Source organism: Budorcas taxicolor, chromosome 18 (assembly GCF_023091745.1).
Source record: "Budorcas taxicolor isolate Tak-1 chromosome 18, Takin1.1, whole genome shotgun sequence".
Lineage (NCBI taxonomy): Eukaryota > Metazoa > Chordata > Mammalia > Artiodactyla > Bovidae > Budorcas > Budorcas taxicolor.
The window spans coordinates 31,551,558-31,623,646 of NC_068927.1; positions in this window are offsets into that span (position 1 = coordinate 31,551,558).

The following is a 72,089-nucleotide window of genomic DNA, read 5'->3' on the forward strand; positions in this document are numbered from 1 at the left end:
GAAGGACTGATGCTGAAGCGGACACTCCAATACTTTGGCCACCTGATGTGAAGAGCTGACTGATTTGAAAAGTCCCTGATGCTGTGAAAGATTGAGGGCAGTAGGAGAAGGGGATGACAGAGGATAAGATGGTTCGATGGCTTCACCGACTCTATGGACATGAGTCTGAGTAAGCTCTGGAAGTTGCTGATGAACAGGGAGGTCTCATTTGCTGCAGTCCATGGGTTCACAAAAAGTCAGACATGACTGAGTGACTGAACTGACACTTATAAATTTTAGTAACTTATTAATACTCTGAATGGAACTAGCCAAGGACCCTTGATTATGAATATTCTATGATGATGTGAATTTAGATCAGTGCTACCTTTCTAGTTATTTCTTCTTCAACAAGTAGTAGTCAATCAGAAAAAATAACCCTCTGAAGTGATGGAATTAATTCAATAAGTGACCCAAAGAAATAAGTATGATTCTGTTTCACTGCTGGGTTGATAACAGTGCAACAACATAAGATCAATATATTTTCATTGCAAATACCCCATTATTTAAAAGATTCCTGTACCTCTAGAATGGTACTTCTCAATCTCAGCAATATTTACATTAGTGCTGGAAAATTCTTTGTCATAGTGGGTACTGCTATTCACCACAGGATATTTAGCAGCCTCCCTGGCTTCTGCTCACAAGATGCCTGCAGTGAGACAACCAAAAATCTCCCCCCACCCCAAATTGCCAGGTGTCCCCAGTGGAGCAAACCTTCTTTCACTTGAGAGTTGCTATGCCAGTTTCAAGAATTTTGTGAGAAAAAAGTGAGACAAAGGATTTGGAGACACTTTGTGAGCAAAGTTTTTTTTTCAAACTCTAGAATTAGTTGTGATTTCAATTTTTATTCAGAGATAAACTGTGAATCTCATTAACCAAATAAGAGTTTTTCTTCTATTTGGAGATTTTTATTTTGTGCTCACAAATAGATTAATGAAATAGGCCTATTTTACTCCTATGTCCTGGAAGAAATATCTGAGGTTTTGAGATGTCAAATAACTTGTCTAATGCCACGTACTTATAAGTGCCTATCTGGAATATTAATCCAGGTTGCAAGGACTCTGAACACAATGTAATATGCAGCTACACTATCTTCTGCAGTCTATATTTCAGGAATGACTTTATGCTCTTTACTTATCAATTTCCTTAAATCTTGTATTTATTTATTTGTTGTTTTTATTGCATGAAAGATGCTTTAAAGTCTATAGTGCTTTACAATTTTCAGAAGTTTTTCACACGTGATTTCATGTAATCCCATAATAACCTTTTCCCCCTACCCATTTCTATTGTCTCTCCTCACTTAAATTTCATATTTAAATAAGTTTGTGCTTCTTGTCTTCGTGTGTCTAATGAATACTAAGGCTTAATTGTGATTTTCCTGCTCACTAAGAAAGTAGATATTGGGCATCGTGACTTGTGTGTGCATTCTATATATTTTTTCCCTTCCCTTTTCCAATATGGATCAATCACGGGACTAGAGTACTTTCATAACTCTTATTTCTCATCTTCATTCTTTTTTATTTTTTTATTTTTATTTATTTTTGATTTTCAAATGCTGCATTTTAGTTTATTTTTATTTTTTTTAAATTTTTATTTTTACTTTATTTTACTTTACAATACTGTATTGGTTTTGGCATACATTGACATGAATCCGCCACGGGTGTACATGAGCTCCCAAACATGAACCCCCCTCTTACCTCCCACCCCACATAATCCCTCCAGATCATCCCCGTGCACCAGCCCCAAGCATCCTGCATCCTGAATCAAACATAGACTGGCGATTCGTTTCTTACATGATAGTATACATGTTTCAATGCCATTCTCCCAAATCATCCCACCCTCTCCCTCTCCCTCAGAGTCCAAAAGTCCTCTATACACATCTGTGTCTCTTTTGCTGTCTTGCATACAGGGTCACCATTACCATCTTTCTAAATTCCATATATATGTGTTAGTATACTGTATTGGTGTTTTTCTTTTTGGCTTACTTCACTCTGTATAATCGGCTCCAGTTTCCATCTCATTAGAACTGATTCAAATGTATTCTTTTTAATAGCTGAGTAATACTCCATTGTGTATATGTACCACAGATTTCTTATCCATTCATCTGCTGATGGACATCTAGGTCGTTTCCATGTCCTGGCTATTAGAAACAGTGCTGCGATGAACATTGGGGTACATGTATCACTTTCTATTCTGGTTTCCTCGGTGTGTATACCCAGCAGCGGGATTGCTGGGTCAAAAGGCAGATCTATTTGCAATTTTTAAAGGAATCTCCACACTGTTCTCCATAGTGGCTGTACTAGTTTGCATTCCCACCAACAGTGTAAGAGGGTTCCCTTTTCTCCACACCCTCTCCAGCATTTATTGCTTGCAGACTTTTGGATCACAGCCATTCTGACTGGTGTGAAGTGGTACCTCATTGTGGTCTTGATTTGCATTTCTCTAATAATGAGTGACGTTGAGCATCTTTTCATGTGTTTGTTAGCCATCTGTATGTCTTCTTTGGAGAAATGTCTATTTAGTTCTTTGGCCCATTTTTTGATTGGGTCGTTTATTTTTCTGGACTTGAGCTGCATAAGTTGCTTGTATATTTTTGAGATGAGTTGTTTGTCAGTTGCTTCATTTGCTATTATTTTCTCCCATTCAGAAGGCTATCTTTCCACCTTGCTTATATTTTCCTTTATTTTGCAGAAGCTTTTAATTTTAATTAGATCCAATTTGTTTATTTTTGCTTTTATTTCCAGTATTCTGGGAGGTGGATCATAGAGGATCCTGCTGTGATTTATGTTGGAGAGTGTTTTGCCTATGTTCTCCTCTAGGAGTTTTATAGTTTCTGGTCTTACGTTTAGATCTTTAATCCATTTTGAGTTTATTTTTGTGTGTGGTGTTAGAAAATGATCTAGTTCCATTCTTTTACAAGTGGTTGACCAGTTTTCCCAGCACCACTTGTTAAAGAGATTGTCTTTATTCCATTGTATATTCTTGCTTCCTTTGTCAAAGATAAGGTGTTCATATATGTGTGGATTTATCTCTGGGCTTTCTATTTTGTTCCATTGATCTATATTTCTATCTTTGTGCCAGTACCATACTGTCTTGAAGACTGTGGCTTTGTAGTAGAGCCTGAAGTCAGGAAAGATGATTCCTCCAGTTCCATTCTTCTTTCTCAAGATTGCTTTGGCTATTTGAGGTTTTTTTTGTAAAAATTAATATATTTACTTTAATTGGAGGCTGATTACTTTACAATATTGTGGTGGTTTCTTCCATACAATCACATGAATCAGCCATGGGTGTGCATGTGTGCCCCCAGCCTGAACACCCCTCCCACTCCATCTTCATTCTTTTAAGAAAAGCCAGGATTCATTATTAAAGTGGCTACAATTTATTGAGTACTTTCATTAAATATTCATTATCATAATCTCCAAACTACCTCATGAGGGCAGTACACTTAGCATCCCCAGTTCATTGCTGTACAATCTGAGATGCTGAGAGTGGAATAAAGTTTGCACATACAGTTCAGTTCAGTTGATCAGTCGTGTCCGACTCTTTGCAACCCCATGAATCGCAGCACGTCAGGCCTCCCTGTCCATCACCATATCCCGGACTTAACTCAGACTCACGTCCACTGAGTCGGTGATGCCATCCAGCCATCTCATCTTCTGTCGTCCCCTTCTCCTCCTGCCCCCAATCCCTCCCAGCATCAGAGTCTTTTCCAATGAGTCAACTTTTCACATGAGGTGGCCAAAGTACTGGAGTTTCAGCTTTAGCATCAGTCCTTCCAAAGAAATCCCAGGGCTGATCTCCTTCAGAATGGACTGGTTGGATCTCCTTGTAGTCCAAGGGACTCTCAAGAGTCTTCTCCAACACCACAGTTCAGAAACATCAATTCTTCGGCGCTCAGCCTTCTGCACAGTCCGACTCTCGCATCCATACATGACCACTGGAAAAACCATAGCCTTGACTAGACGGACCTTAGTCGGCAAAGTAATGTCTCTGCTTTTGAATATGCTATCTAGGTTGGTCATAACTTTTCTTCCAAGGAGTAAGCGTCTTTTAATTTCATGGCTGCAATCATACAAGCTGGATGCAAACTTAGATCTCTTTGATGGCAAAACGTGTATATGAATATATGTACATGTACGACTGATTCACTTTACTGCACACCTGAAACTAAAATGACGTTTGTAAATCAACTGTACTCCAATAAAATACGCACAATGGAATATTACTCAGCTATAAAAAGGAATGCATATGAGTCAGTTCTAATGAGGTGGATTGACTTAGAGCCTATTATACAGAGTGAAGTAAGTCAGAAAGTGAAAGACAAATATCGTATATGAATGTGTATACATGGAATCTAGAAAGATATTATGGATGATTCTACTTGCAGGGCAGCAAAGGAGACACAGACATTTAGACATAGTTAGGGAAGGAGAGAGTGGGATGATATGAGAGAATAATATTGAAACATATACATTATCATATGTAAAACAGATAGCCAGTGGGTGTTCTAAGTATGTTGCAAGGGCCCCAATGCCAGTGCTCTGTGACACCCTAGAGGGTGGGTTCAAGAGGTAGGGGACATATGTATATCTAATGCTGACTTATGTTATGTATGGCAATAACCATCACAATACTGTAAAGTAATAATCCTCTTAATTAAAAATACAATAAATAATTAAGAACCCCAATCTTCAAATTGAGTCCCACAAAAAATAATAATAATAAAATAAGCTTATATAAGAAAACTATATCCTTAAACTCCTTTACTAATTTTTTATATAAAGGCAGTCTACAAAGATAGACCACTGGGGGAAATTCAAATTCTTAATAGCCATGCAAAACTGTGCTTCCGGATGCAAATAAGCAAGCAAAGACACAATAACTTTATTTTTAAAAGGGGGTTAAACAGATATGACATTGTCATCTATGTCTCTTTTTGCTTTAACATTTGATAATTGTTATTTATTTGTACCAGAGAATTCTTCTTTGGTCAAAGCCCCAGTGAATACTCCCTAAAGTGAGCAATTCTGATAAATAACTTTGCTGGGTACAAAAAGAAAAAAAAAAAAAAAAGAAGAAGAAAAAAAATGAAAGGAATAGGCTCAAGATGATTGCCTATAAATGTGATTTCATTTATGATCCATAAGAGCTGTGGGTCAGAGAACAGCTCCTAAGAAGAAGATATATAGGAGAGATTTTAATATTTTCACTTTTAGTTTAGTGAGTATTCAGACAGCATGTTGCTAGGAAGTAATAAAACATCACACACACACACACATACAAACACATGTTTTGGGGGAAAAAAATCACCTACTAAAAATAGAATGTGCTTGGTCACTCAGTCATGTCGACTCTTTGTGACCCCGTGGACTATAGCCCACCAGGCTCCTCTGTCCATGGGATTCTCCAGGCAAGAATACTGGAGTGGATTGACATGCCCTCCTCCAGGGGATCTTCCCAACCCAGGAATCGAACTTAGGTCAGGTTTCCCACATTTCAGGTAGATTCTTTAGTTACAAGAAATTCATTTATGGATAACCAACAAGGGCCTACTACACAGCACATGGAACTCTGCTCAGTGATATGTGGCAGCCTGGATGGGACGGGAGTTTGGGGAAGAATGGATACATGTGTATGTACGACTGAGTCCTTTTGCTGTTCATGTGAAACTATCAAAACATTGTTTGTTAATCTGCTGCTGCTGCTACATCATGTCAGTCATGTCGGACTCTGTGTGATCCCATAGACGGCAGCCCACCAGGCTCCTCTGTCCATGGGATTCTCCAGGCAAGAACACTGGAGTGGGTTGCCATTTCCTTCTCCAATGCATGAAAGTAAAAAGTGAAAGTGAAGTCGCTCAGCTGTGTCTGACTTAGCGACTCCATGGACTGCAGCCTACCAGGCTCCTCCATCCATGGGATTTTCCAGGCAAGAGTACTGGAGTGGGTTGCCACTGCTACACAACATAAAAAATTAAAAGTTAAAAAAATATTATTGAGTTATCTTCTAATTTATCCAACCAACTTGTTTGATCACCTCCTAAATATCAGAATCTGTTTTACAACCCAGGGATTTAAAATAAAGCAGAAGAGTAAGACATTCAAAAGGTTAAATTTTATTCTATTCTTTTATTTGTGTTTTAGATTTGAGGGAGGTATGGATATTACACACCATGTAAATTTTAGGGTAACTGGGGGAGGGTGAATTTGACTGTCAATTTATGAAGTCACTGTCTACTAATGACCTGTTAGTATATACTCTGTCATACCAAAACATTCCTTGTGTAATGACAGCATTTTAGCAAAGTGTTTGAACCAGCAATTTAGGGAACAGGGGGTAGCTGGGAAAGGAAAGCGTTAAGTCTTTTAACATAAAAGTGTGATTACTGAAATATGAAAACAAAATAATTTTCTCTTCTTTTCTCTTTAGGAACACAGCATGCAGAAAAAATAAATCATCATCATGAACCCTCCCTCCCTTGGTCAACATTTTATATTACTTTATCTTTATTTTCACTGTGGATGTGTCTCTTTCTTTTTATATATCATCAGCAGATTGTATATTTGATGAAGAAATCCAAATAAATATGAATGTCAAGTTCTCTGAAACAGGTTTTTTGGATTCAATTCTTGTTACCACAGTTGAAAACATTTGCCAAATTTGTGTCACAAATTAGACATCGAGAAGCAGGCAGCAAGTTTTTAAATTATTTGGATTAATTTAATGAACTTATTCTCATTAGGTTTTATGAGCCATGCTGTACACAGTATTGTGTGGAAGTCCACAACCAACACAGTGATGTCAGTAGGTAATTAAGGGCACTGATGAGAATTTTTGCAGAAAAACAAGGTGCAGGAAATGCTTTGTGTATAAGCACATTATGAGACAGAATTAAGGATTGCTAGTTACAAAGAATTAAATAGAGATCATTTTAATCGCAACAAATTAAGGGAGAAGTCAGTTTGGCTCCAAAAACAAATGTTGAATATACACATAAATCATAATGTTTTGCAGCCGACACTTCATCCTGGGTGTGATGAGCTATGTAATAGTGTTTTACTGCCACATGATCTGGAAGTAGGCACAGTTTGTCTACAGAAGTATTTTAAAAGTCTTGATCTTTTATAAAAAGAATCTCACTTTAGATGGCCTCATGATGGAAAACACATGAAACAGATATTCTTTTTTTTAGTCTATTGGCACTTTATTGTTATCACTTCTGATAGGAAGCGCCCCGAAGATTGACTATAAATAAACTGTAAAAATACATGTCAACATATATTCCATTCACCTCCACTTCTCCAAAAAGAGAGACCTGTGGAGGATTATAATGGGTCAGAGTTTGGCAAGAAATAAGAAAAAGAAACTATTTTTAAAAGTCAAACATGAGTTAATGATGACCTAGAAAAAAACAACTATGTCTACTATGAGATCAGATCTATACCTATCTCATTTCTAACCTATTAAAGCTATCTAAGTAAAACCTAGCATATTTTCCAGTGAATAAGAGCTTAGAAAACAGGAATTAAAGACAACTTTAAAAGGTCTGAATTGTTCTTAACATTATCCTGTGTATTAAATGTACCATATTAATTCAAGCAATGCCCATATAATTTTTCTGCCTCTCAACTTAAAAAATATATTTACAATATAGAAATCTAATATTATTGCCAAGAGAGGTCTTAAGTATTTAAGTTCTTTTAAACAAATGTGATATAAATCAATGAAGTCAGTGATAGTAATAGTGATAATGATGATGTTGATGATACTGTGGTTATTATTATTTATAATGAAACTCTAAACTGGATACACATTTTAAAAATGGGCCTTATTTTGCCACCATCCACAACCTTGACAATGACCCCTTGATACAGCTGACCTTGAACAACCTCAGGATTAGAAGTGCCAACCTTCCTTATAGTCAAAAATTTGTGTATAACTTATAGTTCATCCTCCATACCAGGTTGCTCATAGCCATGGTTTCTCATCTGAGGGTTTAACTGACCTAGTTTGTATAGTGTTTACTATTTAACAAAAATTATGTGTTAAGGGAACCATCACAGTTCAAACTTGTGTTGTTTAAGTGTTAACTATATTAGTAATTTAGTTTTGTTTCATGATATTTGTAAGACAAATAATGGGTCTACTCAACTTTAAGATTACTTTTCTCTTTCCAATGCTTGGATGAGAGAATCTGGCTTAATGCCAGAGCTGATTCCTACACAAGGAGAAGTCTTACAGGGTATATGAGAGGGGCACGTCAGTTTTGGTCACTGTGGGGATTCCAATATAGCCTGCAGAAGAATCTGTATGTATTTGCATAAATGTAGTCATACAGTGAAGTGCATCTTCCATGTGATTCAACTTTACAATTTAAAATAAATTTAAATATTAAAAGCCTGACTCTCTAATTAGATGTCTCCTGTCATGTGTCTTTTCCCCAGTTCCTCCACATTTGCTAACTTGCTGTTGGATTACATTATCTCTTGAGGGTGCTCATCTTTGTGTATGTGTATATTTTCTGTGTTTATATTTTTGTCTTCTATGTTTCACTGGGAGTGAGAATACTCAGAATGGGTTTCTTAATTAAACTTATAGATACTCATATCCTAAGTCTACAGAGATGTGTCAGCTAATAAGTTAGGTATAAATAAATAACAATAAAGAAGCATGATATTTAAATAGCAGGCTTATAGATTTCCTGTGAAATAGCTGCAGTGTACAGCTGAAAGTTTCAGTAGGATTAAGGAAATTTGATTAATGCTATTTTGAAATGGAATTTCTAGACCCATGGGACTTCTGTTAATGAAATCTTCTCAAAAATCTAGTTCATTCACAGGTAAAAAGGATGAGAAGACAAGAGAGTTCTTCATGATAATCTTAACGATTGCAAATCTCTGGGAATCAATTCCAATCAACACAGTCTTATTGCAAGGTGTTTTTGAATACTGAATGAGTAATAGGTATCTTTGACCTTACAAATACTGAATTATAGGTAAATGATTTAGAAAGTGTGTACTAGTCCATCAGTTCATAAAAGAGGTCACTCTAAATGCTCATGGTTGTGATTCATGTAGTGGAATGTGTATTTCTTACCAAGTATTCATTTAAATAATTTTTTTTACTGAATTTGTTTCATTTAACTCTGTTTTGTTATGTTTTGTTTTACTCTATTTTATTCTACTCTATTCAGTTTTATTTTAAACATACTTTGAAACTAGACCTCTATGAAACCTACTTTGACTAACTCTGATCTATTGAGTAGACAAGCATTCAGGCAATAAAATCATGGTAATTATAACAGATATGACCATCATAAATGGAACATGGAGAAAAAAGATTTGACACTCCCTGGGGACTAAAGGACAGTTTCAGAGAGGAGTTGTACACTGAGATAAATTTTGATGAAAGAGTAATTTCTTATGGTAGAAAATAAAGGTTATGTGGGGTGGGCCATTCTGGAGAGAAAAGTGAACAGAAAATGAGATCTAGAGTTGGGCTGTCTAGTGTTGAGTATCAGTCTCTGTACTAACTAGCTTTCCTACCTTGGGCAAGTTATTTACATTCTCTTATTCCTACTTACCTTATGTATAAAACAGAGATTATAATAGAGCTGTGATAATAATATGAGAAAATCCATACAAAATACTGACTCAGTATCTAATAGTAAATAATCAACGTGTGCTGCAATAATATATATTTTTCTCAATGATGGGTGTATTAATGGTATGTGTTTCATCTGATATTAGTGGCATGAGATATGTGAAAAAAATCATCTCACCAGAAGTGAGAGATGTGACTGGACAGATGGAGAGTAGACAGAGAAATGTGTTATATGGAATCTTTGCATTATCTTAAAAACAATGAAAAACCCATTGAAGTGTTTACAAATATTAATATAATCAAAATATGTTGTTCATATATGTGAAATCTAGAAAAGTGGTATAGATAATCCTATTTGCAAAGCAGAAATAGAGACACAGACGTAGAGAACAAATGTATGGATACCAAGGGAGAAAGAAGAGGATGGAAGGAATTGGGAGATTGGGATGGACACATATACATTATTGATACTATGTATAAAAAATAATTAATGAGAGCCTAATGTATAGCACAGGAAACTCTACTTAATTCACTGTGGTGATCTGAATGGAAAGGAAGTTCATAAGGGCAGGGTTATATGACTATGCACAGTTGACTCATTTCACTGTACATTAGAAACTAATACTTGCTACACATGCTAGCAAAATAATGCTCAAAATCATTTAAGCCAGGCTTCAACAGTATATGAACAAAGAGCTTACCGATATACAAGCTGGATTTGGAAAAGGCAGAGGAACCAGAGATCAAATTGCCAACATCTGTTGGATCATAGAAAAAGCAAGAGAATTCCAGAGAAACATCTACTTCTGCTCCATTGACTATGCTGAAGCCTTTGACTGTGTAGATCACAACAAAGTGTGGAAAATTCTCTAAGAGATGGGAATATCAGACCACCTTAGCTGCCTTTTGAAAAACCCATATGCCGGTCAAGAAGCAACAGTTAGAACTGGACATGAAACAACAGACTGGTTCCAAATAAATAGGAAAAGGAGGACGTCAAGGCTGTATATTGTCACCATGCTTATTTAACTTGTATGCAAAGCACAACATGTGAAATGCTGGCTGGATGAAGCTCAGCTGAAATCAAGATTGCAGGGAGATTTTGGGGCACTTTGCTGATGGTGACAATGAGCCCATTTTCTTCCTGAGTGAAACAACAAACAAAACAAAAATACAAACCCAATTATCAGCAGACAGGATTACCACCTCAATCAGCCTTGCCCATCAGAGGAAAAACAAAACAAAACAAAACAAAAACTGAGCACAAATCTCTGGTTACACAAACCACTGGACCAACCTTAGTGCAGAAACCAAAAGGAAGAAAGGATTCAAGCTTGAAGCCTGGGAAAAGGAGACCTCAAACACAGTAAGTTTAAAAAAAAATGAAAAGGCAGAAAAATACTACACAAATGAAGGAACAAACTAGAAACCCAGATGTCCAAATAAATGAAGAGGAAATAGGTAAACTACCTGAAAAAGAATTCAGAATAATGATAGTAAATATGATCAAAAACCTTGACAGCAAAATGGAGAAAATGAAATAATCAATTAACAAAGACTTAGAAGAACTAAAGAATAAACCTACAGAGACAATACGATTGCAGAAAATAAAAACAGTCTAGAAGAAATCAATAGCAGAATATCTGAAGCAGAGAATGAATCAGTGAGCTGGAAGATAAAATGGTGGAAATGACTTCTGAAGAGCAGAATAAAGTAAAAAGAATTAAAAGAACTGAGGATAGGCTCAGAGACATCTGGGCCAATATCAAATGGATCAACAGTTGAATTATAGGGCTCCCAGAAGAAGAGAAAAAGAAAGGGTGTGAGAAAATTTTTGAAGAGATTACAGCTGAAAATTTTCCCAAAACATGGGAAAAAAAATAGTCGATCAAGTCCAAGAGGCATGAAGAGTCCCATACAGGAGAAACCCAAGGAGAAACAAACCAAGACACATACTAATCAAACTAACAAAGACTAAACACAAAGAAAGAATATTAAAAGCAGCAAGGGAGAAGCAACAAGCAACATACAAGGGAAACCCCATATGCTTAACAACTGATCTTTCAGCAGAAACTGCAGGCCAGAAGGGAATGGCAGGATATATTTAAAGAACTGAAAGAGAAGAGCCTAGAACCAAGATTACTGTACTTAGCAAGGTTCTCATTCAAAGTTGATGGAGAAATAGAAAATTTTTCAGACAAGCAAAAGTTAAGAGAATTCAGTACCACCAAACCAGCTTTACAACAAATCTTAAAGGTACTTATATAGTCAAGAAATACAACAGAAGAAAAAAGATCTACAAAATCAACCCCAAACAATTAAGAAAATGGCAATAGGAACATATATATCAATAATTAATTTAAATGTAATGGATTAAATGCTCCAACCAAAAGACACAACCTGGCTGAATGGATACAAAAACAAGACCCATATACATGCTGTCTACAAGAAACCCACTTCAGACCTAAAGACACATATAGACTGAAAGTGAGAGGATGGAAAAATATTTTCCATGCAAATAGGAACCAAAGAAAGCTAGAGTAGTAATCCTCATATCAGACAAAATAGACCTTAAAATAAAGAAGATTACAAGAGATAAGGAAGGACACTACATAATGATCAAGGGATCAATCCAAAAGGAAGACATAACAATTTTAAGTATCTATGCACCCAACATAGGAGCATCTCAATACATAAGACAAACTTTTATTAACAGACATAAAAGGAGAAATTAACAGTAACACAATAATAGTAGGAGACTTTAACACCCCACTCACACCAATGGGAAGATCATCAAAACAGAAAATTAATAAGAAAACACAAGTCTTAAATGATACATCAGATGAGATGGATTTCATTGATATCTTTAGGACATTTCATCCAAATGTAGAAGAATACACCTTCTTGTCATGCACATGGAACATTCTCCAGGACAGAACACATCTTGGGTCACAAATCAAACCTCAGTAAATTTAAGAAAATTGAAATTATGTCAAGCATCTTCTCTGACCACATGCTATGAGACTAGATATTGATTACAAGAAAAATACTGTAAAAAACACAAACACTTGGAGATTAAACAATATGTTTCTAAATAACCAAAGGGTTACTGAAATCAAAAGTGAAATCAAAAATTTCTAGAAACAAATGACAATGAAAACATGACAACTCAAAACCTATGGGATGCAGCAAAAGCAGTTCTAAAAGGGAAGTTTATAGCAATACAATCCTACCTCAAGAAACAAGAAAAACATCAAATAGACAAACTAACTTTACACCTTAAACAACTGGAAAATGAAGAAGAAAAAAAAAATCAGTGAAGGAAAGAAATCATAAAGATCTGAGCAGAAATAAATGAAAAGCAAATGAAAGAAAAAATAGTAAAGGTTAATAAAACTAAAAGCTGGTTCTTTGAGAAGATAAACAAAATTGACAAGCCTTTAGCTGGACCCATCAAGAAAAAAAGGAGACAAGAGTCAAATCAACAAAATTAGAAATGAAGAAAGGAGAGCTTACAACAGACAATGCATAAATATAAAAGACTGTAAGAGACTATTATGAACAACTATATGGCAAAGAAATGGATAACCTGGAAGAAATGGACTGATTCTTAGAAAAGCTCAATCTTTCAAGACTGAACCAGAAAGAAATAGTAACTATGAACAAGCACAGAGATTGAAGCTATGATCAAAAATCTCCCAAAAAACAAAGGCCCAGGACCAGATGGATTCACAGGAGAATTTTATTCAACATTTAGAGAAGAGCTAATGCCTATCTTTCTAAAACTCTTTCAAAAAATTGCAGAGGAAGGAATACTTCCAAACTCATTCTACAAGGCTGCCATCACCCTTGATACCAAAACCAGACAAAGACAACACACAAAAAAGAAAACTACAGGCCAATATCACTGATGAATATAGATGCAAAATCCTCAACAAAATTTTGGCAAACAGAATTCAGCAACACAGCAAAAAAGCTCATCCACCATGATCAAGTTGGGTTTATTCCAGGAATGAAAGGATTTTTCAGTAATCACAAGTCAATCAATGTGATATACCATATTAACAAATTGAAAGATAAAAAGCATATGATCATCTCAACAGAGGCAGAAAAAAGCCTTTGACAAAATTCAGCACCCATTATTGATTAAAATTCTTCAAAAATAGGCCTACAAGGAACCTACCTCAACATAGTAAAGTCCATATATGATAAGCCTACAGCAAACATTATTCTCAATGGTGAAAAACTGAAAGCATTCGGCCTAAGATCAGGAACAAGACAAGGGTATTCACTTTCACCACTATTATTCAATGCAGTTCTGGAAGTCCTAGCTATAGCAACCAGAGAAGAAAAAGAAATAAAAGGAATCCAGATGAGAAAAGAAAAACAAAAAATCTCACTGTTTGCAGATGACATGATACTGTATGTAGAAAACCCTAAAGATAGTATCAGAAAATTACCAGAGCTAATCAGTGAATTTAGCAAAGTTATAGGATACAAAATCAATACACAGAAATCACTTGCATTTCTATATACTAACAAGGAAAAATCATAAAGAGAAATTAAGGAACCAATCCCATTCACCACTGCAACCAAATGAATTAAATATCTAAGAATAAACTTACCTAACGAGACAAAAGAACTTTACACAGAAAATTACAAGACATTAATGCAATATTGGCTGGGTTCAATTCCTGAGTCAGGAAGATCCCCTGGGGAAGGAAATGGAAACCCACTCCAGTATTCTTGCCTGGAGAATCCCATGGATAGAGGAGCCTGACAGGCTACAGTCCATGGGGTCACAAGAGTTGGACATGACTTCGCGACTAAAGACAGAAAGAGAAAATGAAAGAAATCAAAGATGACATAAAAAGATGGAGAGATATTCCACGTTCCTGGGTAAGAAAATCAGTATTGTGAAAATGACTATACTACCAAATGCAATCTACAGATTCAATGTGATCCCTATCAAATTACCAATGGCATTTTTTACAGAACTAGAACAAAAAATTTCACAGTTCATATGGAAACACAAAAGATCCTGAAGAGCAAAAGCAGTGTTGAGAAAGAAAAATGGAACTGGAGGAAGCAACCTTCCTGACTTTAGATTATACTGCAAAACTATAGTCATCAAGACAATATGGTACTGGCACAAAAACAAAAGTATAGAACAATGGAATAGGATAGAAAGCCCAGAAATAAACCCATGCACCCAGGGGACCTTATTTTTGACAAAGGAGGCAAGAATATACAATGGGGCAAAGACAGTCTCTTCAATAAACAGTGTTGGGAAAATTGGACACCTACATGTAAAAGAATGATATTAGAACACTTCCTAACACCATACACAAAGATAAACTCAAAATGCATTAAAGATCTAAATGTAAGACCAGAAACTATAAAACTCTTAGAGGAAAACATATGCAGAGCACTCGATGACATAAATCAAAGCAAGATCCTCTATGACCCACCTCCTAGAGTAATGGAAATAAAAACAAAAGTAAACAAGTGGGGCTTGATTAAATTTAAAAGCTTTTGCACAGCAAAGGAAACTATAAGCAAGGTGAAAAGACAAGCCTCAGAATTGGAAAAAATAATAGCAAATGAAATAACTGACAAAGGATTAATTTCCAACACATACAAGCAGCTCATCCAACTCAATACCAGAAAAACAAACAAGCCAATCAAAAAGTGGGAAAAAGACCTAAACAGATACTTCTCCAAAGAAGACATATTGGATAACAAACTCATGAAAAGATGCTCAAGATCACTCAATATTAGAGAAATGCAAATCAAAACTACAATGAGATATTACCTCAAACTGGTCAGAATGGAGATCATTAAAAAGTCTACAAACAAAAAAAGCTGCAGAGGGTGAGGAGAAAAGGGAATGCTCTTGCACTGTTGGTGGGAATGTAAAATGATACAGCCACTATGGAAGATGGATTCCTTAAAAAAGGAATCACTATGGAGATTCCTTTAATAATCTAGGAATAAAACCACCATATAACCCATCAGGAGAAGGCAATGGCAACCCACTCTAGTACTCTTGCCTGGAGAATCCCAGGGACGGGGGAGCCTGGTGGGCTGCCATCTATGGGTTCAACAGAGTCGCACATGACTGAAGCGACTTAGCAGCAGCAGCAGCAGCATGACCCATCAATCCCACTCTGAGGCATATACCCTGAGAAACCAAAATTGAATAAGACACATGTATCCCATTGCTCATTACAGCACTATTTACAATAGCTAGAACATGGAAGAAACCTAGATGTCCACTGACAGATGAATGGATAAAGAAGTTGTGGTACATATACCCACTGGAATATTACTCAGCCATAAAAAGGAATGCATTTGAGTCAGTTCTGATGAGGTGGATGAACCTAGAATCTATTATAGAGTTAAGTGAGTCAGAAAACAAAAGATAAATATCATATTCTAATCCATATATATGGAATCTAGAAAAATGGTACTGAAGAATTTATTTACAGGGCAGCAGTGGAGAAACAGACATAGAGAATAGCATTGTGGACATGGGGAGGGGGCAGGAGAGGGTGAAGTGTATGGAAAGAGTAACATTTTAACTTACATTACCATATGTAAAATAGATAGCCAACAGGAATTTGCTGTATGGCTCCAGAAACTCAGAGGCTCTGCATCAATCTAGAGGGATGGGATGGGGCAGGAGATGGGAGGGAGGTTCAAATGGGAGGGAATACATACCTATGGCTGACTCATGCTCAGGTTTGACAGAAACCAACAGAATTCTGTAAAGCAATTATCCTTCAATAAAAAAATAAAAAGAAAAATATATTGCAGGGAGAAATATCAATAATCTCAGGCAGGCAGATGAGACACCACCCTTATGGCAGAAAGCCACGAGGAACTAAAGATGCTCTTGATGAAGGTGAAGGAGGAGAATGAAAAAGTTGACATAAAACTCGACATTCAAAAATGAAGATCATGGCATCTTGTCCCATCACTTCATGGCAAATAGATGGGGAAAAAAATGGAAACAGTGACAGACTTTATTTTCTTGCACTCCAAAATCACTGTGGATGGTGACTGCAGCCATGAAATTAAGAGACGCTTGCTCCTTGGAAGAAAAGCTATGACCAAACTAGACAGCATATTAAAAAGCAGAGACATTACTTTGCCTACAAAGGTCTGTATAGTCAAAGCTATGGTTTTTCAATTAGTCGGGTACAGATGTGAAAGCTGGACAATAAAAATGGCTGAGTGCCCCAAAACTGATGCTTTCGAACTGTGGTGCTGGAGAAGACTGTTGAGAGTCCTTGGACTGCAAGGAGATCAAACCAGTCAATCCTAAAGGAAATCAGTCCTGAATATTCATTGGAAGGACTGATGCTGAAGCTCCAATACTTTGGGCCTCTGATGCAAAGTGCCAACTCCCTGGAAAAGACCCTGATGCTGGGGAAGACTGAAGGCAGGAAGAGAAGGGAATGACAGAGGATGAGATGGTGATGGCATCACCAACTCAATGGACATGAGTTTAAGCAAGCACCTGGAGATGGTGAAGGACTCGGAAGTCTGGCATGCTGCAGTCCATGTGGTCACAAAGAGTCAGACACAATTGAGTGACTGAACAACAAGAAATTAATGCAAGTTTATAAAGCAATTATACTCTAATAAAATTAATTTAAACATATGTTGCTCATATCTTCAAACTGATGTGCTAAGAAGTTTAACAGGGATAAGCTGGGTAACTTCTGGATAGGTGGTGTTCTGCATGAACAAGAGACTATGAAAGATTAGCTTTATAAGGAGAACATAATGGTTTATGTTAGAATATTCACATATGTTAAAGTACAATTAATATATCTTAGGTATTATTATTACTATTATTATTTGCACTTAGTCTTTCTTTCTTTAGTCACTAACCACCTGTTTTGTGTTAGAGACAATGGTGAGACCTTTGTTTTGAGTCCCCCAAAACTCAGTTTTTGATCATTGCCCCAGGTAATTCTTAGCATTAGTGAGGTTTAGAAAGCATTGCTCTATACCACTGAACCTTGCAAATGCAAAGACTTCTCTTTTTCTTCTCCTCACCCCATATCCTGTTGGTAAATCCTATATGTCTTATATATATGGCCTTTCCTAAGTCACCATTTCCATGTCTTTGAGGTCCCCATCATCTTTCACCTGGACTCATTTGTTTTATTTTTATCATACACACACACACACACACATTTACATATTTTTCTATATATATGTATATATATATATATAATATACCCCTGCTTTTACTATATCTGACAGTTTTTTCCCATTATTGCCTCTATTATTTTCTAAAAGCAGATCTGATTGCATCACTCCTCTTGGTTCTAAGAGTAATGAGTATAGAATATTAGCATAGTTTCAAATTTTATTTCTCTAGTTTTATTTTGTGCTTTATTCTCTCCAAGTTCTGTATATCATAGCCATTCAGGAATAAGTTATTAATATGTTCTCCAAATATACAACCTTATAAATTTCTACTTGATCAATATCTGATACAGCTAAATATAAATCCTCCATTGTCCATTTCCATCTCCTCTGGGATTTTCGTTCTGTTTTATTTTTGCTTTATATCTTTCTAGTCTCTGTACTGGCTGCATAAAGATTGTTTGCTATATCTTCTTGAAATTACTTTGCTTTTATTATGTACTATTGCTTTGAGTTTGCTTTTTTGTGTTTTTTAAATTCTACTTTTTCTGATAATTGAATTTTCACAATGATAGACCTGCACTAATGCTCTTTCCTCACTCAGAAATCAAACTAATTCCAGTGAAATTCTACTCCACCTTTGAGCCACACTCTAATTACCACTTCAGTAAAGAAGTCTTTCTTTTCACCAGGAAAATTCAGTCAGTCCCTCTCACATATGCTACATTGTTAAGTCTTCAGTTAATTGAGGAAATGCCTCTCCTGCATTATATTTTGAGGATATGAGGACCAGAAAATATTTGCTTTCTTCATTCCTTAGAATGCCTGCAACTCAGACGGTTTTAAGTAAATATTTATCTGAATTGAAAGATCTGTCTGTCTTGTTTTGGCTCCACTGAAGATTCCCTATCCTCTCTATAACTTCAACTCTAATTTCTTCAACTCTATAATGGGGACTGATATTTTATTCTCATATAATGATTATAGGTATTAGAGACAAGACAAGTAGGGCTCCTAAGACAGGGCTCAGCTCATAGAAAACAAAATACATAATAGTAGTAGCAACAATAGTAATCATCAATTGAATTATCTGAAATAAACTTCTATTATTCTAAAACTCATGTTAATTATGATAAAATTTTTATATTATTTCCCCCAATAATTTATTCTGCTCTATTTTATCTGCTGTTTCTTACAGTTATTCTTATTGGAATGGGAAATTTAATGAATAAAAAATACAACCCAATGTATTGTATACAACCCAATATTCATTCATTCTTTTTTTTTTTTTTTTGCTTTCTAAAACATTGGGTCACTGTTATATTCCAATACTCTTCTCATTCCGAGGATATCAGTTGTGATTTTAAAAAATGTTTTCTTTTCCCCATTTTTCTATTTTCTCCATATTTCCTATTTTACCACATTGTCTTATTTTCTCTATATTCCCATTTTTGATGTTTGTCTACATTGGTGGCTTTATTTTTAATGGATTTTCTCAGATGTTCAGTGATGATTTGCAGTTCAGTTCTATTAAAAGTGAGGTACTAGAGTATTGTTACAAAGATAGAAATTTACAGTGGGCAGGCCACCTATTATAGTGTTTCAAGACTTGCTGGAGAAGCCCCAGAAAACAGTAGGAGGGGCAAGATTGTGTTTACAGTCAAACCCCATACCCACCAGAGACGCTCAAACAAAACCTTGTGCTCACCAGGAGACCCTACAGAGACTGAGCCAGACCTGCCTTTGAGTGTTTGAGTGTCTCCTGTAGAGGTACAGGTCAGCAGTGGCCTGCTGCAGGGGCAGGGGCTCTGGGTGCAGCAGACCCGGCTATGGAATAAGTCCTCTTGGAGGAGGTCATCATTAATTCCACCACAGAGCTGCCAAAACTTACACAGGACCGGGGAAACAGACTCTTGGAGGGCACAAACAAAATCTTGTGCGAACCAGGACCCAGGAGAAAGAAGCAGTGACCCCACAAGAGACTGACCCAGACTTGCCTGTGAGTGTCCAGGAGACTCTGGTGGAGGCACAGGTCAGCAGTGGCCTGCTGCAGGGTCAGGGGCACCGAGGGCAGCAGTGCCTGCATAGGACCTTTTGAAGGAGGTCGCCGTTATTTTCATTACCTCCACCACAGTTTGGTCTCAGGTAACAACAGTGAGGGAACACAGCCCCACCCATCACAGAAAACTGGATTAAAGATTTACTGAGCATGGCCCCACCCATCAGACCCAATTTCCCCCTCAGTCAGTGTCACTCATCAGGAAGCTTCCATAAGCCTCTTATCCTTATCCATCAGAGAGCAGACAGAATGAAAACCACAATCACAGAAAACTAATCAAACAGAGCACATGGATGACAGCTTTTTCTAACTCAATGAAACTATGAGCTATGCTGTGTAGGGCCACCAAAGATGGACGGGTCAGGGTGGAGACTTCTGACAAAACATGGTCCACTGGAGCAGGGAGTCACAAAACACTTCAGTATTCTCGCCTTGAGAACCCCAAGGACAGTATGAAGGCAAAAAGATAGGACACTGAAAGATGAACTCCCCAGGTAGGTAGGTGCCCAATATGCTACTGGAGAACAGTGGAGAAAAAACTCCAGAAAGAATGAAGAGATGGAGCCAAAGCAAAACCCAGCTTTGGATAGGACTGGTGATGGAAGTAAAGTTCGAAGCTATAAAGAACAATACTGCATAGTAACCTGGAATGTTAGGTCCATGAATAAAGGTAAATTGGAAGTGGTCAAACAGATGGCAAGAGTGAACATCTACATTTTAGGAATCAGCGAACTAAAATGGACTAGAATGGGTGAATTTAACTCAGATGACCACTATATCTATTACTGTGGGCAAGAATACTTTGGAAGAAATGGGGTAGCCATCATAGTAACAAAAGAGTCTGAAATGTGGTACTCGGATGCAACCTCAAAAATGACAGAATGATCTCTGTTCCTTTCCAAGGCAAACCATTCAATATCACAGTAATCCAAGTCTATGCCCCAGTCAGTAAAGCTGAAGAAGCTGAGTTAAATGATTCTGTGAAGATCTGCAAGACCTTCAAGAACACCCAAAAAAGATGTCCTTTTCATTATAGGGGAATGGAATGCAAACGTAGGAAGTCAAGAGATACCTGGAGTAACAGGGAAATTTGGCCTTGGAGTACAAACGAAGCTGGGCAAAGGCTAACAGAGTTTTGCCAAGAGAATGCACTGTTCATAGCAAACACCCTCTACACATGGACATCACCAGATGGTCAATATCGAAATCAGACTGATTATATTCTTTGCAGCCAAAATGGAGAAGCTCCACAGTCAGCAAAAACAAGACTGGGAGCTGACTGCAGCTCAGATCATGAACTCCTTATTGCCAAATTCAGACTTAAATTGAAGAAAGTAGGGAAAACCACTAGACCATTTAGGTATGACCTAAATCAAATCCGTTATGATTATCCAGTGGAAGTGACTAATAGATTCAAGGGATTAGATCTGATAGACAGTGCCTGAAGAACTATGGACAGGGTTCATGACATTGTACAGGAGGCAGTGATCAAGACCATCCCCAAGAAAAAGAAATTCAAAATAGCAAAATGGTTGTCTGAGGAGGCCTTACAAATAGCTGAGAAAAGACGAGAAGCTAAAGGAAAAGGGGAAAAGGAAAGATACACCCATTTGAATGCAGAGTTCCAAAGAATAGCACAGAGAGATAAGAAAGCCTTCCTCAGTGAGCAATGCAAAGAAATACAGTGAAAAAGTAGAATGGGAAAGTCTAGAGATCTCTTAAAGAAAATTAGGGATACCAAAGGAACATTTCATGCAAAGATGGGCACAAGAAAGGCCAGAAATGCTATGGACCTAACAGAAGTGGAAGATATTAAGACGAGGTAGCAAGAACACACAGAAGAACTATACAAAAAAGATCTTAATGACCCAGATAACCACAATGGTGTGATCACTAACTTAGAGCCAGGCATCCTGGAATGCGAAGTCAAGTGGACTTTAGGAAGCATCACTACAAACAAAGCTAGTGGAGGTGATGGAATTCCAATTGAGCTATTTCAAATCCTAAAAGATGATGCTGTGAAAGTGCTGCACTCCATATGCCAGCAAATTTGGAAAACTCAGCAGTGGCCACAGGACTGGAAAAGGTCAGTTTTCATTCCAATCCCTAAGAAAGCTCAAACTACTGCACAATTGCACTCATCTCACACTCTAGCAAAGTAATTCTTAAAATTCTCCAAACCAGGCTTCAACAGTACCCGAACCATGCACTTCCAGATGTTCAAGCTGGATTTAGAAAAGGCAAAGAAACCAGAGATCAAATTGCCAACATCCACTGGATCATCAATAAAGGAAGGGAGTTCCAGAAAAACATTTACTTCTGCTTCATTGACTATGCCAAAGCCTTTGACTGTGTGGACCACAACAAACTATGGAAAATTCTTAAACAGATGGTAATACCAGACCACCTTACCTGCCTCCTGAGAAATGTGTATGCAGGTCAAGAAGCAATAGTTAGATCTGCACATGGAACAACAGACTGCTTCCAAATCAAGAAAGGAGTACATCAAGGCTGTATGTTGTCACCCTGCTTATTTAACTTTTACACAGAGTACATCATGAGAAGTGTTGGGCTCGATGAAGCACAAGCTGGAATCAAGACTGCCAGGAGAAGTATCAATAACCTCAGATATGTAGTTGACACCACCCTTATGGCAGAAAGGGAAGAAGAACTAAACAGCCTCTTGATGAAAGTAGAAGAGGAGAGTGAAAAAGCTGGCTTAAAACTCAACATTTAGAAAACTAAGATCATGGTATCCAGTCCCATTACCTCATTGCAAATAGATGGGGAAACAGTGAAAACAATGAGAGACTTTATTTTGGGGGGCTCAAATTCACTGCAGATGGTGACTGCACCCATGAAATTAAAAGACACTTGCTCCTTGAAAGAAACGCTATGACCAACCTAGACAGCATATTAAAAAGCAGAGGCATTACTTCGTCAACAAATGTCTGTCTGTGCAAAGCTATGGTTTTTCCAGTGGTCATGTATGGATGTGAGAGTTGGACTATAAAGAAAGCTGAGTGCCAAAGAATTGATGCTTTGGAACTGTGGTGTAGGAGAAGACTGTTGAGAGTCCCTTGGACTGCAAAGAGATCAATCCAGTCCATCCTCAAGGAAATCATTCCTGAATATTCATTGGAAGGACTGATGCTGAAGCTGAAACTTGAATACTTTGGCCACCTGATGCGAAGAGCTGACTCATTAGAAAAGACCCTCATGCTGGGAAAGATTGAAGGTGGGAGGAGAATGGGACGACAGAGAATGAAATGGGTGGATGGCATTACTGACTCACTGAAAATGAGTTTGAGTAAGCCCTGGGAGTTGGTGATGGACAGCGAAGCCTGGCGTGCAGTCCATGGAGTTGCAAAGAGTCAGACACGACTGAGCAACTGAACTGAACTGAAGACTAGAATTGGTGCTTTAAAGAGTGGGCATTCGAATTATCTCTATTTACAGTTATTTTTTTTTACTGATTATTTCCCAAGAGAAGAAATCTCCAACTGGGGAGTCTGTAGGAGAAGTGGTTTGTAAATCTCTTACATTATTAGGTCAACTTCCCCTTGATCATCCTGTTTGTTTTTTTGTTTTGTGGTTTGTTTTAAGTAGATAAATTTACTTCCATCCTCAGCTATGTTTTAGGTCTCCTGGGGCTAGAGAGACATGCTTATTCTAGAGATTTTCTAGGATATTTTTGTGATAAACTTCTTTGTTTATTGTGTCAGTCTGCATCTTCCAGGAAGCAGACAGTCATATGGAATTAAACATGCAAATATTTTAGAGGAAATATAAAATGGGGAGTTGGAAAGCCTTGAAGAATCATCAAACTACAGTCAAATTCTGTCCCCCAGTGAGATCAAGAAAGCTGGGAAATTTGTATGGAAGAATCCTAGATTGCTGCACATTCTGAAAAAATTTGGCCAGGTCCTCAAGGTATAATTCAGCCAAATTGAGCCATCAGATGATCTCTGCTTCCTCTCTCCCCCCAAATTGATCTGCTTTGCATAAACTTGCTTTTTGAAAATAAAAGACTTAGGAAAAATATATGCCAAATGGTTTCGCTAGTGGCACAGAAGAATTAGCCCTTCCTTCTAATACCTATAAAGGCTATAAGCATTTTTTTTTGCTCTAGGCAGCTGTAAGCAAAAAGACTATCATGTAACTATATTTTCATATTGCTTTTAAGGCAAACTAGCTCCCCATTTCCATCCATCCTTATTTTTTTTTTTCCCTCTAGCATGGGTATGAAAAAAAAAAACAATCTGCTAATGAGCATTTGGTGAAGTGTAATGAATACAGTCTAATTCACTAATTGAGACTCATTCCACAACTCTCCACTAATAAGCATCTTAATGTGTTTAACTACAAGTGTCCAAAATAGTTATTGAGATGTGTGGAAATTTCCCATTCTGTATGTGAAAATTTTGATAATGTTGTGGCTTGATTAATTGACAGAAACTATTTCACTAACAAAGAAAAAAAATATAAAAGGAATATCATACAATTACATCTAAAATGTGCTAAATGGCAAATAACATTATTCAAATAAAACATTTTCTTGGAAACAACTTTTGCTGCAATGGGACACTGATTTCAGTTTCTATGCAATGCCTAGCAAAACTGACATTGAGAAATTGTCTAATTAACTCATTTAAAGACTATAAAAATATATTACCTAATATTTTATCAATTATAGGAGGCAGAAAAAAGCTTATACTTTCTAATTTCAACCAAATTTATTTTCTTCACTTTAAAGATTTATTTATTACAGTTGAAATGTGCTTGGATTATTCTTTACAGCAGAACCCTTTAACGTCTGTGTGTCCTGTCTCTTTCCTTCCCAACCAGTATGCTTCCTTTATTTCAGGTTTCATTTCCATGAAAATAAGAATAATTGATCAAAATAATTCTTTACCACCAGTCACTTGAGAGCCATTTTTAGATCATTCCAGCTTAGGCATGAAAAGGTAGATTTTACTGTGGTTCCAGAATGACTCCTAAGGTTACTTTTAATGACTTCTATTTAGTTGTAATCAGATGATTCCTTAACTAATTATTGTAAATACGTGAATACAGTTCTCTGATTATACAGGTCTAAGTCATAAGCCCATCTCTGCAGCTTGGTATAGACTTCATCACTCAAACTACAAGACTGGGCGTGGGTGGCTCGCACCAGTGGGCATGGCTCCTGAACAGGCATAAATATGGGACATCAATGACAGCCAGCGAACAGAAAATTTGAGTTAAAAATATTACACTTTGAAAAATTTCACTTAGATAATTATCACATTCTCTTTTCAAAGCAAAAGTAAAATTTGAGGGTGGCTAGATGTTGAGTTATATAACATGATCAAAAAAACATCTCTGGAGCAGTTATCATTCTCTTGGTCTTACCTGTCTATGCAACTTTGAGAAATTAAGTGTATCATTTCCCCTAGATTATGTGGCATGGCTTTCTTCAACCAAAAAAATGCAAGTAATATTTTCTTTCCATTATATCTGTAAATCATATTGTGATGGTTTAAGGAAAAGTTATTTTAACGTAAATCACAAACGTTTCCACACAATGCTGATATTCTCCTCATGGTGAAGAAACGCAGATTTTTGTATTCATTTTGTTCCCTTTTTAATATAGTTGTTCCTGGAACAACTCAGTCCCTGGCAAAAAAATGAAGGAAACTGGTTTCTGTTTTATTTCCTGTTCTATCTGCCCCAGGATGTTGTTCATCAGCTTTAGTCCAAACCTCCCACTCACAACCTCCAAGAGGGAAGTCAGTGCATTTCAAAAGGTTTAAAACTCTTTTATATCAGTATGCACGATCAGCAAGCCATTTGTAATTGCCAAACAAATCCAACAAGCATAAGTATGTGCATGCATAGATACATACCTACTGTTGGAATCTATTCTAATCTCCTCTGTATGTGAATGGGAAAGATTGCTTAAATTATATAAAGGCCACTTATGTAATATAAACGGGTATGACACTGATACAGGGAAATGTCAATTCCAGAATTAAAGAATGAAAGGGACCCGTTAGATACTATAAATCAGTGCAGTGTCCGGAGCCAGGAAACCAAATCTGCTTCTTTGGAACAGTGATGCTAAGACAAGTCACTTAGTATCTCAGACCTCATTGTATATTATCTGCAACATAAAGGTTTTTATACTACAGTTCTTTCTCTACTGGCTCTAATTGTAATTTTTCTCCCCATATCATAGCAGTACCGTGGCATGAAGCTTCACAGAAATTCACTATTTCTGAAAATTTTGCCATTTACATTCCCCCAATTCTGTAAGATTTTTTTTTAATGTGGGCTGTTTTAAAGTCATGATTTTATTTGTTACAATATTGTTTCCGTTTTCTGTTTTTTTTTTTTTTTTTTTGGCTGAGACACATGTGGAATCTTAGCTCCTCAACCAGGGATCAAACCTGCATACCCTGCACTGGAAGGCAGACTCTTAACCCCCAGACTGCCAGGAAAGTCCCTCCCCACTCCTTCTTAACACTGAGTTTGAAAACTTGTTCCTCATTCCTTCTAGATATTAGGGCTGAAATATGATGTCAGGAAACAATGTTGTCATGGCAGCGTTAATTATGAGAATGGAGAAAATAATTTTGTAGTATTAGCCCAGTGCAAAGACACATTCTAAGTTAAACCTGGTATATACATTTTGATGCGCACACATAACATGAGCATTATTGTTTTTCATGTGATAAGGTAGAATTATTAGGGAGAAACAATATTTCTTCTGTAGACCAGTCACAGACATGTTGTAAGGAAAAATCATCTTCAAACCGGCAAAGTGATGAAGTAGTATCCGTCCCGATCATATGTCTTCATGGAGGGGCGTCAGATTTGTGAACAGTCAAGATAATTATCAGACCTTCTCAGTAAATATCAGTAGAGGCCAACCACTGTCTCTGGACATGCTAGCCAGAAGCTGTTTACAGATGTGGGCAATATCAAGCCCTACTGGCCATGTGATAGACACTGGGCTATGCCCACATGAGGACTATTGAGAGTTTCTACAACAGACAAAGTTCTGCCAGGACGAAGTGTAAATTTCGCTTTCTGATATTTGTCTCCCAAAAATGATAGCTGAAAGCAAATGCAATGCAACAAGAACACAGATGACTATGCACCTAAGACTTGACCTACACAAGAAATTAAGTTGTATTTGCAGAGAAATGGGTTTCTAACCAGAGATGAACTGGCTGCTTTTCTTAGCGGTCATCAGCGATGTTTCAGCTGTCAAGCAAAAGTCTACCAACTATTAATCAGGAGGAAAATAGGAAGTAATGGAGCAAATTTTGGGCATCAGACAATTTGGGTTCAAATTCTGGCACTCATATTTACTATCTGGGTAACCCTGAAGAACTTAGCCTAAGTCCAGATTTCCTTCTCTATGTATGCAGGTCAGGAAGCAACAGAACTGGACGTGGAACAACAGACTGGTTGCAGATAGGAAAAGGAGTATGTCAAGGCTGTATATTGTCACCCTTCTTATTTAACTTATATGCAGTGTACATCATGACAAACAGTGGGCTGGAAGAAGCACAAGCTGGAATCAAGATTGCTGGGAGAAATATCAATAACCTCAGATATGCAGATAACACCACCCTCATGGCAGAAAGTGAAGAGGAGCTAAAAAGCCTCTTGATGAAAGTGAAAGAGGAGAGCGAAAAAGTTGGCTTAAAGCTCAACATTCAGAAAACGAAGATCATGGCATTTGGTCCCATCACTTCATGGGAAATAGATGGGGAAACAGTGACAAACTTTTTATTTTGGGGGGCTCCAAAATCACTGCATATGGTGATGGCAGCCATGAAATTAAAAGATGCTTACTCCTTGGAAGGAAAGTTATGACCAACCTAGGTAGTATATTCAAAAGCAGAGACATTACTTTGCCGACTAAGGTCCATCTAGTCAAGGCTATGGTTTTACCTGTGGTCGTGTATGGATGTGAGATTTGGACTGTGAAGAAGGCTGAGTGCCAAAGAATTGATGCTTTTGAACTGTGGTGTTGGAGAAGACTGTTGAGAGTCCCTTGGACTGCAAAGAGATCCAACCAGTCCATCCTAAAGGAGATCAGTCCTGGGTGTTCATTGGAAGGACTGATGCTGAAGCTGAAACTCCAATACTTTGGCCACCTCATGCGAAGAGTTGACTCATTAGAAAAGACCCTGATGCTGGGAGGGATTGGGGGCGGGAGGGATTGGGGGCAGGAGCAGAAGGGGACAACAGATATGGCTGGATGGCATCACCAACTCGATGGACATGAGTTTGAGTGAACTCCGGGAGTTGGTGATGGACAGGGAAGCCTGGCATGCTGTGATTCACGGGGTTGCAAAGAGTCAGACACAACTGAGCGACTGAACTGAACTAAAGATGGATAGTAATTATTAATCTCCAGTGTCTTTACCCTGCGTAAGTTGAGACTGTATAAAATAATGTATGGAAAAGCCCTCAGCCTAGAAAAGGCATTCAAGTAACCTAAATGTCTACTGACAGAGGAATGGAAAAGAAGATGTGGTATATATATTCAATGGAATATTACTCAGCCATTAAAAAAGAATTAAATAATGCCATTTGCAGCAACATTGAATGACCTAGAGAGTGTCATACTCATGAAATAAGACAGGGAAGGAGAAATGTCATATGGCATCCTTTATACATAGAATCTAAAAAGAAATGATACAAATGAAGTTACAAAACAGAAAGAGACTCACAGACTTAGAAAGTGAACTAATGGTTGCCAGAGAGAAGGGATAGTTAGGGAGTTTGGGAAGGTCATGTACACACTGTTATATTGAAAATAGAACTGGATGGGAGGGGAGTTTTCAGGGAGAATTATACGTGTTGATATATGTGTATGTATAGCTGAGTCTCTTCACTGTTCACCTGCAATTAGCACTTGGATACTTGCCATTTAAGGAAACCAGCCTCCATGGACCTTGTATAAATATTCTTTAGAGTATGTGGACTTTCTTCTTGCCACCACTTACTCTATTTTAATTACTATTTAGAAGGTGAAGAAACTGTGGCTCAAAGTGGTGAATAAACTTACATGAAGCCTTCAAGGAAAGTGGGAGGTTTCAGTCCTAGGGGGTGTGACTCTAGAGCCTATATTAAGCATTATTCTCAAGTAGTGGCCTTCAGAGTTGCCCCAAATCAGCAGTCTAGCATCGTCCAGGAATCTGTCAGAAATGCAGATTCTGAGGCCCAGTGTAAGACCTGCTCATATCTCCAAGTAATTCTGATGATGCTTAAGCCTGAGAACCACAGCTCTATAGCTTTATTTCTCTTGCCCATGATTCCTTCAATTTAGCATGATGACCCACTGTTCCTTGGAGACCTTTTCTTCCTCTCCTTGTTGGTGTGGCTTGTTGGGGATCCCATTTTACCGATAAAAAACCTAATGATTTCTAATTTGTGTAATAATTCCTATCAATCACACTAACAACCTCAGCAAAAGGTTATCTTTGTAATTTATCTGTATCAGCTGCTTCTCACTGTGACCCAGACATTTAGAGATGTGATTGCAAATGTGAGATTACGACCATTTGGAGGAGAGTGATAACTGAGAGAACACAGTTGTCCTCTGAGCTGAGGATAAGGAAACAGTGTCAGTTGCTGCAGAACTTGATCTAGAATTTCTTTTTTCTTTTTTTTGCTACAGAGATACCTGAAATAGCCTCTACCACAAGATATAATCCCATCATCTAAGAGCAGTAGATTACTAATGGCCTGCAGACATTTCACTTATTTAAGAAATAGCGATATACATATATATGTATTTCAAGGAGCTTAAGTACCTCAAGGTGCAGTTGTGATTATGTAAGTGCCAGTCTGTGAAAGAGCAGTCCATCAGATCTCGAGAATGACCCCACGTTCATAATGATTGTCTTCACCACACGTGTGGTATGGTAGAAAGACGAAGGACTGTCAGAAGCTGAACTTTAATTTTTTCAGTTATTCTCATGTGTTCAAGACTACACAATTAATACTAAAACTTACACAATCACTGTTGATCAGTTGGGGTATCTACTGCATTGAGGTGCTACTATTATGTATAACATTTGTAGAACTCAGGCTTCAAATGTGTTTGCTTTTTTTTCTCTATTTTTCTTTCCTGGCTACTAAGATCAGAATTAAATACCTCTAAAATTTGGTCATTATTACTTTTTAAGAAAGGAATGGCAAATTTTATTTGATCCAATTTTGAGGATTATAACCAGGATGAACATCTCAGAAAGCCTGGTCATTAAGACTTAGGACCTCCAGTCTAAGTTAAATATAATATCTAGAGATTTCAAGTGTACATCATGTTTATGCATGGTATTACCAGACACTAGGGAAATGTGATTTTTCTCTTCAACTACATTTTGTTTAGGAAAAAAAAAAAACCAAACAACTCATATCGTAAATAGTCTATAGTTACTAGAGAAAAAATGGAATGGAGAATTCATGATCCAAATGGACTTTGTATATTAGTTCTATATTGAGCTAGAAGCCTGAAAAATCTACACTGAATAGACTTGAGAAAATAAAGTGTAAAATAATGTTGATAGGATAAAAACAGATGGCCTATTTCTACATACTGTGTTCAGTACCTTCTAACTCTTTGGGAGTGGAAGGGAGAATCAATAGAATTCAACTCATATCACTAGTGATTAAATCAATGCACAGTGACAGGAACTTTACTCAGTGATGAACACTACCTCTGTCCTCTTGGAGCACAGAATTTGCGAGGGGAGACAGAGGAAATCAACTAGTAGTAATCACTAGTTTAGTCATGTTTGGGGATCTTACCTGGATAGAAGTGTGTTCTGCTGCTGCTGCTGCTAAGTCGCTTCGGTCGTGTCCGACTCTGTGTGATTCCATAGACAGCAGCCCACCAGGCTTCCCCGTCTCTGGGATTCTCCAGGCAAGAACACTGGAGTGGGTTGCTATTTCCTTCTCCAGGTAAGAGTACTGGAGTGGGGTGCCACTGCCTTCTCAGAAGTGTGTTCTAGTTAGTCTAATTAGGAATGATAGACTCTAAGATTTTCAAGTATGTGAGTTATAGCCCCTGGGAGATCATTTTAGTGGCAGACAACTTAACTACTGGAAATCTTGATGGAATCTTTAAATTGACCTGACCATAATTAATAAACATAACTGCTTTTCAATAATTTTAGAAAACTAACAATGGTTTAGACTTTATTTAAATATCATTATCCATTATTTTTCCTCACTTATAATGTTATTGATATCTTTTTAATTTACTCACTTCTGTCCAGTTCCAACTACATCCCAACATCAGTTCAAAGCCCAGAAGAGTTCTAGAGAATGCACACAAAGACAAGCGGGGGTGACATCCTGGTTTTTCATTTACAGAGATATTTGCACAAAAGAGATGATATTGGAAATGCTAGGCTGTTCACCATGTCTGCAACTAAATGTGGACAGTCTCAAAAACTCCCTGAAGTACTGCCATATCTATGAAGGTCCTCTCCCCAAGCAAAAAAGCTGGGACAGTGCATCCATCTATTGCCTTAGTACTAAACTGTTTGCTCTAGTGTTTTATCTGTTTTCATTTTTTGGAATGTCGATTTCATCTCACCTTTTGATACTGTGATTCATTCTTTCTAGCCTTACAATGTTTTTAGATTATATTCTGAGTACTATCTTAATGGTTAAAATCTCAATCATGACTTGAGTTTCCCTCTGGCTAACCAGTCTTAACATATCTTCAGTAAATTATATGTATGTTTAGATCTGGACAAATACACATCTTTGTCACTGAGATGAACTGCCACTGAGATCATTCTGTTTGCCAGTGGGAACTAAAAAGCAATCGATGGCTTCAAAATTTATTAAACATTTACTGAGCACCTGCCATGTAACAAGCAATGTATTAGAGGTAGAGATAGAATGGTGAATTAGAGTGATGTGTGATTGCGCCCTTCACATAGATTTCAGTTTCATTGGATAAAGGATCAAACAAGAAGACTTTTTTTTTTTAAGTAAAAAGAGTAACAAAAAGGAAGTCCAGGACACTAGGATAAAACAAGGATATACACAGTGAGATAAGAAGGGATCTTTGTGTAGTTAGACAGAAATAAATTGAGACCAAAGAATGCACTGTAGTCAGATGGTTAAAGGCCTAGGACTCATCAAGTTGTCTTTGCTATCTCCAGCTAATTGAGTCACCTCAGCTAAGAGTCCAAGTAATTGCAAAGCAGAGGAAAGTCCATCACCATTGTGCCCTATGTAAAATTTCTAATTAAAACAAAATAATGAGCATATGAAAAAAGTTGCTGTTATGTACTAAGTCTGGGGCAGTTTATAACACAGCAGTAGTCATCCATAAAAAAATGTGTTATCTGGAAGTGATATGCCACCATAATAAAAAATTTCAGGCTGGTGGCCTTGACTTTGAAATAGTGAGTAGAAGCCAGATGTTCCTGCAGAAGACTGTTGAGGAAGTCCAGAAGAACAATGAGAGAAATGCTATTGAAGACTTGAGGAAAGGACATACTTGTTACACAGAGGCAAAATATTTAGCAACACTGCTGCACAAGGAAATGTGCCAAAGAGAAAGTGTGTTATTGACTCATGGATCTGGCTGGGAAATGGCAGGCAAAACATTAAGAAAATGGGAGTTAGGTTCTTTGAGCTTACTATGTTAAAATAAGTAACAATTGAGTTTTGAGAATAATTTAGAGGAATTGTTAAGGAATTGTTTGGCTCTAAAATGACACTTCTTTTTACCTCCAGGAAAAGCTCCACAAAATTAAACCAAGTGGTTGAGAGAGACAGTCCCAGACATCCCTCTGCATATATTGGTTCTGAGGGTGAAGAAGGCAACTTGGCTATTCCAAACAGCAAAAATAACAGGAAGAAGAAGAACCACATAATCCACCTGACCATCAGAACTGACGGCCCAAATACATAAACCCAGTTAATTAAATCAAACCACCTCTAGAAATTCTGGGCATTATAACTTAGTTCCACCCCATGTGGAGCATAGATGACATACTCTCCTTAGCTCTGTCTGGAATCCTGAACTTCAAAATCATGAACACACTACAATGGTTGTTTCATGCCAGTAAGTTGTGGGTGGTCTGCAATGCAGCAACAGACTTACATTCACATTAAAAATCTCCAAGTAGGTATTGCTTTACGTTGATGGTGAAATGCATAAATGCACTGACTGGGTAAGGGATATCCTGAGTGCTAGTTAAACACCATATTGGGGTCTGTGAGAGTGCTTCTGGAAAATATCAGCATTTGACTTGGTGGACTGAGTATAGCAGATGTTTCTCTCTAATATGGGAGGACATTACTCAATGGATCAAAGGCCTGATAGAACACAAAGGAAGAGGAAGGTTGAATTTGTTCCCTGCCTGGCCACTGGAGCTGGGAGTTCAATCTTCTCTGCCCTAGATGTTCCTAACTTTCAGGCATTAAGATCCAGACTAAATATGTTGGCTTTCTGGCTCTCGGGACATCAATTGTTGTCAGCTCTCTCACATGTGCAGGTTAGACTTTGCACATGAGAAAAGTACAGATACAGAGAGCCAACAGTACTGATCCATTTTATATATGGGAGTTAAGCATCCATGGATTTTCGTATCCATGAGGGTCCAGGAACCAGTCCTTTACAGGTACTGAGGGGTGACTATACTAAAATCTTTCCAGGTCTCCAGCTTGAAAGTGGAAGTATAGGACTTTTTGGCCTCTGTAAATGCATTAGTCAATACTTTATAATAAAACTCATGAGTTATATATGTATGTATACATTGTTCCCCTATTGTTCCATTTCTCTGAAAATCCTAATACACCTTAAGATCTGGAGAAAGTATTATGTTAGAAATATAGATCAAAACATAAATTCATCAAAACATAAATAATTAAAGTGCAATGAAGGAAAATCAAGCAACTGGGGGAGAGTGAAAGCAAAAGAGTAGAAATGATACCAGAAATGACCATACAAGACAGACAATTAAATAGTTATGCACAAACGTTTTACCTACTCTACTAGGAATATTTACGTATGTTATAGCTATAAGGAAGAGGTAATTTCTTATCTTGTCTGGGCAGATCACAGATGACTATAAAGAGAAATTATGCCTGAATATAGCTTGAAGCTGAGTAAGAATTCACCAAATGAAATGGCACAGAGTAATAAAGCAGCAAGCTCCATAGGAATGATGTAGAAAGGACAATGGGCTTTGCGACAAAATGTGTGCTTCCTTTTTCATAATCTGAAATTGTCACTGGGAAGAGGTTGCCCAGCAACAAAGTGTAGTTCCCAGACATGTGTCTTGTGACTTCACTCTTACCAATGGAAAGTGAGCTTAAGTACATATGTCACTGCTAGGCCAGAATTTTAAATATGCTTTTTGCCCATTGTTTCTATCTTGGTGAGAAGAGAAATTGGACTCTGGAGACTGGAATCAACCTGAGACTTGAATCATCATGTGGTGATAAGTCATCTAGTGACCAGGAATATCCTCATTGATAGTTTCATGAATAAAAACAACAATGAAGTTCTACTTTATTAAGCCATTGAAATTGTGTGACTTATCTCTAACAGCACTTAACATTAGTCTCTTCTGCAGGTATACTAAACTGTTTTAGGTTAGGGTATTATAAAAACCGTGGGAGAAAGATTAAGAGTTTGTAGGGATCACATACAGTGGAGGGTCTGATATGTTCTTGATCAAATTTAATGTAGTTCCTTAATGGCAAGTAAATGGACATGATCAAAATTCTCTTTTGAGACATAAGCACAAAAAATCATTTGATTGTTTTGATCCCAATTTACCTCCCTCATTAACACAGAGTATCATTAAAGTGGGATCGTCTAGAGTGGAAGGGTGGGACAGTGGGAGGGAAGCTCAAGAGGGAGGCGATATATGTATACTTACAGCTGATTCATGCTGTTGTACAGCAGAAACTGACACATTGTAAAGCAATTATCCTCCAATTAAAAATAAAAATAATAAAAGTGGGCTCTTTTGGATGCATTGGCACCTTGTCTATGTTATTTTCATCTCAGTCTATTTCCACTACCCTTCCAGAAAGTGCACATGTGAAAGAAAGCAAGAGAGAAGCATCATTTTTAAAATGCAAGAAAACATACAGTGAACTCTAATAACCCCCCAAATTCACACACATATGCTGCAGAAGTTGGATTCATTGAATGGTAAAAGAATAGTACTTTCTCCCTCACTGAACTTATTAGTACCTCTTATACTGTGAAGAAAAAGGTAATGAGTAAAATGTAACCATTTGATGTCTCTATTGTGTGTGAGTTGGTAAGTGTAAAGGAAGAAGGGAGAAGACCTTCAAGTATCTCAACTGTATTTTTTTTTTTTTTACAATGAGACCCATTACATAACTGCCTCTTGTTGAACTGTAATTATAACAGAGCCACCTTTATAAACATGAATACCAGGGAAACTAATTAGGCACTGACAATAAGCAAATATTATTCTCTTAATTAGATCTTCTTCTATTGGAAATCCTGCTTTGTTCCTGCTACTCCAGTGTGAATGACATTTGAATCATAACAGTGTCTCACAGAACGGTCTTTCAGGGATGAAAAAGACAGGCACGATGTCACAGTCGATGAATGCCTTTTCAAATCTTTGCTAATCTGAAGTCAATGAAATGCAGTCCCCAAAATAACCTCTTTTGCTGATTTGTATACCCGCATAATTAGAGTTGAAAATGTTCAGTCTGCACATTTTTAGTATTCATATATTTTGATAGTTCTTTTGTCACATATTATTTTTACATAGCTGGTTACTATCTTGTAGTCTGAACACTCAACATTGGGTTAGGATGAGGCATCTAGAGGGCAAATGCAATTCAGTGGTTTATCAGTGCCGATACTCTCCATCCTTAAAAATCTCCCTTTCTTCTCCCAGTCTCCCGTCCTTCTCCCTTTCTCTCTCCCTTCCTTTCCTCCCCTCTCCATTGTTTCCATTCAACACATAAATTTTAAAAGAAATAAGAAAAAAGTAAGATCTGCTGAGGTCATATTTTGTGTGCTGTGCAGCATTGGGGAGGAAGACCAGGATGTATCTTTAGATAATTCTCTCACCAGAAACCTTCCTTTAACCCTTAAAACAGCCTTCTGGGACACATGAGCCAACAGTTGCAATAGAAGTGTGAAGGCAATGACCACGTCCCTTGCATAATAAATACACACTTCATTGTGGGGCCAAAGGCAGAATGATGCTGCCCATTCTGATTAAAACTTGATCAAACAGGCATGTGTTAACACGCAGCCAGGGTCCTATGTGACTAAATTGAAGATAAATAGTGTTAAAATGAGATTTTCTATCTGAGAGGATATGAACAATGGCAGTTTCTACCCAATACTTGTATATTGAAACTAAATTTGGTATGATTTAACAATTGTGTCTCAGATCTCAGCAAATATATGTAAAAATGACATTCTGAAGTTCACAAAACAATTTCCACTTGCTTTACCTTAATAAGGTTTGGCTTCATTAAATGAGGATGTATCTAGCAAGCTCCAACAGTGGAAATGGAATAAATGTGAGAGTAAGACAAAAGCTAATAGACTTTCAGTAAATATCTAAAACTATATTTTTTATTTCTACCTGAATATTGTGAGTTACACAGTTATTATCTATAAAATCGTTACAATAAAGCACCAGGTAATATATTGATGATAAATGGCACATTGCTTAAAATGTCAGGTGGGTTTCCTGACACAGAGTATGCATTCATTAAACAGGTTTTTTTTTTAAGACATTAGGTATCATTCAGGGTTTGTGATGGATATAAAATTAAGTAGGATATAGAAATATGATCTATTAAAATTTTTATTTCATAATTTTGATGTAAAATTGTCACATTCATATGATTCACCCTAAAATCTATGCTCTAAAAGGTGAAAATCTAATAAACGTAGCAGTAGCATTTATAGATAAAAACATTATTAATATCTAGATGGTAATTCATATTATAAAAGGGTAAAATGTACTATAGGACTATCGGGTGGGATAGATTAGATCAATCTGGGATGAGGTTGGATTTGGGATATTTCATATAAAAATATTTTCTATTTTGTAAAGAATTTACATGTTGGGGGTGTGTATTAAATAAATGACAACTCTCTGGTATATTTTCATCTAAGAATGCATTTGCTTGTCTTATAAAATATTTTCTTCAAAAAATTCAAATAATTCACCTGTGAAATAGATGGATGTATTTACATCTTACAGCAGTCCAGCATTTAAATATTTGGTTTGGCTGCACACTTTAAAGTAATAACAAAAAATTAGGGTTCAAATACCGGTGGTGGCACATCCTATCATTTCTATGTGGACATAGATTTAACTTACCTATCTAAGCATGTTCCTTAATTATTAATTTGTGAATGATCATTTATATTTTACAAGGTTTTTGTAAGAATTAAATGATTTAGTGCATCAGAACACTTAACTGACTGCCTGGCACCGCCTATAAATTATAATTCCCCTCTGTCTCACACAGTTAATAGGTAGAAAATCTCTTTCCTTTTGAGACTGAGATATTCAATTTTACAAGTAATATTCAACAAATCACACTTATTTTAGTGTCAGAATTATCCTTACCATCGTTTAGGAGTACTGCTGTCTTCTTTTGTTATCTTGACCTTTATGTGATTTCACACACACACACGCACACACACAATCAACATTTTCCCATAGCTTAAGAGCAGGAGTTATTTAGGAATCTTTATGAAATCTGTGAATAAGTAGCTTTATTATAACTATTTTCAGACTCTTCTTACACTTAGTATGTGTGTATTTTCTAATACTTAAAAAAAAATCACCTTGCCTTTTCAAATGTACACACGGAAATGCTTTTCAAAGGATTGAAAGACAGGAAGAGATGGGTTATGAACACATCATGGTGGCAGCTCAGAGCAGATGTTATCAGAGGTCAGATCAGAGAAAACTTGATTTACTGTGTACCTACAGTGTGCCACAGTAAGATCATGGCATCTGGTCCCATCACTTCATGGCAAATAGATGGGGAAACAGTGGAAACAGTGACAAACTTTATTTTTTTGGTCCAAAATCACTGCAGATGGTGACTGCAGCCATGAAATTAAAAGACACTTACTCCTTGGAAGAAAAGCTATGTCCTACCTAGACAGCATATTAAAAAGCAGAGACATTACTTTGCCAACAAAGATCCACCTAGTCAAGGCTACAGTTTTTCCAGTAGTCATGTATAGATGTGAGAATTGGACTATAAAGAAAGCTGAGTGGTGAACAATTGATGCTTTTGAAGTGTGGTATTGGAGAAGACTTTTGAGAGTCCCTTGGACTGCAAGGAGATCCAACCAGTCCATCCTAAAGGAGATCAGTCCTGAATATTCATTGGAAGGACTGATGTTGAAACTGAAACTCTAATACTTTGGCCACCTGATGTGAAGAGCTGATTCGTTAAGAGCCTGATGCTGGGAAAGACTGAAGACAAGAGGAGGAGAAGGGGACGACAGAGGATGAGATGGTTGGATGGCATCACTGACTCTACAGACATGAGTTTGGGTAAACTCCAGGAGCTGGTGATGGACAGGGAGGCCTGGCATGCTGCAGTCCATGGGGTCGCAAAGAGTTGGACAGGACTGAGCGACTGAACCAACTGAACTACTGTGTGCCAGAACATGTGGCTTATATTGTGAATACTGGTTTCTCATTTGAAGTAGACAAGGGTATTATTTTAATCCCAATTACAGTTATGAGGAAAGAGGGGCAGAGAAAATAGGTGTCATTCATCACCAGCATAAGAGTAGAAGCGGAAGTCAGAGGCTGTACAGAGAAAGCTTCCTATTCACATTGGCACAGTGACCAGTTTTCATTCTTCCACTTCTGAAGCTCAGTGGTAGCAGGGAAGTTAGAATTAGTGGGAGTACTCCTATCAGTGGAAGAAATTGGGTGGTTTTGGAATTTTTAGGCAAGGAATACAGAACCCATTGACTGCTGGGTGAGGAACCTCCTCTAAATCTCATCCAGGAATTTAGGGGGCTCCTTATATGTTCTGATCTTGAGTGAATTTTGGAAGACACTATCAAAATTGTCAAGATAGACCACGAATGTAAATGATGATATGCATGGACTGCTTTTCATTCAGTGGTAAGTTGTACAACCACTTAGTGTAGGTGTTATTGGGTGGGGGGAGGGATAAAAGCATTAAAAATATAATTTCTATCACCCAAGTCATGAACAATGAACATATTCATTATTTCAAGTCAATATATTTATGGGAGAAATGGTAGGAATAGGAGGGAATGAGTCTAAATATGTCTAATACACTACCTGAGGTGTTTCATGTATGATTTCCTATACAATATAGGTGGTAAAGACTTAGATATTTAGGGAAATTTCATAAGACCTAAAGTAGTAAGAACTGGGCCTTTGTCTGACTCTAAAACCCCATTCTACTGCTTCAGTGTTGTAATAGGCTTTCCTCTTTCTGTTTTAATATGTCATAAATAGTTTTCTTTCTCTTTCCTTCCTTTCTTCCTCCCTCACTCCCACTTTTTTCCTTTCTTTCTTTCCACAAATATTTATTAATCATCTACCCTAAGCCGGGCACTTTCCTAGAATAAGTATGTGAATAAACCAAAACCCTAACTTCCTAGGCACTCACAGTCTACCAGGAGTGAGATACGCAGACACACACATCAAAACTGATGTTGAAACAAAATGGCACACAGGAGCAGGACTGATTAATTTAGGGGTTTCAAGCGATGTGTGAGTTGGTTCGTAGAGGACAGTATGAACATTCCAAGCGACAAGGACATTCCAGACAGAGGGAACACCAGCATGGTAAGGAAGAGCACGGAGCCAAAACTGGCCTGGGAGACATAAGGTTGGGATATAAATGCTGCCTGTCTCCACTCTCAGCAGGCCTTCCCACTGCCTCCTGCTGCTCTCATCTATTTTCTTGCTTTGCAATTCCCCTACACTCCCAAACCTGCTATTACACTCCCATTCCCCCTCCTCCACCTCCTCACCTCATGTCCAAAACACATGGGTATCTGAGATAAGCCGGTGAGCAAGTTGCAAATCGGGAAGGGGAGGGGTGCCGTGCAGGAGCGGCCGAGAGGGTGAAGGGCACAGTAATGACAGGCATCGGGGTCTGGAAACCCCATGATTGCCTTCCTTCACCTTGAAACCTCTCTTGCTGTTCCATGGCCAACATTGTGTTTTGCCAAATGATTTTGACTGATAGCGTCCTTAGTGAGGATTCAAAGGAAATACATAAAGCAGATCATTAAGCTTCATAAATGAGGGAGTGAAAAAAAAAAGTTACAGATTATTTTCAATGGAAAAAGAAAATGTTTGGAAAAAGATCTTGAACAGACATCCAATCAAGATCTTAATTCATAGGCTCTCCTTAAGCAATCACCACCAGGTGATGCTAATTAGCATGAACAGTTCACAGGTGCTACCCTAAAAGAGGAGGAAATTTTAAAAACATAAAATGAACTGCAGCTCCAACATAGCTGCCTGTAACCCACCTACCTGCCCTCAAACATGCCACTTTTTACTCTGCTTTAATGAATGTCTGGTGTGTTGGATGTGAAACCCATTGTGGCTATCTGGAAAATGCTCTTTCTTCCCAAGATATGAATCCCTAAAGAGGCGTAGCTCCATCCACTCAGTTTGCACCCGTGTGCATTCATTTCTATCTAATAACTAATGAGCATCTGCTTGGCACAGGACACTGCACCTAGCACTAGGGATGTAGTAGTGGACTTAACAATCCTGGTCTTGCTTCTATGGACTTACAATCTATTAGAAGAGAAACACATTAATTTAAAGTTACACAAATAGTTGATTGCAGCTTTAATGTCCCCAGTGGAGGAGATATGCAGAGTGGTATAAAAATATACCAGGGACCTGACTTAGTCTATGCCATCAGGGACTGTTTCCTCCAGGTAGTAATGATTGATAAGTAGAACAGGGAAAGGGTAGTAGCATTAATTCCAGACCAAATAAATCTTAAAAAAGTTGTGCAGCAAACGCAAATGACAAAAACCTAGGAAGGGTTTGCGTGACTAGAATTCAGAGCAAGCAAATCACAATGCTCTTGGGAGACTAGAGAATAAAACGGCCTTTAAGTCTGTTAAAGAGTTCATATTTAGATAACAGAAGTAAATTTTTCTAGGAATCAGAGACAGACTCACAAACATAGAGAACAGATTTGTGGTTGCCAGGGAGAGGTGGGAGTTTGGGGTTAGCAGATGCAGACTATTATATATAGAATGGATAAGCAACAATGTCCTACTGTGTAGGACAGGGAACTATATCCAATATCCTGTGACCAACCATAATGGAAACAACTGTGCATAAGAATGTATATATGTAGAACAGAATCACTTTATTGCAGAGCAGAAATTAACACCACACTGTGTATCAATCATACCTTAATAAAGTATATTTTTAAAAGGGTTGATGTTTAAATTTGCTCTAAATATCCCAAAATAAAGCATTTTAAAGCAAGAGTTCATTTTCTAATTCAGGAAGGCTGCTTATTGGACATGAGAGGATTCTTGTCTTAGGTGATATAAGATAAATGCAGAGTGGCCTACTCAGAGACTCTATCAAAATTTGAAGACAAACTTTGGTAGATTTGGGAAATGTTCTCTGTAAATGTAAAATCATGTAAAACTAATTAACATATTTTCAAATTTATCAAATAATTTAACAAGTGAAACTTCAGGGTGTAATGTGCATGCATGTTCAGTTGTGCCCAGCTGTTTGTGACCCCATAGACTGTAGCCCTCCAGGCTCCTCTGTCCATGGGATTTCCCAGGCAAGAATAGTGGAGAGGGTTGTCATTTCCTCCTCCAGGGGTTCTTTCCGACTCAGGGATCTAACCCACCTTTCCTGCATCGGCACACAGATGCTTTACCCACTGAGCCACCTGGGAAGCCCAGGCTGTAACAGAGGCTACTGAAATACTCAAGGAAATCAAACTTACTAGGAAGAAAAAAGTAGGATTTACCAAGGAAAACATATCTGACACGTATGAACTATGAGTGGAAGAAAGTTTATGATTCTTGCAACTTTGTCAGAAATGGGTTAAACTCCATCAATGTTCATGCAGTGCTGTGTCTATTTTTTTTTTTTTTTTTTGACGTCAGTTTAAGATGTCCAGAAGTTGGCTGGTAGTATAAAAACATCAACAATTTGGATGGCAGAATTAGCGAGATGTTTTTTCCTAAATGGAGGTTTTGTCATCTATTCTCTATTTGAATCAAACAATCCTTAGCTCCCCTAGGTGCCTTACTTAAAAGTTAGATGCAAAACTCCCATGTTTTCCAAAGTGTAGTGCTAGAAGTCACAGTTTTTAGATATGAGTGCCCTTTGGCTTATAAATATAGCATTAAGTGATATGAAATCACATAGTGAAATACTCCCATTTCAATTACATTTTATTCTTGATTATATCATGTCAGTGATGATAACATGTATCTAATATTTCTTAAACTACATTTATACAAGTCTAGACTTTGATAACAGCTGTCAAGTTCAGAGCCTTTCCATAAACATTAATATCCCATAAGAATATAATCACATTATTTTCCTTTTATTGTATTAATATTTATGCTATCTGTTTCTGGCCAATAATATTGATTTTACACCCATGGTGGTAACATAAACATAAATTAAAATAATTATATAAAATTAATAAAATAATTAAAAATCAAACAATGTGGGTAAATGATATATATGGTCAGAAAATATGACAAATATAATGAAGAGGTAAAGAGGTGATGATGGTTGAGAAAAACTTGTTCTAATAGATAAATAATATGACCTTTGGTATTTAAGATGATGTCACTATTTACTGGGCTTCCCAGGTGGCACAGTGATAAAGAATCCTCCTGCCAATGGAGGAGACATAAGAGATGCGTGTTCCATCCCTGGGTGGGGATGATCCCCTGGAGAAGGAAATGGCAACCCACTCCAGTATTCTTGCCTGGAGAATCCCATGAACAGAGGAGACTGGGGGGCTACAGTCCATGGGGCCGCAAGAGCTGGACATGACTGCACACACACACATACACACACACACATGTTATTTACTAATTATATGACCCTGGGTAAATCTCTTAACATGAGTCTCAGTTTCCAGTCATGTATTTGAGGAATTATGATTTTGACCTCATTTGAGTATAAGTGTTAAAGAAATGTAGTATATAATCAAAACCTACTGAAATCATTACAGTTGAAAACAAATAGAGTTATAGAGGGAACATTTACCTACATAACAAAAGATGAAGAACAAAAGTGAATCCTTTGGTCTTATTCAAGGCACACAATACAAAAAAGAAAAATATTTTGGGAAGCAAAACAGAAAACCCAAAACAGAGTCAGCACCAGATGCAACACAATTAAAGTGAATAGTCCCTGGTGTTTACAAGAAAATCCTCTCTTGCGATTACCCAAACAATTTTATTCACTTGAAACCCAGAGGACTTTAAAACGAAGCACACATCTCTTTAGGGCCTCCTAGACTATTTTTATTGCCATCTAAATTTTATGTACCCAGCAACACCAGTAATACACATCAGCAAGACTGCTATGAGCAGTTTAGATTGTTCCTACAACCTACCAACTCTTGTACCCAGTTCAGCTGGGTTCACTTCATTCTAGCAGTCATTTAGGTGGTGATTGTGTATCGCATATTGTATGAGATGGTGAAGTTTGGCACAGCCCATATCCTCACAGACATTTATATTTTCTAGCAACATTTATTTGGTTAAGTGCTAAACATTCTATGATTTTAAAAAATCCTACTTAATATTCAAAACCATTTAATTTCTCCATTTGTCCACTGAATGGATTAGTGAACAAATTATGCATTGAACAGTAGGTGCAATTCTGTGGCAGACATACTGAAGGTCATTGGGATAAAATTATAGATAAAATGATGACTGGATTCTAGAAAGGAACGTGACTGATTCCTTTTAGAATTATAATGTCATAGGGGCAAAGGTGATGGAAGGATTACTTCCCGTCTTTTCAGCACACATCACTTTTAGATGGCCAGTGCCTGCATGCACTTCTCTGTCTGGCTTCCCTCTTAGATGGAGAACTCTTTTTGACAGGATCTGAGTTAAGCCTTGGGCTCCCCAGGTGGCTCAGTGGGTAAAGAATCTGCCTGCGATGCAGGAGATGCAGAAGACAGCGGTTCGATCCCTGCGTTGAGAAGATCCCCTGGAGGAGGGCATGGCAATCCACTCCAGTACTCTTGCCTGGAGGATCCCATGGACTGGGACTGGTGGGCTACAGTCCATAGGGTTGCACAGAGTCGGACCCAGCCAAAGCGGCTCAGCACGAGTAAAGCCTTGGGATTTCAGTGTTGAATAGAATGCACAAAGGATGCCCTCAAAGAGACTTCTGACATTTGAGAATGCTTCCCTTCCCCAAATTCCTACTATTATCTTCCTCTTTGAGTCATTTCAATGTGCAAACAATTGAGGTGAATGAAATAGAGAGGGAGAGAGAGAGAGAGAGAGAGAAAAAAAAAAGAAACATGGTGATACATTTCCTTAGTAACAGGAGCCCAAAACATCCAAAAAGTTTACCAAATTTGTAATAAAACACTTCTTCATTTCTAGTTATCCCTCAAAGCTGTGGAAACTGTCTCGCTCCTGAAATTGCTGCCAGATAATTTCAGGAAGCTCTAAGTGTGTCGTATATAAATTGGCATTACATTATTATGGCCATTGTCCCAATCTCTAGAGAAAAAGGTGAAATTTTGCTCTCTTCTGGCTTTGGCTGTTGCTTTTATTCCATGCCAATAATGATTTATGCCTTTTGGTACTGCTGTTGCTATGGGTGTTGATGTTTCTTCATTTTAAGTAGTTGTGATCCTAATCTCCTTTCCAGACTAAAAAAGTCTATTCCTATGGAAGTCCTTGACCACCTGGGAGATACTTTCCCTGCTGAAGGAAAAAAATATATATATACGCTCTACGCCATTCAGGCTGTGCTCAAGATATTCCCCATTGTATATTTTTCATTTCTGTTTTGCCCAAACAAAAAACTATGTTAAATTGTTCCACTAAATGTCTCAACCTTCTAATAGTCCAAGGATTCCAATAGAATCCTAAATACAGCACTGGATCTGTACAAGACTCCCTTCCCATCTCTCACTGACCCAGGAGATAACCCTGTGTTGGACTTTCAATACTAGCCATTTTGATGTGATAGGAAAATTCTGTAACTGATGCTAAATATAATTTGAACTTGGAAATGTGGACTTCTACTACATTTACAATCTTCATTCTTCTATTTTTGTTGTACCTACCTACAGTCACAGAAACTCAATCAAGGGATTTTTTTTTTTTTTTAAATTTAAAATCTTTAATTCTTACATGTGTTCCCAAACATGAACCCCCCTCCCACCTCCCTCCCCATAACATCTCTGTGGGTCATCCCCATGCACCAGCCCCAAGCGTGCTGTATCCTGCGTCAGACATAGACTGGCGATTCAATTTTTACATGATAGTATACATGATAGAATGCCATTCTCCCAAATCATCCCACCCTCTCCCTCTCCCTCTGAGTCCAAAAGTCCGTTATACACAGCTGTGTCTTTTTTCCTGTCTTGGATACAGGGTCGTCATTGCCATCTTTCTAAATTCCACATATATGTGTTAGTATACTGTATTGGTGTTTTTCTTTCTGGCTTACTTCACTCTGTATAATCGGCTCCAGTTTCATCCATCTCATCAGAACTGAATCAAATGAATTCTTTTTAACGGCTGAGTAATACTCCATTGTGTATATGTACCACAGATTTCTTATCCATTCATCTGCTGATGGACATCTAGGTCGTTTCCATGTCCTGGCTATTATAAACAGTGCTGCGATGAACATTGGGGTACATGTGTCTCTTTCAATTCTGGTTTCCTCGGTGTGTATGCCCAGGAGTGGGATTGCTGGGTCATAAGGTAGTTCTATTTGCAATTTTTAAAGGAATCTCCACAGTGTTCTCCATAGTGGCTGTACTAGTTTGCATTCCCACCAACAGTGTAGGAGGGTTCCCTTTTCTCCACACCCTCTCCAGCATTTATTGCTTGCAGATTTTTGGATCGCAGCCATTCTGACTGGTGTGAAGTGGTACCTCATTGTGGTCTTGATTTGCATTTCTCTGATAATGAGTGATGTTGAGCATCTTTTCATGTGTTTGTTAGCCATCCGTATGTCTTCTTTGGAGAAATGTCTATTTAGTTCTTTGGCCCATTTTTTGATTGGGTCATTTATTTTTCTGGAATTGAGCTGCATAAGTTGCTTGTATATTTTTGAGATGAGTCGTTTGTCAGTTGCTTCATTTGCTATTATTTACTCCCATTCAGAAGGCTGTCTTTTCACCTTGCTTATATTTTCCTTTGTTGTGCAGAAGCTTTTAATTTTAATTAGATCCCATTTGTTTATTTTTGCTTTTATTTCCAGAATCCTGGGAGGTGGATCATAGAGGATCCTGCTGTGATTTATGTCTGAGAGTGTTTTGCCTATGTTCTCCTCTAGGAGTTTTATAGTTTCTGGTCTTACATTTAGATCTTTAACAAGTGGTGCTGGGAAAACTGGTCAACCACTTGTAAAAGAATGAAACTAGATCACTTTCTAACACCGCACACAAAAATAAACTCAAAATGGATTAAAGGGATTTTTTAATTAAAGAATTAAAACCCAACATGACACATAGAAAATTATTCTAAAATGATAAACTTTAGGTTATCTAAAGATATATGGGGCTTCCCTGATGCTTCAGATCGTAAAGAATCTGCCTGCAATGCAGGAGACCTGAGTTTGATCCCTGGGTCAGGAAGATCCCCTGGAGAAGGCTACCCTTTTCATTTTGTGGCTTTCCTGCTGACTCAGATGGTAGAGTCTGCCTGGAATGTGGGAGACCTGTGTTCAACCCCTGGATTGGGAAGACTCCCTGGAGAAGGAAATGGCAACTCACTCCAGTATTCTTGCATGGAAAATCCCATGGACGGAGGAAACTGGAAGGCTAAAGGCCATGGGGTCACAAAGAGTCGGACACGACTGAGTGACTTCATTTTCACTTTCAAAGATATGTGAGAGGAATAGGGAAATATTCATTTTTTCCCTTTCTTTCGAGAAACTGTGAGAACAAACTTTGAATTTTCCATTAGGCTTTTGAGTTTATTTCATACGATATTTGCTTTAAAAATGATACATAGACCTGAAGCTCTCCTCCTGGTACATAATGGGAGGGGAATGTCATCTACTATTATGTGACTGCTACTGCTGCTAAGTCACTTCAGTCATGTCCGACTCTGTGCGACCCCATAGACAGCAGCCCACCAGGCTGCCCCGTCCCTGGGATTCTCCAGGCAAGAACACTGGAGTGGGTTGCCATTTCCTTCTCCAATGCATGAAAGTGAAAAGTGAAAGTGAAGTCGCTCAGTTGTGTCCAACCCTCAGCGACCCCATGGACTGCAGCCTTCCAGGCTCCTCCGTCCATGGGATTTTCCAGGCAAGGGTACTGGAGTGGGGTGCCATTGCCTTCTCTGACTACCATGTGAAGCAGGCATTAAACAGCTTTTATTTACGTTCACCATGGATAGAATGATGCCACTTTTAGGGAATTAAGACAAAGGGAGCAGATTGAAACTAGGTATTATTTTGAACGTCAAATAAGGTAGCAAGATGTCTTCAATGCTAAACACTAGAAATATTTTACTTCCTATATGCATTGATATTCTTTCTACAACCTGAGTTTATACTAAAAACCAATTTTCCAGATACATCTCCATCATCTTTAGAATCAATTGGTCCAGGTAATTGAGTCTAATTTGAAAAAAATTTTAAATTTGCTCCCATTGATTTCAAGTGGTACTGAGTTTTCTTTTATATAAAATCAAATGTTTTCAGGACTTTTTTGGTGGTCTAGTGGTTAAGAATCCACCTGCCAATGTAGGGGATATGGGTTCAATCCCTGGTCCCAGAAGATTCCACATGCCATAATGCAAATAAGCCTGTGTGCCAAACTACTAACCCAGCACTCCAGAGCCCCTGCACCATAACCACTGAGCCCACAAGCTGCAACTACTGAAGCCCATGTGCTCTAGAGCCTGTACTCTGCCACAGGAGAAGCCACCACAATGAGAAGCTTGTACAACACAAGGAAGAGTAGCCCCCGCTCACCACAACCAGATAAAACCCACAGGCAACAGCAAAGACTCAGCACAGCCAAAAATTAATAAACAAATTTTTTTAAAAAAAAATCAAGTATTTTCACCCCAAACATTTACTCTTTTCCATTCTACTGCTGCCAATGAGATCACAGTCTTACTGTATTTATCATGAATGCTTGTAATGATCTCCCCAATGGTATCCTCTTTTCTTTCATTCAAATTTTCTTTTACACCACCAATGCTATCTTTCTCTCCAAAGCTCAGTTCTTTTGCCATATAAATACTCAATAAAACCTTATTTTCATTAGAAAATAGACAATCACTTTTAGGGTGGCATTTAAAGCCCTCTGTAATCCAACATCATTTTTTTCTAATGTATCTATCACGTATGAAAGAGTCTTACTATGCTTACCTACTTCAGCCTTGCTATAAGCTACTTTTTGAAAGATAATTTCCATGAAAAGTATTTGCTTATGCTATTTAACACAAACACAGAACACTAAAGATGTAGGTCACTGAGAGGTTTGGCAATCTACAACTTTTCATGAAATATCTCAGTTTAAATATTATACTGATATAAAATACTTAATATTTATAAAATGGCAGTGTGATGCACAATTTTAGTCAATTTAGAATATTTAAATCAACATATAAAGAGTAGAATTTGTAATTAACAGAGGACAAGGGAAGAAATGTTGCACTTCAGAAATGGACCCTGCATATTCCTGCCAAGTCCTTTCCCAAATTTGCTTTTCCTTTCTGCCTAGACAGTCAAATAATTCCCTGTATTTATAGGACACTTGTAAAGCAGTTAAAACAGAACAGTATGTAAATTCACACTAAATAATGCATAATGCTTACAGGAATCTGTTTCTCAACTTGCTGTAGCCATCATCACATACAAGGAAAAAGAGAAGGACAACTAGAAGTAAAGAGCAGCTGCATGTTTTTTAAAAGCTAAGACAGAATAATGTGCATTTTTAATGTTGTAGACTTACATACCATAGCTAGAAGCTGTATTTATTTCATTTAACTCACTTAATTCATGGCTATATAGAGGGCAAGTTAAAGTTGTAGAAGAATAATTTAATGCTTTTTTGGTTGAATGTTTTTTTTTTTTTTTATGAAAATGTGGAGTGGAACAACTACATATCTTAGCGAAATGAGTGGATAAGTTCTTGATACAGGAATACCATGGAAATATTGCAAATTTGGTTCCACAAAATAAGTGAATATTGCAATAAAGCTAGTCACAATTTTTTTGGTTTCCCAGTGCATATAAAAGTTATGTTTACACTACAGTATAGTCTATTAAGTGTGAAGTCCATCTAAAAAACGTGCATACCCTAATTTAAACTTTATTGCTAAAAAATGCTAAGCATCATCTGAGGTTTCTGCAAGCAGTAATCTTTTTGCAATAGTAACAAAGATGGCAAAAAAGTAACAAAGTAACAAAGAGTGAAAAAGTTGGCTTAAAGCTCAACATTCAGAAAACTAAGATTTCTGCAAGCAGTAATCTTTTTGCAATAGTAACAAAGATGGCAAAAAAGTAACAAAGTAACAAAGAGTGAAAAAGTTGGCTTAAAGCTCAACATTCAGAAAACTAAGTGAATATTGCAATAAAGCTAGTCACAATTTTTTTGGTTTCCCAGTGCATATAAAAGTTATGTTTACACTACAGTATAGTCTATTAAGTGTGAAGTCCATCTAAAAAACGTGCATACCCTAATTTAAACTTTATTGCTAAAAAATGCTAAGCATCATCTGAGGTTTCTGCAAGCAGTAATCTTTTTGCAATAGTAACAAAGATGGCAAAAAAGTAACAAAGTAACAAAGAGTGAAAAAGTTGGCTTAAAGCTCAACATTCAGAAAACTAAGATCATGGCATGTGGTCCCATCACTTCATGGCAAATATATGGAGAAACAGTGGAAACAGTGGCAGACTTTATTTTGGGGGGCTCCAGTATCACTGCAGATGGTGAGTGCAGCCATGAAACTAAAACACACTTAATTCTTGGAAGAAAAGTTATGACCAACCTAGACAACATACTAAAAAAGCAGAGACATTACCTTGCCAACAAAGGTCCATCTAGTCAAGGCTATGGTTTTTCCAGTAGTCATGTATGGATGTGAGAGTTGGACTATAAAGAAGCTGAATGCCAAAGTATTGATGCTTTTGAACTGTGGTGTTGGAGAAGACTCTTGAGAGTACCTTTTATTGCAAGGAGATCCAACCAGTCCATCCTAAAGGAGATCAGTCCTGAATGTTCATTGGAAGGAATGATGTTGAAACTGAAACTCCGATATTTTGGCCACCTGATGCGAAGAGCTGACTCATTTGAAAAGACCCTGATGCTGGGAAAGATTGAAGGCAGGAGGAGAAGGGGACGACAGAGGATGAGATGGTTGGATCATATTACCAACTCAATGGACATGAGTTTGAGTAAACTCTGGGAGTTGGTGATGGACAGGGAGGCCTGGTGTGCTGCAGTCCATGGGGTCGGAAAGAGTTGGACACAACTGAGAGACTGAACTGAACTGAACAAAGATGGCTGGTCACAGATCACCACAACAAATATAATGATAATGAAAAAGTGGGAAATATTGTGAGGGTTACTGAAATGTGATACGGAGATATTAAATGAGCAAATGCTTTTGGAAAAATGGCATTAATACAGTAGCACAGTTGCCACAAATCTCAATTTGTAAAATAAAAAATGCAATATCTTTCAAGCACAATTAAACAAGGTACGTAAGAAGTCGCTTCAGTTGTGTCTTACTCTTTGCAACCCTGTGGACTGTAGCCTGTCAGGCTCCTCTGTCCATGGGATTCTCCAGGCAAGAATACTGGAGTGGGTTGCCATTTCCTACTCCAGGGGATCTTCTCGATCCATGGACTGAACTTATATGTCTTACATCTCCTGCACTGGCAGGCAGGTTCTTTACCACTAGTGCCACCTAGGAAGCCCCAATACAAGGTATACCTGTATACAATTTGACAAGGGCTTGTGGATAGTTCTTTGTTGCCTGTGAAACCTGATCTCTCACCTCTGGGCTGGGGGGAGTGGGAACGAGACCTTCCTAAAACTTAGAGTGCAGTTGTTCCAGGCTCATTCATTCAAACAAGGAATAATTACTGAGAACTTATCATGTCCCAGGCACTGTGCATGGAATTTGCAGTGAATGAAACTAAACACATCCATTATCTCCTGAAGCTTATAATCCAGAGAGAGAGAGAGACATTTGGCAGAGTATTCTCACTTCTCAATGTATAAAAAACTAAGCAGTGCTATACATGAGAGAAAGGTAGTTTTGGAAGAACACGTGACAATATCTCTTTGACACCAGAGGTGATGGAAAACATCTTCCCTGATGATGACACCTGAGCTGAGACCTGTAAAATGGGCAGGAGTTAACATGAAGAAGGGAAGGAGTTAAGAACGCAGTGGCACAGTGAACAATGACCCCACAGGTAGTCACTTACTAATGACTGGATCTGTAAATATGTTACTATACTTGGCAATAGGATTAAATTAAAGATCTTGAGACTGGGTGATTTTCCTGAATTATCATGTTGGATCCAATGTAATCAGAAGAGTTCTTATAAGAGGCAGAAATGTTGGAGTCAGAAGAGGCAATGCGATGATGAAAGCAGAAAGAGAGAGGGTCAGTGATAACAGAAGCAGACAAGGCCAAGTGAAGACTGAGGGAAACACAGTGTTGAGACTGCTGACTTTGGCAAGGGAAGAGAGCTGTGAACCAAGGAGTGCAAGCAGTCTCTAGAAGCTGGAAAAGGCCTCTAGAGGCATCAGAAGAACTGCCCTGCCAATACCTTGATTCTCTGATCTCCAGATCTGTGAGATAATTCATTTCTATAGTTCTAAGCCAACAAGTTTGTGATCATTTGTTAGAGCAACAAAAAGAAGCTAATAGAAATGGATTCTAAAAAGCAGATGGATGTTCAAGCAAAGGGAACTCTTTACGATGAGAGAGAGCTTTGTATATTTGAGAACTTGAGAGAATTGATACTTCTGAAGCACAGAAATCTAGGACAAAAGGGAAATGCACACCTTAAAACTGTACAAGATATTAGAAACCATCTATTTCGAAACCTCATTTTATGAATGAAGATAAAATATAATTTACTTAAGGCCATTGAATCCATTAGCAATTCACAAAATCCAAAATTCATCTGAATGTGCTGCATTTATCCATTCGATCATTTACAAAGTAATTACGGACTGTCTGCTAGGTGGAGGCATGGTGGCTGAGGATCTATAGAATCAGGAAGGAATAAAACATGGCTGCTGACTCACTGTCTTCCTGTCCTCATATCACTGTCCCTCTCTCTCACCTTCACTACACAAGAAGGACCTTGAAGGCAAGTAGTGTTTCTCAAATGACCCATGTCTGGAACTTGCCAAAATGTCCTAAATAAAATTTGTTAAGCAGAATTTATATGATCTGTTTTAGTCTGAACACAGCATGTTTATGTCAGGCTGTGAATGGAATATGGGGAAGATGAACTTACTATAAGTATGTATTGGGGTCTAAGTGTGACTATAAGCTCTGGGAACAACATTGTAAATATGATGTAATGATAGCAACAGGCTTCAAAACACATTATGTCATTTAACCCAGGCAAGTTCTCTACTGGGAGTGGGAGAACATCTTAAAATGTCCCCCTTTCTAGAGCATCGTCTAGAATCCTCACTGTTTCTACCTCTGTGATGAAAACTCAAGACTCTCTGAATTCAGCTTTTGCAAAAATAGAATTAGAATATGAATAGTAACTTCCAGAGTGGTAGTAAGGACTGAATAATATATGTAAAACACACATAATTTACCTAGCAATCTGACAAACAGTAGGTGCTTGGCAATAATTTATTGAATGGATAAAGTAATGAATGAAAGAATGGTGTGTTTGTGTGTGAGTATAAGTGTGTAGACTAGCAGATATAGATGGGACTTACTGTGGGTCTGTTGGAACACAGAAGTTGTGAATTGGGAATCAGTTTTTGCACAACACAAAGTCCTAGATTCCAGACCTGGCTTAATTACCACCTATATGAGATTATGCCAACCTTTATAAACTTCAGCTCCTTCATCTGAAAAATAAACTTATAAATCTATATTCTGCCCCTTGACTGGATCATCTCAGGGATTAAGTGACATAGTTGCAATTTTTAAAAGCTCTGTTCTAATAAAACCTTAATAAAATAAGTGGGAATATTATAAAAGTATTATTAATATAAATGCTATTATTAAGGAATCTTCTATTTGACTGCATTGTTTTTCCAAAGCTTTAGCATTTCTAGTTTAGACACTGTTGAGTTTTTGTTCATATGTTATTATTAAGACTCACTGTGTCCACCATGAATAATAAGTCCACATATACAGAAGTGAAACTACATTTGTTTTTCTCAGAAAAACATAAGTCACACACTTTGAGGATGTGTTTATGCCTACACTATTATTTTCAATTTCTACACTGCCAATCTCTTTTACTGATATTTCCTATTGCACCCATAGATATTTGTAAGGCCTTTAGGGATGACATAGAATGGATACTGTCCAAGAAAAGACATCTCATGCCTATAATTTCCCCTATGTTGTCTGTTGGGAGCTTCGAGTGTTGACATCCGAGAGCTGAAACATGCACTTAGGGAGGTTGTGATGATGCCTTTCAATCCTTCTCATGAGACTCTGCAGAGGCAGGTGGCATAAATTTCTAGTGTCTAAATTGTATTCCACAGCAAATCCATTCTTTGTCAACTGCAAATAAGATGTGCATGTGTGGTAGGGGGTGGGGAGAGGGCTCAGTGCACTTCAAGTAAAAGGAAACCCATTCAATTCTGGGTTTTAAAATTCCTATTTTGGACAGGGGGTAGATAATTTTTCCTTACTGGGTATCAATGTCCTCATTTGTATCATATAATCTGGGAAAGATCCATAGAGTCTACCAGGTTGATAACCTAAAAATCTATGCCTATGACTCTGTTCCTTTCCAATGGGAGACATGTAGCTATATGAGTAAAAGCCTGAATACTGTGGTCTCGTGGATTAGAGCACAAGTCTCAAATTTGCCACTTTCTCATTGTGATACTTGGAGAAATTATCTTAGTTTTCCTTTTTTAAAACTTTTAATTTTGTACTGAAGTATAGCTGATTAACAAACGTGATAGTTTCAGTTCAGTTCAGTTCAGTTGCTCAGTCGTGTCCAACTCTTTGTGACCACACGAATCACAGCACGCCAGGCCTCCCTGTCCATCACCAACTCCCGGAGTTCACTCAAACTCATGTCCATCGAGTCGGTGATGCCATCCAGCCATCTCATCTTCGGTCGTCCCCTTCTCCTCTTGCCCCCAATCCCTCCCAGCATCAGAGTCTTTTCCATTGAGTCAACTCTTAGCAGGAGGTGGCCAAAGTACTGGAGTTTCAGCTTTAGCATCAGTCCTTCCAATGAACACCCAGGACCGCTCTTTTTTAGATGGACTGGTTGGATCTCCTTGCAGTCCAAGGGACTCTCAAGAGTCTTCTCCAACACCACAGTTCAAAAGCATCAATTCTTCGGCATTCAGCTGTCTTCACAGTCCAACTCTCACGTCCATACATGACCACTGGAGAAATCATAGCCTTGACTAGACGGACCTTTGTTGGCAAAGTAATGTCTCTACTTTCTAACATGCTATCTAGGTTAGTCATAACTTTCTTTCCAAGGAGTAAGTGTCTTTTAATTTCATGGCTGCAATCACCATCTGCAGTGATTTAGGAGCCCGAAATTAAAGTCTGACACTGTTTCCACTGTTTCCCCATCTATTTGCCAGGAAGTGATGGGACCAGGTGCGATGATCTTCGTTTTCTGAATGTTGAGCTTTAAGCCAACTTTTTCACTCTCCTCTTTCACTTTCATCAAGAGGCTTTTTACTTCCTCTTCACTTTCTGCCATAAGAGTGGTGTCATCTGCATATATGAGGTTATTGATATTTCTCCCAGAAATCTTGATTCCAGCTTGTGCTTCTTTCAGCCCAGCGTTTCTCATATGTACTTTGCATAGAAGTTAAATAAGCAGGGTGACAATATACAGCCTTGACGTACTCCTTTTCCTATTTGGACCCAGTCTGTTGTTCCATGTCCACTTCTAACTGTTGCTTCCTGACTTGCATATAGGTTTCTCAAGAGGCAGGTCAGGTGGTCTGGTATTCCCATCTCTTTCAGAATTTTCCACAGTTTATTGTGATCCACACAGTCAAAGGCTTTGGCATAGTCAATAAAGCAGAAATAGATGTTTTTCTGGAACTCTCTTGCTTTTTTGATGATCCAGCAGATGTTGGGATTTGATCTCTGTGATACTTTCAAGCAAACAGCAAAGGGACACAGTCATGCATATTCATGTATCCATTCTCCTTTACTCTCTTCCCATCCAGGCTGCCATATCACACTGAGCAGAGTTCCATGTGCTGTACAGTAGGTCCTTGTTGGTTATCCATTTTACACTTGATCTTAGCCAAAAGGCTGAGAAGTGGTGGCTATCCATTTTAAATATAACATTATGTACATGTCCATCCCAAACTCTCTAATTATCCCTTCTCCCCATCCTTCCCCCTGACAATCATAAGTTCATTCTCTAAATCTGTGAGTTTGTCTTTGTTCTACTTACTCACATTTATTTTTATATTAAAAAAATTGAGGAATCAAGTGGAGGCAATTTACCTATCTCATAAGATTTTGTAGAGAATTAAATGAAAAATAATATGTCCAATTAATAGCAGGGGACTATGACAAACTAAATCTAAATCTCTCGAGAAATAAATCCTTAGAAAAGTTAAATAATATGTAGCAGGAGTACAAATGTGGATGCATACAGTTAAAGAACAAACTAAATCTTTTGGTGGTAAGAATTAAAGATGAAATAACAGCATTAATCACATGAATCAGGATAGTGTTTGTCCTTGGAAGAAGTTTGCTATTGGAAGAAGAGGAAGAAGAAGAAAGAAGAAATGCAGGAGAAGGAGGAAAAGAAGAGGGAAAAGGAGGAGGAGGATGGAAAAGTGGAAGCAAAGACTGATAAAGTCTTGGACCAGGAAGTTTGAAGAAACTGTGACTAAGCCTACATATAATGTTTAGAACTTTCGATTGCTCAGTTTTGGAAAATTATCTCTAACGTACAGAGAGATGGGAAAGGCAGCTTGTCTGTTTCCTTTTGGGTTCTAGGAAAACACACATGTATGGACACACACACACATAAACACATCCCATGTATCTCTCACTTGAGAAATAGAGTGGGCTATGTTTCACATGGGCTAAATGCATACTGGCCATATGGTACAGGATGCAGGAGTTAAGAAATTAACATAAAACATGGCCATAGATGGGTGATAATTTTAGGAAGCCTGATAAAACAAATGTAAACCTCACTTGAAGTTCACTCTTAAAAAGTTAGGTGGTTCTCACTGAAAAAGCCCTGGATAGATGAGCACACACTCTCTCATTACAAAACAGATGAGATAACCATCTGCCACAAATGAGGATAAACAGATATAACATATGGGAGGATTAGTATCTCAAGAATATTAGAAAATACAACCATTTTTTACAGCAACAAAAAGACTGTAGACTAGCGTGTTTGACTTAAACTTTTAAAAAAGAAAGAATAAAAACAAAAAACAATTCTATGAAGAAAAGAAGCAAATAAGCCAATAAAAACCAAGACAAGCATGAATTAAGCCACAGTATAGATCCAGCAGAAGAGAAGTAGAATAAAATATATTTGAGTAAATTAGATTCAGTATATCACAGTGAAACAAAAGGAAGGAGGAAAGATAAAAATTATTATTAAACAAAATGGAGGTGAGAATGAAAGGGTCCAACATAAATGGAAAACAGAATTGTAGAAAGAGTGAATGCAGAGTTCCAAAGAATAACAAGGAGAGATAAGAAAGCCTTCCTCAGCGATCAATGCAAAGAAATAGAGGAAAACAACAGAATGGGAAAGACTAGAGATCTCTTCAAGAAATTAGAGATACCAAGGGAACATTTCATGCAAAGATGGGCTCAATAAAGGACAGAAATGGTATGGACCTAACAGAAGCCGAAGATATTAAGAAGAGGTGGCAAGAATACACAGAAGAACTGTACAAAAAAGAGCTTCATGACCCAGATAATCACGATGGTGTGATCACTCACCTAGAGCCAGATATCCTGGAATGTGAAGTCAAGTGGGCCTTAGAAAGCATCACTATGAACAAAGCCAGTGGAGGTGATGGAATTCCAGTTGAGCTATTTCAATCCTGGAAGATGATGCTGTGAAAGTGCTGCACTCAATATGCCAGCAAATTTTGAAAACTCAGCAGTGGCCACAGGACTGGAAAAGGTCAGTTTTCATTCCAATTCCGAAGAAAGGCAATGCTAAAGAATGCTCAAACTACCGCACAATTGCACTCATCTCACACACTAGTAAAGTAATGTTCAAAATTCTCCAAGCCAGGCTTCAGCAATACATGAACCGTGAACTTCCTGATGTTCAAGCTGGTTTTAGAAAAGGCAGAGGAACCAGAGATCAAATTACCAACACCTGCTGGATCATGGAAAAAGCAAGAGAGTTCCCGAAAAACATCTATTTCTGCTTTATTGACTATGCCAAAGCCTTTGACTGTGTGGATCACTATAAACTGTGGAAAAATCTGAAAAAGATGGGAATATCAGACCACCTGACCTGCCTCTTGAGAAATCTGTATGCAGGTCAGGAAGCAACAGTTAGAACTGGACATGGAACAACAGACTGGTTCCAAATAGGAAAAGGAGTACGTCAAGGCTATATATTGTTACCTTGCTTATTTAACTTATATGCAGAGTACTTCATGAGAAACGCTGGGCTGGAAGAAGCACAAGATGGAATCAAGATTTCTGGGAGAAATATCAATAACCTCAGATATGCAGATGACACCACCCTTATGGCAGAAAGTGAAGGACTAAAAAGCCTCTTGATGAAAGTGAGAGGAGAGTGAAAAAGTTGGCTTAAAGCTCAACATTCAGAAAACAAAGATCATGGCATCTGGTCCCATCACTTCATGGCAGATAGATGGGGAAACAGTGGAAACAGTGGCTGACTTTATTTTTGGGCTCTGCAAAATCACTGAAAATGGTGAGTGCAGCCATGAAAATAAAAGATGCTTACTCCTTGGAAGGAAAATTATGACCAATCTAGACAGCATATTAAAAAGCAGAGACATTACTTTGCCAATAAAATCCATCTAGTCAAAGCTATGGTTTCTCCAGTGGTCATGTATGGATGTGAGAGTTGGACTATAAAGAAAGCTGAGCGCCAAAGAATTGATTCTTTCGAAGTGTGCTCTTTGAGAATACTCTTGAGAGTTCTTTGGACTGCATGGAGATCCAACCAGTCCATCCTGAAAGAAATCAGTCCTGAATATTCATTGGAAGGACTGATGCTGAAGCCGAAATTCCAATATTTTGGCCACCTGATGTAAAGAACTGACTCGTTGGAAAAGACCCTGATTTCTGGGAAATATTGAGGGCAGGAGGAGAAGGGGATGACAGAGGATGAGATGGTTGACTGGTATCACTGCCTCAATGGAGATAAATTTGAGTAAACTCCAGGAGTTGGTGATGGACAGGGAGGCCTGGTGTGCTGCAGTCCATGGGGTGACAAAGAGTCAACACAACTGAGCAACTGATGAGCTGAACTGAACTAAGGACGAGGAAATAAAACTTTTTGTCAGAATCCTACCATAGTTGAGTTCTGGGTTATTAGTTTAATTATAAATATTTATTTGTATAGGAAAACTTTGTACTCTATAATCCTGATACTTTCATGTGGTTTTAATAATTCTTGTCAAGCTCCTTCTTGTCTTACATTTTTTCTGCATTCCAAAGTCAAAAGTCCTGCAATCTACTACATGTAACAAGAATGTGTAAACATTACTGTATAATCAATCTCCACAGGGGCATTCCTTCATTTCTTTCATTCACACCTGTATTCCTAACACCTAGCTGACTGCCAAGATTATGATAGGTGTCCAACATTTGTTAAATAAATAGCATGTATATAACTTTATACTCTTGTATGTGGGTGGGAACAACACACCAAACGAAATAGTCCTGGCTAGACAGCCAGCCTAAGACCCGGTAACAGAATATTTGTCTCTTAGTGCCACTGTAAAAAAGTACCACAGATGTGGGAGGCACAGCACAGCAGAAACACGTCCTTCCACAGTTTAGAAGGAAAGAAGCTAGAGATCAACGTGTCGGTAAGTTCGGTTCCTTCTTCACATGTCGGCAGGGGATCAGCCCATGCTTCTCTTCTAGCTTCCAGTGACTGCTGACAATCCTAACACTCCCTGGCATGCAGCTATGTAACTCTAGTCTCCGACTCCATACCAACACGTGTGCCTGTGACTCTTTTACTCGTCTTATAAGGACACAGTCTTATTGGATTAAAGGCCCATCCTACTCCAGTATGACCTCATATTAACTAAACCATATCTGCAAACACCTATTTCCAAATAAGGTTACATTCTGAGGTTTGCAAAAGGACATGAATCTTAGAAGAATGCTGTTAACCCTGTGTAGTAGACAATCACCAACACTGAAAATAATTTTACTTATAAGCAATTTCATGCAAGTTCATTAAAACAAAACATGATTATACAGTTGACCCTTGCCAGACACGAGGGTTAATCCACATGTAGCCCATAGTAGGCCCTCTGTATTCATGCTTCCTCCATATCTGTGGATTCAACCAACCACAGACTGGGCAGTACTGTAACATTTACTATTAAAAAAACCCACATCTGTCTATAAGTGGCCCTGTACAGTTCTAACTCGCTTTTCTCAAGAGTCAACTTTATGTTGAATTGATAGATATCATACGTTATATGCAACTCTACAAGTGAAAGTTAAAAAAATTTCTATAGGAGTTGAATTCGACAATATAGCCCCACTATATTATCCATGCTGGAAGAGGACATGGCAACCTACTCCAGTATTCTTGCTTGGAGAATCCCCATGGACAGAGGAGCCTGGCAGACTTCAGTCATGGGGTCACAAAGAGCTGGACATGACTGAGTGACTAAGCACAGCACATAGTATCCATGACCTCTGGTAGAATTCAATATTTCCATTTGACTGTATGCTCCAGAAATGGACACAGACCCAGTTCTGACACAGTCTTTCTCCTCTGTCAGAGACCAATCAAGTTCTTCTCACTTGGTTAAGCCCACCAGCACTAAAGCAGCCCAGAACAATGTCAGTCCCTAACTATGTCAGGGGGTGGGGAGAGGAGGGAGGAGGAGAGCAGGTAACCATCCCTACTTCTGAAGAGCACACACTAAATGACAATTCTACTTTCTTAAATAAGAGAGAAAATTAAAGAGTATCACTTCAGACCCACTCTTTCTCTATCTTCCCTAAATATCTACCTCCAACTTTATTTATTTCAGTGTTTACCATGAGAAATACTTCTCCAAATAGCTTCATGGCCCACATTCTTCAATTCACTTGGATGTCTGCTCAAATATCACATTATCAGGTCAAACTCCCTTCTACATCATCATATGTCTACATTAATTCCCCATTCTTTAATTTTTATTTATTTTAAAAATATGAAACATTATTTGTGTACTTATTTATGTTATATATTATTCATTCACTACTTCTTTCCCTACAAAATGCAAATATTGAAACATGCATACATACAAATAAATATTAGGCATTTTCTAGACCTTGCTTTGGAGGTACACAAATGAATACAACAGACTTTGTTGCAGCAAATACTGTCTTCTAAATGTTTCTGTGAGTTAAATATTGATTTTTTATAGTTCACAAAATAAAAATACTGGATCTTGTTTACACATTAATTTGGATATTACAGAATTTTCAGAGTTGTGACAGACACTGTTTCATTAAGCCAAAACAATTTCAGAGGAGATAGGTTTGGCTGTGTATTTATTATAAATCTGCAATATTAATAAGGGGGATTTGCTTATAAAATTCATTTAATCTCTCATAGTAAATGTTTGTCATTGCTAATTAACTGATCAATCTGATACAATTATTAGACACAGTTATGGAGGAACTCTTATAGTTGGAACAAACATAGGAAATACAATGTATAAAATAGATTGGGGTGTGCAATGAGGATTATCTGATGGATTTTTGTTGTTGTTTAGCTGCTTAGTCATATCTGACTTGCAGCTCCATGGACTGTAGCACCAGGCTCCTCTTTCCATGGAATTCTCCAGGCAAGAATACTGGAGTGGGTTGCCATCTCCTTCTCCAGGGGATCTTCCTGACCCAGGGATCGAACCCGCATCTCCCACATTGGCAGGTAGATTCTTTACCAATGAGCCACCAGATAAGCCCTGTCTGCTGAATTATAAATGCTTAAGTGTACTTTCCTCCCTCTCTAAGACTGAAGCTTTAAAATAACTTAATATAGGTGTATGAGTTTTTTAAAAAACATTAGTTTCATCTCTTTCATCCTGTGATTGCCTTCCAGGCACTTAAGAAGATAGCGGAAGGCTCAGCAAGCATCCAGAGGAAATGGAGGCAGCTGGGTTGCTGAATTTGGACTATCTGGGGAAGGGATGTTGTGAGAGTAATCAGACTTGGCCCACGATGCCTAAGCCTAATGAACATCAATACCTGGGGATATGCAAGAAAGAGGGGGATGCCATTTGCGACTCTGACACATGTCTGCTATCAGTGCCATGTTTATATGAAGACAGCTTTTTCCCAGGTGGAGGAAGAATGAGATGGAATGACTAGACTGAATCATTTTCACTCATATTTTCTCAACTTGCCTTGTCTGCTGGTTTACTTAACCATGGGACAAGTCATTGACCTTTACAGGCATGCAGAAGAACAGCTATTTACCTAATTCAGAGGTAGGTAAATTAGGTCTCAGAGGAGTGTAGTGAGGACTGTTTTAAATATTTTTAAAAGAAGATTTAAAATATATATAAATGTATTATACTTAATTCACGCAATGTGTCTTTCCAAGAAAGAATAGAAGAAAATGGTCAGTTGTATAGACTTCGAATTCACAAGACCCATATTTGAATACTGGTCTCACTGCTTACCTCTATCGTTGGCTCCTATTTTTAAAAACCTCTCTGAAGCTTACTTTATCTTCACAACAACTCCATGGGGTTGGTACTGAGATATTTCTTCTTTCACCAATGAATAAATTAATTTCATTTAGAGTATTTAGCATATGGTTTAAAAAGTGAGCAAATGCTCATTAAACATATACTATGGGATATATATAATTAGGTAGAGAGGTTACAAAGATTAATAAAATACAATTGTTGTCAGAGAAGTTAACAATCTAGTGAGGAAAACAAGTATGGGCAGGTGATTTGCCAGGTGGCAAATGTACGAAGAGTTAGGCACACAATGTGTCATTCTAACCAAGGTTGTGACCTCAAGGCTCCCCGGTGGAGGTGACAAAAGAGCTATGCCTTGAAGAAGAATGCATAGGATTTGGCCATACTGGATGCTGTCTTGGGCATTATCTTGTTTTTAGGGGGGATAAAGGTAAGTCTGAAGTTCTAAAAAAAAGTAATAGAAGAAAAACAGTCATAAAATAGAGCCAAAAGATGACTTTGTATGTGATTAATACATGGAATGGTGCAAAATGCCAGAGAGGAGAACTATAAGGCACCCTACACCCTTAACAAGAAGCCACAGGCAAGCTTTCTGCGCAAATCCTCTAATCCTATTGATCCTGCCTGGAAAGCAGTGAGGCTAGTCAGCAACACAGAAGGGTGGCGATCGGCAGCAAGTGCTCACGGCAGGCACTGCACGCTTCAGGAAACTTAATCATATAACCTTCTTCATTACTCACGAAATCGCCCGCTGTCAATACTCCAGCCACGGCCTCCCTGACTACTGCTGTTTAAGATCCTGTCAATCTTCTCCCGCGATTTTGCCAACCAAATTCACTCAAGAGCTATTTACAGGCAGTATTATCTCTGCTGATAACATTACACCATTCGTGCTATACAGAAATAGGAAAATAAAAGTCATTTCGGCCTTTTCGTTCTGGCATTCCCTTTTGCAAAAGGCAAAGGGCCCCATCTCTGTGAATAAGGACCGGGGTTGAAATGCCCTTCTATGCCATTGTTAAAAGCCAGAAGAAGAGCTGACTTTTATTACTCCAAGGAAGATTTTGGTCTGAACCACATGATGACATCATTATAATTATGAAATTAATTAAGAACCATTATTGACTATCTCACTCTGCATCAGGCCATATATATGCCATCAGGGTCTCCTGTACCAATACTGTATAAATTCATTGCTATCCCTCTTGTGCTAAAATGAAAAAAAAAATACATGCACAGAGGAGTTTAAAAGGAAAAAACAAACGAACAAACCTGTCCGAGAAGATCTATCTAGTGACAGAAAGAGAAGCACAATTTAAATCCAGGTTTGCCTGTTGCCAAAGCCCTTATAATTTCCACTGATAAGTATATTTTTAGTCAATCCTTCATATGATGACTGTTGACGTAGAGATAAAATTCCTACTCAGTTATTGACTTTCAGAATTAGAGATAAATTGACCTAACCAGACCTTTTCTAAAATAGTGCTAAATTAAGTGATAAGAATCTTTAGGTAATAAGAATGTATTGCCATCATACTTAAGGGACAGTTTGAGATTTAAAGCACCCTGAGTATCTATTTTGTCTTTCCATAGGTAAACTGAATTATCATACTCCAAATTTAATTCCAAATATGAACTCTCTACAGCTTTGATAAATGTATGCCAGTTTCTTTTTAATATCCCAAGGCCACTGCAAAGAGAGCAAGTTTCTATTGAATAATTTCTTTTCTTCAATCCCAACATCCACTTTCTTTCATGTACTCTAATCCCATGGCTTATGAACTATAATGTCCCAACTGACTACACAATACTCCAGGTAGAACTGCGGTCATCATTATTCTCTTTCACTCCCACAGTGTTACCGTGTGACATCATTTCTACATTCTTAATAAATGAATTCACATTTTCTCATCTCTACCATTCTAGAGCTTTATCATTCCCTTGGCATTAGCTTCAAGTACAGTTTAAAGAGACTTAAAGTCACCTGTTTCATGTTTACCTTCTACCAACGTACCTCTCCTTGCATGAATGCATACTAAGTGGCTTCAGTCATGTTTGACCCTTTGAGACCCTATGGACCATTGCTCACCAGGCTCCTCTATCCATGGGATTCTCCAGGCAAGAATACTGCAACGGGATGCCATGCCCTCCTCCAGGGGATCTTCCCAACCCAGGGATCGAACTCTCATCCCTTATGTCTTCTGCACTGGCAGGCGGGTTCTTAGCCACTAGTGCCACCTAGGACACTGCTCTTCCTACCACATCAATTGTGGTGAAATGCAAGTCTTGTGTTTGTGCTACCTCCTTTAAAACGATTCAGTGTCTCCCTGTTCTTCTCAGGATGAAGTCCAGGCAGCTCAGCAAATCAGTGTCATCTTGGTCTTCCCACTGCCTTCTATCCAGCCTCCTTTGTCACTTCCCAACATAATCACAAGTCCAGGGACACTTGACACACTGACACACACTCCCTAGTATGCGATGCCTTTGAACATTGTGCTTCTATAGCCTGGAAATGCCTCTGCTTTGGCCAATTTCTGGTTTAACATAACTTTTTCTCATGGAAGATGACACTCTTTTGCGTGAGGTCTTCCTTTCTCTCGTAGGCAGGATAAGATGCTCCTTTCCTATGTCCTCATTGAACTATTCATTTATTCAAGCCATCCATTCAAGCAACATGTATTTATAGGGAACACATATAAATAAACTGACAAAAAATACATAAACATGACACTTTTATATTAAATGCTTTGAAAACAATGAAACCAAGTTTAATGAGAAAAATCAAGGGAAGAGGAAAGTTTGCTTTGCATTGGCTGGCCAAGAATCTAATTCCTGAGAAGGTAAGATTTGCATTGAGATCTAAATGTGAGAGAAGAGCCAATCACATGAAGAGGTGAGCAATGGCAATCCAGATAAGGGGGACAGCAAAAGCCAAGGCCCTGAGGATGAGGATGAATTTGACAAGCTGAAGCTGAAACTCCAATACTTTGGCCACCTCATGCGAAGAGCTGACTCATTGGAAAAGACCCTGATGCTGTGAGGAATTTGGGGGCAGGAGGAGAAGGGGACGACAGAGGATGAGATGGCTGGATGGCATCATCGACTTGATGGACATGAGTTTGGGTAAACATCAGGAGTTGGTGATGGACAGGGAGGCCTGGCGTGCTACGATTCATGGGGTCGCAAAGAGTCGGACACGACTGAACTGAACTGAACTGAACTGAAACGAGCTGATGGAAAACCACTGTAGACTCCTCATAATATTCCACAAACTGATAGCTTCATTAGGTAGGAATTCATACTCCAAACTCCATGTGGCTCTCTTTTGTTCGGAGCTTCAAAGCCTTACTAGCTAGCTTGTATACTGACCATCTGTGATTTATTAGGCACATAAAACTATTTGTGAAAAAATGGATAAATGTTTACTGTGCATAGCCCTTCTATGGTATGAGCTTCTTAAAGCCAGAAACCCTATTTGTTTCTGTGTCCTTTGTTGCTGTTGACCAAACTTGACACAAAGAAGGTGCTCAGTAGATAGTTTTCAAATGACTGAATGGAAGAATGAATAAATTAATGAGTGATATGTGCCTAATTTAAGCATTAAATCTTATTGGCTGTTATAATTTTAACTATAACTAATCTCTAAAATGTGTCCTATGTCCTTAACCTGGCTTCACATTAGAACAGCAGGGGAATAACATAAGAAAAATACTAGGCGGTCTGCTCATTACCCTCTGTCCTCTTCTCACCTCATTGACCAAGGACATGGTCTCCTACCCTAGGGAGTCTGTGATTATTTGTATTTCCAGGTGGCACTGCCAAGAAGCTTGGGGGCTATACTATTTACTGGTTAATAGCTAATCCCAAGTTTCTTTTGCTGTCACTGAGATAAATGGTACAGGCTGCAGACAAGATCAGAAATGAAGCAAATTTTCAGCAGGGGGCAAGAGCAAACTTGTCTTGTATGGTCTTTACTAAATGCCCAGCATTTGTGTGTGGACTTACTTGAAGAAAAAGATAGAAATAGGATTTTGGTGCTCATAATTCCAACATTAAACTTGTTTTTATACAGGGAACTTATATTTATAACCAATTAATTGAGAGATACAATTATTATATTAAACCATCCATTTCTCTCTTTTCCTTTTCTGCATGTACTCCTAGTCCTATATTTAGTGATAGATCAGGATGAATACTTTTTAGAGATGTGAATTTTATTTTTCTTCCATTTACAGATGGGAATAATGAAATGCAGAGAGAAAGGGACATAATCACAGGTACGTAATAAATAGATGGAACTACGGGATTCTTACACCACTGTTTCCTTTGATGTGTAACTCAGTTTCTTTAGCTCTAAAATGGAGATACTCACAGAATTATTGTGAAGACTTAATTAGATATAACATTTATTCTTCTGAACTGGATTCCAGAGGAATCAATTCTGTGTACCAATGTGTTTTGACAGCTTAATTTTATGTTGCTAAAGATTCTCCTGTTCTTCCCTAGTGGCTCAGGTGGTAAAAAATCTGCCTGCAATGCAGGAGACCCGGGTTTGATCCCTGAGTTGGGAAGATCCCCTGGAGAAGGGAACAGCTACCCATTCCAGCATTCTGGCCTGAAGAATCCCATGGACTAATTCCATGGGGTCACAAAGAGTTGGACACAAGTAAGTGATTTTCACTTTCAAAGATTCTCCTATTCAAATGCATTTGAGTAAGTGCTAATGAGGTGGATGAAACTAAAGCTCATTATACAGAGTGAAATAAGTCACAAGGAGAAAAACAAATATTGTATATCAACATATATATATATGAAATCTAGAAAGATGGTACTGGTGAACCTATTCGCAGGGCAGCAATGGATACATAGACATAAAGAATAAACTTATGGACACAGGGGTGGACAGGAAGGAGGGTGGGATGAATGGAGAGAGGAGTATGGAAACATATATACTAAAATATGTAAAATAAAGAACCAGTGGGAATTTTCTGTATGACCCAGAATTCAAAACAGGGCTCTGTAACAACCTAGAAGGGTGGGAAAGGGTGGGAGGTGGGAGGGAGGCTCAAGAGGGAGGGGACACATGTATACCTAGGGGTGATCCCTTTTGATGTATGGCAGAAACCAGCACAATACTGTAATCACCCTTCAATTAAAAATAAATTTAAAAAAATTAAAAAAATAAAAAATAAATAAATTTAAAGAGTGACTAAAAAAATACTCCTATTCATAAATTCTTGGACTTGGCCCTTTACATGGCAATCAGGCTCTCTCCTAATTATTTCTAGGAAACCTAATCATAGGGCACTGTATTTTGGCAATTTGGTATGAAATGAACATTTATCTTCTAGTCCAATCCTCCAGTGTCAATAACCTTAAATTTAGGATACATACATATTATTCACAATCTCATCCTATAGTCCACAGGACATGGGGATGTTTCCTTCATATACTCAGGTAGGATGCTATATTCCTGTGTAATTTTCTGGATTATTTTCCTCAAGTTTGGAGGTCTGCTTTTGAACTCCACAGCTGATCATTATGCTAACATTAACGGTTTCAACCACTTTCCAAGGCATCTACCTATAACTCCTGAATATCTACCTTCTTGAATATCTAAAAAGATGCAGACCTGCATCAAGATACTGACCGTAGTTCAGCTGGTAAAGAATCTGCCTGAAGTGGAAGAGACCTGGGTTCTATTCCTGGGTTGGGAAGACCCACTGGAGAAGGGATAGGCTACCCACTCCAGTATTCTTGGGCTTCCCTTGTGAATCAGCTGCCTGCAATGAGGGAGACCTGGGTTTAATCCCTGTGTTGGGAAGATTCCCTGGAGAATGGAAAGGCTCCCCACTCCAGGTTTCTGCCTTGGAGAATCCCATGCACTATATTGTCCCAGGGGGTCACAAAGAGTCAGACATGACTGAGCCACTTTCACTTTCACTGTATTCTAGCCACTGGACAAGGCAATTCATTTGAAGCCTTTTGTGTGCGTTAAAGAAAAATTATTATATATCCCCAGTTATAACTGGAAGACCTGAGGCTCAGAAAAGCAAACTATCATGCTGCAGATAAGATGTCTTATAAACTGTCAAAGTCACTGTTCGAAGCCACTTCCTTAATACATTTTAAATGCATTAATGGCCCTTGAGATTTTGAAAATAACTGATAATTTTTTAAAATGTGCCTAAGTGAGATAGATAAGGCTGGCCTTTCAATGTGTCATACTTTTTAAATGCTTTGGCATCTTTGCAGTTGACATTCGGCATTGGGTAATAAGTCACAAGTCTGAGTACTTTGATAACATAATGCTGTGCTTCTCAGTATTTGCCACCATTCATCTTTTACAATCTCCCATTCATTTTGTTAATTTTAATCTTAAAATATTCCTCCGACTATTTGTTTTTGTATTAGTATTTGTATTAGGTTGCCCTGATACATAGACTATGTTAATTTTCTTTATCATTCTCATAATAAAAATAATCCTTTTTACACAAAATTTAAAGAGTAAAATAAGCTTCATGAAAAGGAAATCCTAAAATTATTGAAGTGGTAAAAACTTGAAAGATAATATAAAGAAGGAAATATGGGAGTCTGAAGATGGTTTAATGGTGGAATCCAATCATTCACTTATTTCTTATATGAATTTATCAAGCATCTATGAAGCATTTACATGGGAACATAGTAATAGAAATTTAATTCATAGCAATAGAGTTTAAAAGTGGACTAGATATATTAATACCTCTAGCCCTAAAGGAGCTTACCATACAGTAGGAAAAAATGAAAGCATACAAGCTCAATAAATATAATAAGTGACTTACCAAAAGTTTTTCCTTTTGCTTACCATGCTGGCTGCTGTTGCTATATCCTCTTTTGCCACCTACTTAATATTTTGTTTGCCTGACTGGATTTCTTCCCATCACCTACTGCTTCAACTACTCTCAAGGATCTGTCCCAGTCCAATAGGCTTTTTTTGTCTCTCATCCCTAACTCTTCCAAATGACCTTTGTCTTGACAGCTTTTTTCTAAGCCTGAGCTAAGCTTTGGCAACCCCATATTTTTGCTAAGCACTGCCCTTGGGTTGGGTTTCAGTTCCAGGACCTTATTCCTGAGATTCTGGGTGCCCAGAAAACTTCTGGGTTTAAGCCAAACAGAGAAACAAGAGATGAACTAATTTAGCCTTTTGTCACTCAATTGCAGGGACTATTCTGAGCTTGGATTCCATGCAATTCTGCTATAAATTGACCAAGTTTGGTGGTAGTTTTAAGGGCACAGTGAATAGGGAATGAAGCAGAGGGACAGATGGATGCTTTCTGAATCCTTAAGGCAGGAAATGGAGATACGCAGTCACAGTACTTAAGGAGAAAGACTGCTAGCAGAAAAAAAATGTAGCAGCAAGCATGAAGGTCTTCACTTCAGTCATGCTTGACATGAGGGGTGAAGTCAAAAATATCTGTTGGGGCAGTGGTTCTGCCTGCTGTGTCTGCCTTCATGAAAATCTTTCACTGAGGAAATATTCGCTTCAAAATTCAGATGAGCAAAGATTTTTCTCTCCTCACATAAATTTAAAGAGTAAATTCAAACATGCTCCTGCCTTAATGAAAGTAAGCTGTTTAAAGAAAGTCATAACTAGATATACCCTTGAGGCAAGAGTCTTTTATTGACTTTTTTATGGTGGCTCTAGTGATAAAGAACCCACCTGCCAATGCAAGTGACGTAAAAAGATCTGGGTTTGATCACTGGGTCAGGAGGATCCTCTGGAGGAGGGTAAGGCAGCCCTCCTCCAGTATTCCTGTCTGGTGAATCCTCATGGACAGAGGAGCCTGGTGGGCTACAGCCCACAGGGTCACAAAGAGTCAGTCACAACTGAGTAACTTGGCACACACACATCTTAAACGCCCATCACAGTGACAGGACAGGTGAAAGACATTTGACAGAATTCATGTCCAACTCTTTTGCGACCCCATGGACAGTAGTCTGCCAGGTTTCCCTGTCCATGAGATTTTCCAGGCAAGAATAATGGAGTGGGTAGTGATTCCCTTCTCCAGGGCATCTTCTCAACCTAGGGATTGACCTAGGTCTCCTGCTTTGCAAGTAGATTCCTTACTGTCTGAGCCACCAGAGAAGCCCCTTCATATATAATGACAGATTTTAATTAGTAGAAAAGCTAAGAGGCAGACATACCTTGAAATCCAGAATGTAAGATTTGGAAGAGACGTCTAAGGTAGCCAAGTATTGGGTATGTAAATATATGTTATCTAACTTTTCAAGGTCTGTAAAGTAAGAATAACTTCCCAAAGAGCTATGTGTCTTTAAGTACTATTAGGAGAGAAAGAGTGCTGTACATGAGAACAATATCTGTTATGGGTAAAAGAAGGGAAAATAGAAGTATTAGCTTGATGTTTTATCTCTTCCTAATTCTTGTCATATATCCCCATTGCAAAGATTTCAAAGTAAAATATTTACTTGTCTGAGTTCACTTAATCATTAAGAGATCAATTAAAATCTAGGGTTTTATTTTTTTCAATCTCTTTGAAGCTAAATAATGAGACTGAGAGGAAAATAAAACGGAGGTATTAAGAGTGTCTACTTAGTAGATTTGCAGTTACATTTGACATAAAGAATGTAAAAAACCTGGTGTAAAGTTAGAACTCAGTGGTCACTATTATCGAAAATGAAAAATGAACTTGTGTTCAAGGCTTTTCTAAGTTATAGTTGACATGAAATCAAGTGAGATGAACTGTACCAATTTTTTTTCAGGGCTATTGAACAAGGACTGCCTGTGTTTCCAGAGTGGAATCTTGGCTAAGATACACTGGAAAAAGTGCCATCTGCTCTTCCATTGTCTGCATATAGAAAAGGGCCCTTAGTTAAAACTCATTTGAAACGAAACAGTTGAGAAAGTGTGTTGCTGGAACAAGGCAAAATTGAGGAGAACAAAAAACATGTATTGCTTCTTCAAATTTTGCCTGAGGGCAGCATCCTAAATCTAAGTGACCAAGTATGACTGCAAAGAGTGGTCACAGGCAGACTGTGTTGTTGTTCAGTCCCTTAGTAGTAGTGTCTGACTCTGTGACCCCACGGCCGGCAGTATGCCAGGCTTCCCTGTCCTTCACTATCTCCTGGAGTTTGCTTAAATTAATTTCCATTGAATTGGTGATGCCTTCCAACCATCTCATCCTCTGGCACCCTCTTCTCCTTTTGCCTTCAATATTTCCCAGCATCAAGGTCTTTTCCAATGAGTTGGCTCTTTGCATCAGGTAGCCAATGTATTGGAGCTTCAGCTTCAGCATCAGTCCTTCCAATGAATAATCAGGGTTGATTTCCTTTAGGATTGACTGGTTTGTTCTCCATGCAATCCAAGAAACTCTCAAGTGTCTTCTCCAGCACCAGTTAAAATGCTGCACTCAATATGTCAGCAAATTTGGAAAATTTGGAAAACTCAGCAGTGGCCACAGGAATGGAAAAGATCAGTTTTCTTTCCAATCCCAAAAAAGGGAAATGCCAAAAAATGTTCAAACTACCAGATAATTGTGCTCATTTCACATGCTAGTAAGGCTATGCTCAAAATCCTTCAAGCTAGGCTTCAACAGTATGTGAACCGAGAATGTCTAGATGTACAAGCTGGGTTTAAAAAAGGCAGAGGAACCAGAGATCAAATTGCCAACGTTCACTGGATCATAGAGGAAGCAACGGAATTCCAGAAAAAGCATCTACTTCTGCTTTACTAACTATAGGAAAGCCTTTGACTGTGTGGATTAGAGCCAGACTACATGTAAAATTTGGAGAAATCTATTAACTGCTATGAATATTTCTCTGTCTTGTGGATTCACTGAAAAAGTATTATACTTGTGCTTCTGACACTTAATTCTGTAACCAAACC